The sequence below is a fragment of the Euleptes europaea genome, chromosome 10 (assembly GCF_029931775.1).
Source record: "Euleptes europaea isolate rEulEur1 chromosome 10, rEulEur1.hap1, whole genome shotgun sequence".
NCBI lineage: Eukaryota > Metazoa > Chordata > Lepidosauria > Squamata > Sphaerodactylidae > Euleptes > Euleptes europaea.
The window spans coordinates 14220874-14292484 of record NC_079321.1 but is presented as its reverse complement, the minus strand read 5'-3'; the positions used below and the strand labels follow the sequence as shown (position 1 = coordinate 14292484).

The 71611-nt window shown below is 46.5% G+C and overlaps 1 protein-coding gene across 1 annotated transcript; it reads left to right on the top strand.

Moving 5' to 3' along the window:
• Positions 1-21076: 21076 nt before the first annotated feature.
• On the top strand, positions 21077-66347 carry COL6A2 (collagen type VI alpha 2 chain). Its single transcript, XM_056856057.1, has 27 exons — positions 21077-21182; positions 22221-22819; positions 24216-24236; positions 25297-25362; positions 26205-26258; positions 28008-28052; positions 29318-29344; positions 30111-30137; positions 30227-30271; positions 31638-31691; positions 32765-32827; positions 34850-34912; positions 35912-36001; positions 36839-36901; positions 37928-37990; positions 39487-39549; positions 40289-40351; positions 40847-40897; positions 43020-43055; positions 44345-44407; positions 45298-45360; positions 46832-46867; positions 47701-47746; positions 49024-49176; positions 52137-52583; positions 53486-53524; positions 65451-66347. Exons 1-27 carry the CDS (start codon positions 21080-21082, stop codon positions 66056-66058), a joined length of 3051 nt encoding a protein of 1016 aa, XP_056712035.1. The 5' UTR covers positions 21077-21079; the 3' UTR covers positions 66059-66347.
• Positions 66348-71611: the final 5264 nt, after the last annotated feature.

The window sequence follows — 71611 nt, the reverse complement described above, 5'->3', positions numbered from 1 at the left end:
TTCTTTCACAGGTGTCTGGTAGAAAAGGAAGACGGCCATTTCAGTTCTTTCCTCAGTTCCTTCTCAAACCCTTAGATTGCCAATTGGTATTTTTCTATTATATTTCAACAATTCCCATGGGTAGTACTGATTTCATATCATCTGCCAGCAAGCGGCTGGTATACTTCCATACATTTCTTCTTGCTAATACTGTATACTTCCATATGTATACTTCCGTACATTTCTTAGGTTCCATACATTTCTTCAGGTATCCCAGGAGTGATCTCCAGCTGATAGGGACCTGGAGAAAATGGCCGCTTTGGCAATTGAACTCTACAGCATTGAGGTCCCTCCCCTCCCCAAACCCCGCCCTCTTCAAAAACCTCCCACCAATGGTGAATTAGGGACCTGGCAACCCTAACCATTCAGTAAACAGGATCCCTTGGTCGAGGGTTCCAGTCTTGGAGAATTTAATCCCAATTGGACTGAAGGAGGGGGAGTTGGAACAGGAACTGTCTTGTGTGTCTGTATCGTTGCCCCATGAATACGGACACTCCTCCGATTGAAGTGAAATATGGGAAGGAGGATCCCATGGGCGAGGGGTCCATTCCCTGAGAATGTTATCCCAGTTGGAGAGAGGGGGGAAATAACCAGTAGAAATGTGTTTCCTGTTGAAATCAATGGAAATGGCCACATGATAACAGTTTTAAAGAGTCTAAATATTTTCTTTTGCAAAATGAGCCAAACCTGAGTTCAAGAAACCCAAGTACACAGAGAGATGATAAACAACCGCCCAGTTCTTCGATGACCCCAGCTTCGCTTCAGCATGTATTTATAACAGGAGAACAAATTGACAAACAAATGCCATAGGAAAGAAACACAGCCTCGCAAAATGTGTGCTCAGTATGGTCCTTGCTTATGTTTGCTTCCTTAAAAATGTTACCATGAACTTTCCTCTGCAGCTTTCCCCTTTGTTCCACCCTCCAAAAGGAGTCTAGTAGAACTCTAAAGACTAATGGATTTATTGAAGAATCAGAGTGTGGGGGGGATTACAAAACACTCCATGAGTTACCTGGAGTAAAGCACCACTCATACGTTGGTCAACCTCCATTTGGGGACTGGAGATCTCATGGAATGACAACTCCAGATGACAGGGATCAGTTCCCCTACAGAAAATTGCTTCTTTGTGGCATTATACCCCTTTGAAGTCATTACCCTTCCCATCCACATCTACCCCAGGCTCCACCCTCAAATATCTAGGAATCTCCCAACCCAGCCCGGATAACCTACAAGAACCAATGAACTCTGACCGTGAAAGCCTTCGACAATATTCTCCCAACCCAGAATTGGCAACCCTGTGACCAAACTAAATGAGACGTTTTGCCTTGAATCAGGTCTGGGTTCCTCCCATCCAACTCTTCTATTGTGTCACGGGTCAATAGGAGCTGCTGGGAATTCAGTTCCCAAGTGTTACTGAGGCCTGGTTGGGATCGGGACCATGGTATGGAGGGAAGAGCCACAGATAGAGAAGGACTCTTTTTCACCTTTGGGCACTGTCTCTGTGCTGGCAGAAGCCCATTAGCCATTTCTGCTGCCTCATCCCAATCTCCATAGCTCCCCTGAAGGTGCGGTTAGCTTTGCAGAAGAAAAGTAATGCCAGAATTTCAGTAAATTCAATTATATATATATTTTACCCTAAATGCAATCAAGATTACTTACAGGGGGTTTTGTGTGTGTGTGTGAACATTGTTGGTGCTGTCCAAAAAAAGGCTCAATATTTTGACGTTTGGAGGGGCGCACTGGCCATTTCCCATGTCGTCTTCTTACTCTCAAGTGACTCCACTTACCGGCAGTAATGTCAACACCCAGCAAAATCTGATTGGCTATATGTAGCATTATGTATCATCCAATTCATTGTCTTCCACTCCCTTTCGGCAGATGAAATGTGTCTTCTGATTAATTACCTGAATTTTTAGACAATTTAGCCAAGTCAACAGTGCAATTTTAAACAGATTTTCACCCTTCTACCAATAAAACCTCTCTTATTAATGGACTATTCAGCCATTTGAGATCCATGTCTTCCTTTGGGGCCAACACAGAATACCAGAACCACTTTTGAAACTAGAAGTCAAAGAAATGGATTTGTCAGGATACGACAGAAGTATTTGACTGGCGGGTCCAAAAACGCAATGACAGAAGCTACCCATTCATGGAGGGCAGGAGGCTATTTTTAAACAACAACAAAACACAGGGGTGGCTGGGTAAAAAGAAAATTCAGGCATTGGAGCACAGCAAAAAAATGTGCGAAAGTAAGGCCGGTTTGGCTTTTTTGTTCAATGTTATTTTAAAATAGATTCCCTATCTTCTCTTTTCTTACACATGAATGAGCAAGTGCTCGTAAATATACTAAAATCCCCCGTTTTATTATTATACATGTGGGTTAAGTGCTGTCAAGTTGCTTCCGACTTACGGCAACCCTATAAATTAATGACCTACAAAACATCCTATCATTGACAGTCTTGCTCAGGTCTTGCAAACTGAGGGCCGTGGCTTCCTTTATAGAGTCAATCCATCTCACGTTGGGTCTTCCTCTTTTCCTGCTGCTTTCCCTAGCATTATTGACTTTTCCAGTGACTCTTGTCTTCTCATAATGTGACCAAAGTACGATAGCCTCCGTTTAGTCATTTTAGCTTCTAGGGAGAATTCAGGCTTGATTTGATCTAGAACCCAGTGATTTGTCTTTTTTGGCGGACCACAGTATCCATCAAACTCTCCTCCAACACTACATTACAAATGAATCAACTTTCTTCCTGTCAGCTTTCTTCATTATTCATCTTTCAGAACCATAAATAGTAATGGGGAATACTATGGTATGAATTGTCCTGATATTATGATACATTATTATGATAGAGAGCCAGAGTGATGGAGTGGTTAAGAGCGGTGGACTCTAATTTGGAGAACCGGGTTTGATTCCCCACTCCTCCACATGAGTGGCGGACTCTAATCTGGTGAACCAGGTTTGTTTCCCCACTCCTACACATGAAACCAGCTGGGTGACCTTGGGCTAGTCACAGTTTTCTCAGAACTCTCTCAGAACCTACCCCACAAGGTGTCTGTTGTGGGGAGGGGAAGGGAAGGTGATTGTAAGCCGTTTTGAGACTCTTTAAGGTAGAGAAAACCAGGCTATAAACACCAACTCTTCTTCTTCTTCTTCTTCTTCTTGTCCGATTTTAATTGCCTATTAAATGGGAACAATTTCTGCCTGGAAATTGGAAGGGAAAATCCCTTGGTTGGGCGGATTAAAGTCCCTGAGCATTTCATTACGAGACTAGAGACAGAAAATTTATTTTCCCATTGAAATGAATGGTTTGTACAAGGGCGTTTCCATGGTTTCTGTAGACATTTGGTTTCTTCAGCCTGGTGCCTGATGTGCAGGATGAACGCTTTGGAAGTGTGGTTAACAACACCCCCCCTTTCCTCATTTACCCTGTCTGGCTTCCCAGTTTTCCATTTTGTGGACCACCATGAAGGAACTACTTGTCCTGAGTGAATTCTTGGATTCCTAGAGTGGGTACTTCTTCTCATACATAAATACATGGCAATGGGTGTTTGGGGGTTGGGGAAGATTGGATAATGATATGCTAAGAAGTGAGTTATTAACAAAGCAGCTGTTTCTTGTTAGTGTTCGATATCAGTCGAAGAAGAAGAAGAAGATGAAGAAGAATTGGTTTTAATATGCCAACTTCCTCTACCACTTAAAGGAAGAATCAAACCAGCTTGTGGTTGTGGCTTCCTAGAGGCACCTGGTTGGCCACTGTGTGAACAGACTGCTGGACTTGATGGACCTTGGTCTGATCCAGCAGGGCCTTTCTTATGTTCTTATGTACAATCACCTTCCCTTCCCCTCCCCACAACAGACACCCTGTGAGGTAGGTGAGGCTGAGAGTGCTCTAAGAGAGCTGTGACTAGCCCAAGGTCACCCAGCTGGCTTCATGTGGAGAAGTGAGGAATCCAACCTGGTTCACCAGATTAGCATCCGCTGCTCATGTGGAGGAGTGGGGAATCAAACCCAGTTCTCCAGATTAGAGTCCATCACTCCAAACCACCGCTCTTAACCCCTACACCACACAGGCAGCTGGTGATGTGGGACAGGGGAGAAGACTTGGTACGCTGACTCACATGAAGTTACCTTACAGTGAAGCAAACTACTGGTCCATCGGAGTCAGTACTGCCTACTCAGAGTAACAGCAGCTCCTTCACTGGTAGGTGTATATGTCATGTCAAGCTAGGGTTGCCAGCTCCACATTGGGTAATACCTGGAGATTTTGGGGGTGGAGCCTGAGGAGGGCGGGGTTTGGGGAGGGAGGGACTTCAATGCCATTGAGTCCAATTGCCAAAGCAGCCATTTTCTCCAGGGGAACTGATCTCTTATCGCCTGGAGATCAGTTTTAACAGAAGGAGATCTCCAGCCACCTCCTCAAGGCTGGCAACCCTATGCAGAGCACAATTCCCATTTCAGTATTAGCAAGAAGATCCACATTTGAAGGAGTACATCAAAGCACCTCTGTGTGCTCTTTAGAGTGAGAGATTTTTGTCCCATGCAGATGCAGCCAGGCCAGGCTAAAGTTAGATTTTGTGGCTTTGTGGCCAGTGACAGATTTTTTTCATTTTATCTTACAGGAGTGAATGCAAGATAATTATTTGGGAGGGGGGAATGAGTAGGTGAATTTGCAGATACTGCTAGGCTGAGGACTCAACTTGCCCTCTGCTAATAGCCACCCAAGCTAAACAGGAGTCCAGTAGGGCTTTAAAGACTAGCAAAAGAGAGATTTCAACAGAGGTTTTATGAGATTCTTCTGGCGCAGGAGTGAATGAAAGAGCACAGCTGATTAAATGAACTCTGACTCACAGAAAGAATAAATTGTGTGAGTTTTGAGGGTGTGACTGGACTCCTGCTTTATTTTGATGCAACAGATTAACATGGCTACCCAAGTGTCTAGCAATAGGGAAGATGGGTAATTTCTCGGTGGCTCTCCCTGAATGCTTTGGGTCAAAGTAGACATAGAATCATAGAGTTGGAAGGGGCCCTACAGGCCATCTAGTCTAAACCCCTGCTTAATGTAGGATCCGCCTAGAACATCCCTGACAAGTGCTTGACCAGCCTCTGCTTAAAGACTGCCAGTGAGGGGGAGCTCACCACCTCCCCAGGTAGCTGATTCCACTGCTGAACAACTCTTACTGTAAAAGTGTTTCCTTGATATCCAGCCAAGACCTTTCCGCCCACAATTTAAACCCATTATTGCGAGTCCTGTCCTCTGCTGCCTGCCCTCCTCTAAGTGACAGACCTTCGAATACTTCAAGAGAGCGACCATGTCCTCCCTCAACCTCCTCTTCTCCAGACTAAACATTCCCAACGCCCTCAGCCTTTCCTCATACTGCAACATGGGATACTACTGTGGGAACCTGGCACCAGTGCCCAAGGAACGAGGGATAATCTACTCCCACCCAAACCATCTCCCTCTTTGTAACACATTCGTTTTGTCCCATAGGTCCTAAAGGTTTACAGAGAGTGTAAACTGGATGCAGGTGAGGACAGAGTTGGGAGCCAGGCGCCATTCTGTGAAGCCAGGGTAGGTTCTGCCCCACACCTCAACCTGAATCTCAACCTATAACACGGTCTCTTTGAAATGGTGAGAACCAAGGCAGCCCCCACCCCACCCATTGGTAGAGCCCCACGTCACAATATGACCCGTTTGGGAAGCATATTAATTGGGCTTCCCTGTTACAATGCCTCGTATCCTAACCTGACCATTCCCTTTCTGCTACCGTGTCACAGTCTTCCTTTATTTGGTGTTCGGGTTTCTTTATTACAAGAATCAATAAATTTTTCCAAGTTTTCAAACTGTGGCACAGTTTCAACTGCTGCAGTTCCTGAATTTACATCGACGTGATGTAAACTGTAATTAAGCCCTAAAAGCAAGACGTTTACATTTATTAGCTGCGTTTATATTGGACAGTTAATAAGAAAAATGCCTTGGGATTTATGGAGTAGGGGGAAATAGAGTAGGGCTTAAATCCAGATACTGTTGGTCTCTAGACAACACTGTTGAAGAGTTCCTGAGAAATTCAGTTCAGGCCTATTGTGTTTGCCACAAACCAAAGGTCATGGCCAAAAACTGGAGTATTTCCCCAGGACCTCACAAGTTTGTGGATGGTAAAGCATTCCTTGAACTCGTTCGATGGCCTGTCAGAACCATGATAGATCCTCTAAAATCTACACATTATTATTATTATTATTATTATTATTATTATTATTATTATTATTATTATACCTAATCTGTGTGAAAAATAGAAATGCTCAACGACTAGCAGTTTCCTCAATGCTTGGAAGCATACAGAGAGAATGAGGTTACACTGTTGTAAAAAAATCCAAAATGAAAATTGGGTTTGTTTACACCATATGGGTGCTCAACAAGGGGGGAATTCCCCCCTGGGGGGGAATTTTAGGGTTTCAGGGGGGGATTTGGGACCACTATTCAGCATAGTGTGATGACCTGTAGATTATGTACAATCTGTAAAATTGTAGTTTGTTTTTAATTTAATCTGCGACATTCCATAAAGTTTATGACTATCTTGGGAAGGGGGGGAATTATATTCTGAACAATGGTGAAAGGGGGAATGGAGCAAAAAAAAGGTTGAGAACCACTGGTTTACACAATCAGAAGTAAAAGACCATGTACAAATCTCCATGGGTCTTTCAGCCACACACCCGTACTCATTTACTTATTTAATCATTTCAAAAAAATGTCTAGGCTGCTTTTCTGTCAAAGATGCTGGAGGGAGCTTACAACTGAAAACATTAAAAATATTACTAAAACACAACCACGGAAGCATTTCATTATTTCATCACATGGCCCATTCGGATCTGAGGGGGAAACAATCCCGTCAAAGGCCTTCTGGAACACAGCAGTATTGGGCCGGTCACCCCTTGCACAAATACATGAGGGTGCTTTCTCCTGAGTCATCCCATTGGTCTCTCAAAGTCAGTCTTGCCTCCTCTGACTGGAAGCAACTCTTTCACATTACTTACGACCTGACTTGAAGATGCCAGGGATTGAACCTGGGACCTTCGGCATGCAAAGCCACTGAGACATGGTCTCACCCTGGGGGCCAGAGTTTCATAGTTTAGGGCAAGCAGCAGCTGAGCAGGTGCTAGAATTGGATACTCATCACCAATTTCTCAGAAATTTTTCTGAAATTTCTCAGGAAGATTAGATTTTTTTAGTAGCCCTGTGCTTGGGGAGCAAACTGAAGCTTGAGGAGTGTCAAATGAGCTCTGGTGTTCCTTCAAATGCATCATCATGTCAATTCCCTGTTGTGAGTAATTTCAAATGGGTGGAAGTGTCTTGATGTTCTTGATTCCTTGTGTTTTAGATTCTGCTGCCACCTGCTCAAACCAACACCTGAGCCCATTCTCTCACTTCATAAAGTTATGCAGCCAGCCCGCATGGACGGGGCCTCAATAGCCACACCCATGCACACAGGCTGCCACAAAGAGGAGAAACAAAATGGCGCCCAATGGGTGGCAACTAATTCAAAGATTCAAATTCTTATTCAACCTGTATGCTTTTGACACTTAACAATTCATCATCACAAAAGTTGATGCTGGCATGGCAACAAAGATGCATGCAAATATGGGACCTTTTTCAAGTTTTCTGGCCATTATCCAATAAAGAATGGTACTATTTATGTTTTTTTTTTAACAACAATCGAGAAATGCTTACCCAATCTGGATTTCACATTTCACAAATCAGATTTCACGTTTCCCAAAGAAGCAACATTTGTGGAACTGCCCCAATTTTGCCATTTCAAGTTGCACAGAATCAGATCCCACACAGCATCCTACCAAAGAGATCTTGGAATCAATCTTGGAATATGCCATGATCAGCTGATGAATCGAAGAAGAAGAAGAAGAAGAAGAAGAAGAGCTGGTTTTTATATGCTGACTTTCTCTACATTTTAAGGAAAATCAAACCGGGTTACAATCTCCTTCCCTTCCTCTCCCCACAACAGACATCTTGTTAGGTAGTTGGGGCTGAGAAAGTTTGGCAAGAACTGTGCCCAAGGTCACCCAGCTGGCTTCATGTGTAGGAGTGGAGAAACCAACCCGGTTCACCAGATTAGAGTCCGCCACTCATGTGGAGGATTGGGAAATCAAACCCGGTTCTCTAGATTAGTGTCCACTGCTCCTAACCACTACACCTCACTGCCTCTCTGGTGTTCTGATATGCTGGGATGAAATTCCTCCCCATTTCTACTTTTTTCTGCAGTGGGCATACAGAAGTGCCTCAGCAATATTGTTCTTTTGGGACATTATCACGTGCTCATTGGTCCCCAGAGTATAGCCACTTATCCTGTTCTTTTTTTCTCTTAACAGAAAAATGCCTAGGGCACAAAATATGTATGTACATAAGTGCTGTCAAATTGAAACTGAGCCCGGCAAGGGGTTTTCAAGGCAGAGAAGCAGAGGTGGTTTGCCATTGGCTTCCTCTGCAGTCTTCCTTGATGGTCTCCCATGCAATTACTGACCCTGCTTAGCTTCCCTGATCTGACGCGAACAGGCTCTACCATGTTGCCTTCCTTCCTGGGGCACAAAACAACCTGTGATAAAATTCTTGATCCTGCCACTTTTATTTTTTTAATACCAAGCAATAGAATGCATAGGGTTGCCTGGTCCCTCTTCGCAACCGGCAGGGGTTTTTTGGGAGGAGCCTGAGGAGGGCAGGGTTTGGGGAGGGGAGGGACTTCAATGCCATACAGTCCAATGGGCAAAGCCGCCATTTTCTCCAGGGGAACTGACCTCTATCAGCTGGAGATTAGTTGTAATAGCAGGAGATCTCCAGCTGTTACCTGGAGGTTGGCAACCCTAAGAATGTATAGGTAGGGTTGCCAGCTCCCCGTGGGGAAATAGCTGGAGATTTTGGGTGTAGGGCCTGGGGAGGGTGGGGTTTTCGGAGGGGAGGGTCCCTAGGATGTGCTGCCATAGAGTCCACCCTCCACAGCAGCCATTTTCTCCAGGGGAACTAATCTCTGTAATCTAGAGATCAGTTGTAATTCTGGGAGATCTCCATGTCCCACCTGGAATCTTGCAGCCCTATGTTCTTGGGCTCAAAAATGTCCCATGTGTTTTCTCCCCCAACAAAAACACTGACCAGGGAAGCACTCAAGGTTGCCACCCTCCAGGTGGGGCCTGGAGATCTCCTGGAAGTTCAACCAATCTCCAGATGATGAATTTTTGTCCTGGAGAAAATAGCTGCTTTGGAGGTTGGAGCAATGGCAATCTGGGGGTGGGGTGGGGCTCCCTCTGCAGATTCACTGGGGTGAGCCTGAATAAGGTCCAACAGTTCGGGGAAGGGTCTTGTTGGCCTTTTATGCGGGGACGTTTCCCCGCGGTCACCCCCGCCAACTGCTTCAGGGCTTCCCTTTGATTATGCATGCCTTTCCCACCAGTCAGAGGTTGCCTTGCTCTCCCCGTGTGTTTTGCCCACATTTTCCAGATTCTGGCTAAAACAGCATCTGTAAAATGCAAGCAAAATGCGCGGGGAGAGCGATGCGACCTCTGACTGGCGGAAAAGGCCTGCATAATCAAAGGGAAGCCCCGAAGCAGTCACTGGAAACGTCCCTGCATGAAAGGCCGCTTTCATTAGAAATGTTACAGAATCTACATTTTACCTATTTTAACCATTTGTAAACCCTCCGCTTGAAAAATCTCAGCTTTCAAGCAGCCCAGAAAGGGCTAACGTGTGAAGGGGGAGGGTCTTTAAAGCCAGGACTGGGCTCTAGCCTGCAGGTGCTTAATTCAGAGGGTTGCCAACTTTGGGCAGGGGGATTCCTGGAGATTTGGAGGGAGGAGTTTAGTGCCGTGAACCAGCTCAGGAAGGATGTGACAGGCCCCGAGCCCATCCTCCGAAGTACCATTTGCCTCTAGGAGAACTGATCTCTGCAGTCCGGGGATCAGTGGCAACCCTGCGGCGAATTCTTCCTCCGAACGTAGCCGGTTGGCAGCCCTAGTAGGGATCCCAGATCTTTTCCTGCAGGCTTCCCGGTAGTTTACAAACTGAGCCTTGCAGAAAGCAAGAAAGACAGGACCGCAGCAGGAAATCACAGGCTGGAGCCAAAGCGCAGGACTGAAGCTTCCTGTCTGCAAAGTTGCCCAAGCAATTCTTATCCTTTTCATTCAGTGGAGGGCAAAAAAAAAAAAAAACCTGGGGAGAAATCCTTTTCTGTGTATCTTTTTGTTTTTAACCCAATTTTTTAACCCAACTCAGGCAAACTCTCCTCTCCGCTTCAGTCCTGCAGAAGAGGCCCCTCTGGCCGCCGACACGCGCTGCTCCATACCAGCAGCTTCCCAAGATCGCGGCTGGCTTCCCCACCCCCGATCTAGCGCAGAGGGAATCTGAAGGATGGGGAGGTGGGGTGGATCTCGCACCCCGCCCTGCGGCATCGGTGGATCCACAGCGACCCCTCGTGGCCGCCCGGCGCGCCGACGCCTCGCAGTTTCCCCCTCTCTGGAGGACTGGTTTTTGAAGGAGGAGAATTATAAAGTAGGCAGTTTCTGGCTTGCAAGGGAGCAGAGGCTGGGGAAGTGGAGAGAGACCTCTGCCACACCCGGTGGGCTCCTTCGCCCCGCTCAAAAAACCAAGGAAAGGAAGCATGGCCTCTTCTTTCTGAAGATGCTGAGCCCCTCTTGACATCCAGGGACAAAGACGAGCCTTCTTTCCCCTCGCAAACTTTTGATGATCTTCTGGTTTCCCAGGTATTTTGCTTACTTGGCTACTTACTTGGTTTATTGACAGCCTGTCTTTCTTCCTTGCGGCTACGCGGTATGAGACTAGGGCATTAAAGGGCACGATGGCAGGAGAGAGCTAATGAATGGGAAATTCCAAAAATGGGAAATAATAGGATTGCAAATAATGCATAAAAGTATCCAACTTGGTATGTCAAGCAATGCAGAGGAGGGAAGGAGTCAGAACAGCATGCAGTTAAGAGGAAGGGAAGCTAGCCGCCACTTACTCTGCTCATCCTTGCTTTTAGATTTCATGGTAAGGGTTCTTCGGAGCACAGGCAACCTGAGAAGGAAGCCAGACCGGGAGTTTTCGAGACACTGTCAGTTGTAGATCTCAGGCGTTTGAGGGCTGCGTGCCTGTTGCAAAGATCGGCTGGCCCTGGTGACAGGGTCGCCTTATTCTATCGTCGGCTTACAAAAAAAGAAGTTGTTGCGGGGAGAGTTTGCCTTTTTCTGTTTTTCGCTAGGACCCAAGCAAAACTGTGCTCCGGGAAAAGGGGCTTTGGAGAGCCAGGCCAGCACCAGGTAGCCTGTGATGGGAAGGAAGTGTAATACCCTCTTGCACTGGTTGCTTTGTGGGATTACGTTAGGAGAAAGAATCCCTAAACTAGCCTTGATGTTTTATGGCCTAGAACGAGGAGGAGATCGAGCGCCTCGTGTATTGGATTAGGGCTGGAGGAGTTCTGTGTTCGGGTCCCCCACACTGCCAGGTGTCCTTAGGCTAGTCATGCTCTCTCAATCTGATCTACCTCACAGGGTTGTTGTGAAGATAAAATGGGGGAGGGAAGGACCAAGTATGATCCTTGCGTTCCTAAGAGGAAGGGGGGGGGATAAAAAAATAAATAGATAAAATATTTTTTACCTACTTCCTTACCTATACTTTAGCAATTGGCTTTCATTTCCAAATAATTTATATGCTGGAAGCTTTGTCCCATTAATACTGCAGATAGCTATTGTTTGTGAAAACATGATCAGATGGAGTCTCTGCCAGTTAGCTGAATGTTGATTCCACTTTAGGGAGCTATTTGTGTTATCTTTGAGTAACATATTGTGATTTCCAAAGATGGGCCCGATGTCAGTTTCCAGTCAGCACCACAGCAATTCACCAGTATGCATATTTAATTCTCGAGTTTTGTATCGTGAAGACAGATGGTTGCGATATTTTTCCCAATTGTATATGACACATCTGTCTTGGATGAAATGCAGTCTTTTCACTAGTGGAAACGGATTCTTCCTCGTTCTCAAAGGAGACTTCTGACCTCAGTTTCTAACTAGTTCTGCACTGTTGTGGTGGGCATGGTAGTCTGTGTGACTGTCCAAAATTGGGGGTGGAAGAGGAGGAGGAGGATTTGCCCCAAGGAGTCAGTCTTGTCTCTGGGAATCTCAGCTGTGCAGCGGACACTCTGGCAGACTGCGGGAATCTGGTTTCGAGAAGAAGAGGCTCTGGTGGAGATGTCTCTGCTTGAGAAGAGAGGTTTCTTTCTCTCTCTTTTCTTTCATCAGTGGTGTGGTTATGGGACGTACCAGCAGAACGTGTCTCCGGCAGCCCCAGTAGCAAGAGCACAGTCTTCAGGCACCAGAAGGCTTTGCCCAGGGTGATCTTGAAGCTGTAATAAAAGTTGCTTCCAAGTTTTCCGCGAATTCAGAGTTTGATAGTCTATTGGGAAACATTTGCACAGGCAATTTGGGGGAGGGAGATGCAAGAAATCTTACATCTTAATGCTCGGTGTTGGAGAAGGCATCCAGATAGGCCCTGATTTTGCCCTCCAGGAAGAGCCCCGAGGCCAGTTCTAGGTATGAAAAGCCAAGCCAAGGATCTCCTTTTAAGGTGTCCAGTATTATTTTAAACTGTAGTGAGGGAATGCCTAAGGCCCGCGATCGTATATGATTGCTCCATAGGATGCGTGGGAAGGTTTCATACTCACATTTCTGTTTTATTTGAAATCTGGACAGGCTCAGTGTATGTGAAACTGAAATGGGACAAACGCCAGTGGACACTGTATGTAGAGGCCAGAAATAATGCCATTTTAGGGGAAAGGTGTAATACTATCCCAGGGGTTGAGGCAGAGGAATATGGGCCCTTCGTGTGCAGGCCGAGGATGGAAGATCACAGTTGCCAACAGGCTGTGAGCACAGGCTGGGTACCAAATGTTAAGGATGATGGGAATTCAGGAGCAGGGGACAGGCTGCCCTAGGGTTGCCAGGTCCAGGTTGGGAAATACCTGGAGTTTTGGGGGATGGAGTCTGGGGAAGGCAGTGTTTGGAGAGGGGAGGGACTTCAAAGGGGTATAAGGCCATAGAGTCTCCCTTCCAAAGCGGCCATTTTATCCAGGTGAACTCTGTCACCTGGAGACCAGTTGTAATAGCAGAAGATCTCCAGCTACCAGCTGGAGGTTAGCAACCCTAGGTTGCCCCCATGATCTGAAATTTGCAGCTCAGGGGTAACATGCAGCACCTGAGTTCCTCTTAGGGTTGCCAACCTCCAGATACTAGCTGGAGATCTCCTGCTATTACAACTGATCTCCAGCCTGGAGAAAATGGCCTGGAGAAAATGGCCACTTTGGCAATCGCACTCTATGGCATTGAAGTCCCTCCCTTCTCCAAACCCCACCCTCCTCAGGCTCTGCCCCAAAAATCTCCAGGTATTTCCCAACCCAGAGCTGGCAACCCTAGCTCCTCTTATGGATCTTGATTCCAAGCATTAACCAGAATGGAGTTGCTGGTGGCTTAGTGGTAGAGCACGTGACATTTGTTACATGCCAAAAGTATGATCCCTAAAATGACCTCGGGCTGGGGGGCTCACACAAGAGCTACCAGTGGGGGGTCCGACTCTGCATTTGGAAACTTCTTGTGCACACACCAAGAACAGTGAAGTGTTGCTAAAGTATAATCTTGGTGAGCATAGTGCCGTGAAACACTTGCAGGTAGGGTTGCTAGGTCCCTCTTCGCCACCGGCAGTAGGTTTTGGGGACGGGGTTTGTGGAGGGGAGGGATTTCAGTGCCATAGAGTCCAATTGCCAAAGCGGCCATTTTCTCCAGGGGAACTGATCTCTATCGGCTGGAGATCAGTGGTAATAGCAGGAGATCTCCAGCTAGTTCCTGGAGGTTGGCAACCCTACTTGCAGGGGAGGAACCAGGAACCAGGGGGCACCACCCTGAGATCCTTGGGGAAGGATGGGCCAAAACCACAATCAGCTTTTGAGTTCTCAATGTACATCGCATACATGATCGCAGTAATCCTTACTGCGCAACCTCTAGGTGGGGGCTGGAGATCTCCCAGAATTACAACTGAACTCCAGACTTCATAAATCGTTTATTTAAAATATTTATCCCACTTCTCTTGGAGAAAATGGCTGCGTTGGAAGGTGGATTGCATAGCACTGTACCCTACCAAGGTCCCTCCCCTCCCTAAAGCCTACTCTCCCAGGCTGCAGCCTCAAATCTCTAGGTATTTCCAAACCTGGAGTTGGCAACCCTATGACTTGCCCAAAGCCAAGAGTAATTTTGTGCTAGGTTTGCACAACAGAATTATGCCCTTGCTGCTTGGGAATAAATCCAGACTGAGGATTGTTACTTTAGGAAGGGAATAGAGTTAAAGAACGCCATACTGGACAGGAAAGGCAGGGTATGAGCTTCTAGCTGTCTTTCTAAGCAAGGGCAGAGAGAGATTGCAGAGAGTTATGTTCAGCCCTCATGGTGGACAGAGAGAGAGAAAGAGAGAGAAGTTGGTTTGCACGCTCAGGATTGGGAAATACCTGGAGATTTTGGGGGTGGAGCCTGAGGAGGGTTTGGGGAGGGGGGGACTTCAATGGGGGCATAATGCCATAGAGTCCACCTGCCGAAGCAGCCATTTTCTCCAGGTGAACTGATCTCTGTTGCCTGGAGATCAGTTGTAGTCCCAGGACATCTCCAGCCACCACTTGGAAATGGGCAACCCTAGAGAGATGGAATGAGGAAGCCAGAAGGAAGGAAGGAACTCCTAAGAGTAGCATTCTCGGTAAACAAAGGGACAGTAGCAGAGTGGACCAAGGGAAAGGTACCAGGAGTGTCCTATCTTGCCTAGCTGACTCTACTACCCCCTCTGAACGTCTGATGTCTGTGCTAGCATTCAGCAACCTTGGTCAGTCCATTCCTTCCAACACGTTTGAACCTAGGACCTCCCAGCTCTTCTTCTTCTTCTGTCGTCCCGTTTCCAGGGAGTTCCCACCAGGACGTTGGGTGGAGGAGTGACATGCCTCAGCACACTTTCCTTTTAGAAAGCTTTCTCCTCTATGCTCTTTTAAGTGAAAAGACGTTTCTTCCAGGGGGTGGTTCCCCCCTTTTTCTATTTTTTATTATGCGATATTAATAAAAAGCTAAACATGAGACAAATTACAAATGGAACTGAGATTACTACAAATGATGTAGGAGGACTCATGCCAAAGTCTCCTTTAGAGATAACATAATAAACACATAATAAGAAACATATTACTTGGGGAAAGATTTTAAAAGATTCAATAGTAAGTACAAGAGTAGGCTAGACAATATATGGTAAAATAAATACTTAAATGATGGAAATCACCGCGCTATTTATATTCATCCCTGTATGTAGATGTTGTTTGAGTTGTTTGAGTAAATAATTATAGTGTTGCTTATTAACTGACGTTTCTTCCAGTTGATGGGGAGAGTAGAGAAACGAGCTGGAGGCTTAGTGGCAGGGTATGTGCTGTGGTGCAGATGTGGTGCAACATCTTCTATTGAAAGTGCTGCTGGATCCCTTGTAGGGTTGCCAGCCTCCAGGTTTTAGCTAGAGATCTCCTGCTATTACAACTGATCTCCAGCAGGTAGAGATCAGCTCCCCTGGAGAAAATGGCCGCTTTGGCAATTGGACTCTGTGGCATTGAAGTCCCTCCCCAAACCCCGCCCTCCTCAGGCGCCGCCCCCAAAATCTCCTGCTGGTGGCGAAAAGGGACCTGGCAACCCTAATCCCTTGGCCATAGAAGACCAGTGATGGTCAACTGATGGCATTCAGGCGATATCTTCCCCTTTCCTCCTCTCCAGCATTTTTGGCTGCTTCCTCCTCCTCCTTCTCTTCCCTCCATCTCAGTGCCCTACTTGACCCGCATGGTGCCGTTGCTCACCTGGCAGGTGGGCACCCTTTCCAGTGGAAAAGGAGAACCAACCTATCACTTTCCTGCCAAGTGAGTTGCTTCTCCTTCCACACTACTGGTGACCGAGTCAGTTCATTCAGGAGGCAGGACTGCCCAGATGGGAAGCAAAGCCCTTCCTCTTCTTCTCCTCTGGCACTCTTTCCTGATGGGAGGAGGTACGTTGATTTTGGAGTAGCCACCCTTCCGTGCAAGGGGCCTTGGGGGCAACTTTCACCACCTGATGGGATGTGGGGCGTGGGGCAGTCTAGGTCCTTCAGCATTGGGGCTCTAGGCTCTCCCCAGCCAAGCCGCTAAGGTTGGGTGATGTCACCCAGGGAAGCCTGTACCGTTTTCACAACCTGAAAGGGGGCTATTTGCTCTGTTTGGGTACTTCACATTTACTCATGGGGCACATGAAGGATTCTGAGGGTTGCCAATTTCCAGGTGGTGGCTGGAGATTTCCCACTATTACAACTGATCTCCAGGGTACAAAGATCAATTCACCAGAAGCAAATGGCTGCTTTAGAAGGTGAACTCTGTGGCATTGAAGTCCCTTCCCATCCACCTCAGGCTCCACCCCCAAAATCTCCAGGTATTTCCCAGCCTGGAACTGGCAACCCTAAGGATTCCCCATATAGCACTCTCCTGTAGCCAGATCTGGGTTGGGATGGGATATCCCTGGAGATTTGGAGGTGGGGCTTGCAGAGAATGGAGTTTGGGGAGGGAAGTGTAATCTGGAGATCAGTCGAAATTCTGAGAGGTTTTCAGACCCTTCCTGGAATTACTCCTCCTGCTGCCTACTTTCCAGGCCCCTACTCCCCTGGATACTTTTGAGCTGAGAAAATGGCATGGGAAGAGGCATACTGGCACCTGCTCCCCGCATGCTGTGTTCCGGATATAAATCAGGCCCTGCTTAACTGAGAATTGAGTTCCCAATCGGGAACATGTCACAAGCACATATCTGACTGGTTGTTCTGGTGATGGCTCGGACTCCACCTCTAGGGTTTCCAGGTCCCTCTTCGCCACCTGCGGGAGGTTTTGAGGCAGAGCCTGAGGAAGGCGAGGTTTGGGGAGGGGAGGGACTTCAGTGCCATAGAGTCCAATTACCAAAGTGGCCATTTTCTCCAGGGGAACTGATCTCTATCGACAGGAGATCATTTGTAATAGCAGGAGATCTCCAGCTAGTACCTGGAGGTTGGCAACCCTCTCCACCTGAGGACTATGGAATGTGTAGTTTTGCCTTCCTGAGGCCAGTAAAGGCCTTTTCAGACCCTGGTTTTAAACGTGGGTCCATTGTTTGGTGACTCGAGTTCAGAACATCATAGAGCTTGTGGGATAGGGTTGCCAGGTCCCCCTTCGCCACTGGCGGAGCCTGAGGAGGTCGGGGTTTGGGGAGGGGAGGGACTTCGATGCCATAGAGTCCAATGGCCAAAGTGGCCATTTCCTCCAGGGGAACTGATCTCTGTCGGCTGGAGATCAGTTGTAATAGCAGGAGATCTCCAGCTACTACCTGGAGGTTGGCAACACTATTGTGGGAGTTCTAGCGGGCCTGGGTTTATCCCAGAGTCCTTGATCCCATTTTTTCTTCACAAAACCCTTCGGAGGCAAATTAGGTGAGAGTGTATATAGCCCATTTCCCCCTGGTACAAGAAGCGTGTTTCTAGGTTGCACTGTTTCAGACTGCTCACATGAATGAATGCTCGTCCATATACCAAAATCCCTTCCACACAGAAAACTAGATACTAGGAATAGATAGCCTAAGGCTTTTTTCCCATGGGCATGCTAGTTTTCTGTGTGGAAGGAATTCAGTCAGGTGAGAACCCCTATGGCAGTCTGAAATTCAAGGACAGCCTGACCACTCCTGTGAGAACCAGGCCTAAGACCTGCTAAAAACCAATCTCTGTGTTAAGTAAAGGTGGGGTTGCCAACCTCCAGGAGATTTCCCGGAATTACAGACTACAGAGATCAGTTCTCTTGGAGAAAATGGCTGCTTTGGAGGGTGGACTCTATGGCATTGTACCCCACTGAGGTCCTTGTCCTCCCCAGGCTCCACCCCACAAATCTCCAGGAGTTTCCCAACACGGAGTTGATAATCCTAAATGAAAGTCTCCATATGTTTCTCTAAAATCTAAACCAGTGGTTCCCAACCTTTGTTTGACCAGGGACCACTAGGACTTTTTTGTTCGGTGCAGGGACCCCAAGGTTCAAAATAAAAATTATGAGAATTTGAAAATAAACTTTAATCATAACTGTTAGTTGAACATTAAACTTAGAATAATATTTGAATATATATTTTTATAATAGAGAACTTTTAATTGAAAATATTAATTTATTATGGGTTTATAACTTTGTTTCGTGGACCTTAATTTAGTTCTCGCGGACCCCTGGGGGTCCGTGGACCCCCGGTTGGGAACCAGTGATCTAAACCAAGCATTTGATCCACTGGATCACATTGTGCCTTGGCAAACTTTCAAAGATTTTTGTTTTGTTTTTTTTAAAAAGGGCAACTGGAATGATGGTGGAACTCGAAAAGCACGCTTTCCACGGGGAAATTTAAGAGTCAGGGGGTGCTGAAAGGAAAAAAAATGGTCTTGTGGGCTCAAGAACCATTAAAGTCAGTGCCTTTTAATCTTGCAGAGGACTGCAAATCAAGGGTGGATAACACAAAACAGAAAAATAAGGCATGTTTTGGCAGAGAGGCCTCTAATGCCACACGAGGCAAATGTGTTTGTTGCGTGAGGTCTTTGGGTTCAAAAACTCTCTATAATCGAGAGAAATTGTGGACGTATATGAGGATGGCCAAATTAACAGAATTCCTACATGGAAACGATATGGAAGAATTCAAAAAAACTTGGGCAAAGGCCATCACATATTGGGACAAACTGGCAAAAATGGATTTTACTATTTTAGTGAGTTATAGAAACAAGTTTATTTACTTTTCTATTATTATTATTAATAATAATTTTCAAAACTGTTTAGACACTTCTGCGGAAGTCAGGTGATGGGTCACTTTTTTAAGGTGGGTGGAGGGCCAAAAGGGTATTTTTGCTATGTTGAATTTTAGAACTTTGTATAATGATAATCGATACTCTTTTGTATTTCCTTTTGATGTTTTTTGTTATTATTGCATTTGTTTTGTTTGATATTATAACAATAAAAAAATTTACACTGGGGGAAAAAAAACCTCTCTATAAAGACACAGCCTTCGGTGATCCTGGCAGAAAACACATTTCAGATTCTCCTCGCCAGAACCTTTCTCAGCCCTTAGAAGAAGTTGCTAGCGAGAGCTGTATCTGAAGAAGTGAGCTGTGGCTCACGAAAGCTCATACCCTACCAGAAAATATTTTTGTTAGTCTTTAAGGTGCTACTGGACTCTGGCCCTTTTTGACTTTGGAGACGCAGAGGAAGCCTCTGCCCACACAGACAGACTAAGGCCAGGGAGCTGTCTCCTGACTTTCCTATATTGCTCACGTACGACGTGTGACTCCTTGTGTTTTGTACTTTCTGGATGAAGATGGTTTGGGTTCATTCATAAATAATTAGAAGAAACTGCCCGGTGTTGTTTAGGAAGGTTGCCCGGTGTTGTTTGGACACCTGGTTGGCCCCTGTGGGAACAGACTGCTGGACTTGATGGGCCGTGGGGTCTGATCCAGCATTGGTTTTCTTATGTTCTTAAGATTTGCCAAGCAGACCCTTAATAAGCAACCGTGAAACCGAAGGTCAAGAGCCGCCCTGCGCAGACAACTTCGAACGTATTCAGCCGTGCTTGGGATCAGGCCGGTAGCTACAGGGGGGTTGTGGGGGAATAGCTCCTTGCCCCCCTCTGTGAAGTTCCACCTTTTCCTTGGAGACATTATGGCTCTAGCCTAGGAATGCCAACCTCCAGGTGGGGCCTGGAGATCTCCTGGCATTCCAACTGATCTCCAGACTACAGAGATCAGTTCCCCTGGAGATAGGGTTGCCAGGTCCCTCTTCTCAACCGGCGGGAGATTTTGGGGGCTGAGCCTGAGGAGGGCGGGGTTTGGGGAGGGGAGGGACTTCAATGCCATAGAGTTCAATGGCCAAAGCGGCCATTTTTCTCCAGGTGATCTGATCTCTATCGGCTGGAGATCAGTTGAATTAGCAGGAGATCTCCTGCTACTACCTGGCAGTTGGCAACCCTACATGGAGAAAATGGCTGCTTTGGAGGGTGGACTCTATGGCATTATACCCTGCTGAGGTCCTTCCACTCCCCAAACCCTGCCCTCTCCAGGTTCCACCTCCAAATTTCCAGGAATTTCCCAACCTTACCCCCACTTTTGGAAACATAAAGAGAAATCTACGAGTAGTTTTTTGTCAACATCACCTCACAAAGGAAGGTGTGCTGTAGGTTGGAGGAAGAGTCTAGCAGGGGCAGGCATCTTCTCTTTTAGTAGTTAAAGCACAATATAACAGCCCTCCACCTTTCCCAACAAACCACTTCCTCCCATGTAACTGATGTTGTCGATAAGCTATGGATTTTGTCTTGCATGTGTATGAGAGTTACAAAACCCAATGAACATATTAAACTTGTATTCCTTGTGGTCTCATAGCACTAATCTGTAGGGTTGCCAACCAGATACTAGCTGGAAATCTGCTGCTATTACAACTGATCTCCAGCCGATAGAAATCAGTTTACCTGGGGAAAATGGCCGCTTTGACAATTGGATTCTATGGCATTGAAGTCCTTCCCCTCCCCAAATCCCGCCCTCCTCGGGCTCTGCCCCAAAATCTCCAGGTATTTCTCAACCCGGAGCTGGCAAACTTACTAATTTGGCATACAAATCCTAACCTTTCTAAAAATCTGAAATTTTAAGAAAATAGTGGCAAAACCTGAGATAATGTTCCCAGAGAAAGTACACAAGGGGCTGCTACCAGAGGTGGTGTCCGTGGGTGTCCGTGGGTGCTATGGAGCTCACGAGCATCACATTGGGGAACCCTGACATAGACCTTCACAATCCAAGTTGTGTCCAGAAGACCAAGCTGCTTGTCTGTAGCTTCATCCAAGTGTTCACCATCTTAGTCAACTTGCCTCTCACATACAGTTTGATTTCTGTGTTGCTCTCTTCTCCTGACAGGACCCAACGGGTACAGTAGCATTGCCAAGATGTTCCCCAGTGCCTTTTTAGCCATTCTGCTCTACACAGCTGTGGTTCCCCTCCTTGCTCAAAATGACGTTGATGTGGCTCGTGGCTCATCTTCCTGTGAAGGTAAAAGCGCTTAAGCCCCACCCTACCTTATCCCTCTGACATACTTTTTGCCATGGCTTTACATTGTGGAGCACATGCAAAAATGAGCCTCGTTCCAGCGAATAAGCTTCCTTTCCCTTAGCAAGCCAGTTCTTTCTACCTCTCCAATACTGTCGGGAAGAAACCTGTAGGATCCAAATCTGGGGATATTACATAAATGAATGCCTAAGGATCTGAGGAAGAAATTAACCCAGAGAGGGGGAGATTTCAAGGAAAACATTACTTGAAATTGCAAGAATATATTTTAAGTGTATACCATGGCTACACTTGCATAACTGTCAGCGAGAATTGTAAATAGCTTCTATGGATTCAAGATATTCATCATATAGGATGCATAACTAGTTCTAAATTATATGCAGGGCTTGGACAGTGGCAATATATTAGAAGAAATAGAAACGGTGCATGTTTATTTGTTTATTTAAAATGTTTGTTAGCCGCCTTTCTCCTTTGTAGAACTCAAGGTGGCTTACAATATGAACAAAACAGTATAAAAAGCAATTAACACAATAATTATTAAACTTATAAAAGTCACGGCTTATGTCTTATGCCATTTAACATGTTCGTGGAACATGTTTGACCAGGGTATCTCCTGATTTGGAGTTTAGCCTTGTGGGGTGTGCAACAAAGAAGGAAAATATATAAAAAGAAAGAGCGGAATAATTCATTTGAAAATTCCTGACCCTAATATATTTCAAAATCAGAATGGAATCTGTGACATTAGATAGATACCTCTCATGTGTGGAGATGTAACACCTCTGGCCATGTCTCACCTCAAAGAGCTGTAAGGTGCCTCAGCGAACAAATTCCCCTAATGATAATTTTGAAATCTACCAGAAACTGGGGATTTTCCGTTAAAGCAGTACTTTACTGCTATTTGAGCCTTTATGTTAAAAAAAAAAAAATAGCACCGACCCACCATATCCAGACTCAATGATGACATCCGCCAATGTCATGTCGAGATCTCTTCAGCGCATTCACCTTCTCTGTCTCTCCGTACAGATAAACCCGACTGCCCGATCAGCGTGTACTTTGTGATTGACACCTCGGAGAGCGTTGCCCTGCAGACGATGCCGATCCAGAGCCTGGTGGATAACATCAAATTGTTTATCCCTGAATTCATCACTAGGCTAGAGAATGAACTTTACCAGAACCAGGTGTCAATCACTTGGCAATTCGGGGGACTTCACTTTTCAGACGTGGTGAAGATTTACAGCGAGTTCACCAGCAGCAAGGACGTGTACTTAAACCAGCTGAAGAGCATTCAGTACATCGGCAGAGGCACTTTTACGGATTGTGCTCTCTCCAACATGACGGAACAGATACTTACCAAGGCGCCCCAGGGAGTGAAGTACGCGATTGTAATCACGGATGGTCATGTGACGGGCAGTCCCTGCGGAGGGATGAAGATGCAGGCGGAAAGAGCACGAGATGCAGACATCAAGCTCTTTGCAGTGGCCCCGAGTCAGAACATCTACGAAACCGGGCTCCGAGAGATTGCCAACTCCCCACATGAACTATACCGAAACAATTATGCCACCACGAAGAAAGATGCCATTGAGGTCGATGTGGACACCATTGATAGGATCATCCAAGTTATGGTAAGGACTGAAAACTTTCTTTTCAGGAGCAATGTTCTTATGTTCTTATTAGTGATGGCCACAGGCATAGACAGCTTTAAAAGGGGGTTAGACAGATTTATGGGGAATTGGTCTATCAGTGGTTACTAGCTATGGTGAATATCAAAAACCTCTACTTTCATTGGCAGTAAACGTGAATACCAGTGCCAGGAGGCAACTGCAGGGGAGGGCCTTGGTCAGCATGGTGTAGTGGTTAAGAGCGGTGGTTTGGAGTGGTGGGATCTGATCTAGAGAACCGGATTGGATTCCCCACTCCTCCACATGAGCAGTGGACGCTAATCTGGTGAACTGGGTTGGTTTCCCCACTCCTTCACATGAAGCCTGCTGAGTGACCTTGGGCTAGTCACAGTTCGCTAGAGCTCTCTTAGCCCCACCTACCTCACAGGTTGTCTGTTGTGGGGAGGGGAAGGGAAGGTGATTGTAAGCTGGTTCTTCCTGGAACTGTTTGGCCACTGTGTGAGACAGGATGCTTGACTAGATGCTAAACTGGTTTGATCCAGCAGGGCTCTTCTTATGTTCTAATGAATGCTGTTTCTCAAGAGTCAGTCTTACTTAAATAGTTGGAACTATTTGGACAAGGCTTGTGAGACACAAGTTGCATTCCATGGTGTGATTTTGGGGGTGGGAGTGGACATGGATGTGTCTGCAAAGGTCGACTTCACAAAAAAAGTAATGGGAAAAGATCAGCTTCACAGAAAAATACTTCCCTAATCAGCAAAATTCAAATTGTTGACAAAATGTGGATTTTCCTGGCGAGAACTGCAGTTACAGCAGGCAGGGTGCCTGGGGGCACTGTGCTGTGTTTCGTGGCTAGCAGTATCAAGCATGAGAAGCCCAGGGGCAGAACCCAGAAACTGGGAAATATCCTTGACCCTTAAGTTTACTCAGCCCTTCAATTGTTTGCTAGAGAGTATCAACATTTCTGTATACCCATCAGCGGTATGTGCTTACAGCCTTTTAGAAATTGGAGAGCAGAAGTGCTAAAGAGGCCAAGTTCAGTGCCAGAACCCATGTTTGCACAGAAGGCACATGTACAGTGTTCTGAGACCAGCATCAGCAATGCTGATTCTATGACCCTAGGCAGTTCATGAGAGGGAGGGCATCTTGGCCATCTTCTGGGCATGGAATAGGGGTCACTGGGGTGTGGCGGGGAGGTAGTTGTGAATTTCCTGCATTATGCAGGGGGTTGAACTAGATGGCCCTGGTGGTTCCTTCCAACTTTATGATTCTATTCTGTGAGTCTATGATTCTATGATCGATACTTGGGGTGGGGTGGGGGGAGCTGCGTCTGTTTTGTTTCTTCTGTAATGACCTGAACTTACCTTACCCATTTTTCTTTTTATCCTTTCCCCAACAGAAACATGAAGCCTATGGAGAGGTAAGTACTCTAACCTCCTCATGTTTCCAACCAACATTGCTCCATGTACTGGTGAAAAATGACAAGTCCCCAAAATACATCCAGAGCACCAAAGAGCCATTTGGACAGCTATGAGCTTCAAATGGACAAACTTCCTGAACATAGATACTTAAACGCAATAGGACCTGCTAACTGCTTAGCAGGTTAACCCTCATGAGATCAGGTTTACAAACCTGTCTAAATCCATACACTCTGGCTTATCTGCTTTATGGATCAGTTCATTATAGACATTAACTCATGATACTCTGTCATTTGATCTTCACTGAATAATTGTTAGCACCGCCTGCAAAGATTGCTACAGTTCTGTGGTTAACTAATGGTTTTTATGAGAAGAGTTCTCAATTTTCAGTTTTCACCTCCACCCATGATTAGATCTATGATTTTCGACTGCTGAATACAATAGCAGCCACTCAAATACGCAGTGGCACTTAAGACTTAAAGGTACTTAAGTCTTCAGAATGGGGGGGCACGATTTCTGCTGATTCCCCTCCTGCTAAAGACCACCACTTACCCCCTATAATCTCCTTGAGGGTCCACTGCCCTCCCCCGAAAAAACAAATTTCAGGGAAATCCATGGCCTGCAGTGGGAAAGGAAAGTGTGAAAGTCGCTCTGTACCATGTCTGCAGATTGTTGGATACTCGTCATTCCGCGTGTTGTCATGTTATCATATGAATTGCCCTTTAGGAGTTAGAAAGGATGAACAACGAAAGGCCAAGTTTGATAGGTACCTAGCTCAAAAGACAGATACCTGCAGAAGAGATGCCTGCTTGACATTCCTAGCAAGAGACCCAAGCGTGCATGACAACAATTTTGGCCTTCCTTCTTGGAACTGTACACCATAACTGGAGTAGAAACCTCAGAGTCACTGAACAGACCTCTGTGGTAAACGAATCGTGAAGGTCTACCACTCAAATGTCACCTTTCCCCCCTAGTTCCAGGGTCTCTTTTCCTGAAATGATAAAATCTATCAAGTCTTTAACTACAAAAACTTCACTGAATTTTCATTCTAATTGATTTCAGTGCTACAAAATGCGCTGCCTAGAAATTGAAGGCCCAGCCGGTCCCAAGGGCTTCCGAGGACAAAAGGTAAGTGGAACGATATCTTAAATGAAATCGGTGGGTGACAGAGAAAAACAAGGAGCTTGAAGACAGCTTGTAATGTAGTGGGTGTGATCGTTTCACTGTTGCTGTGCAATATCTTCAGAATGGTTTGGATCCCACCAACTTTTTTGCCCAGTCACACCCAACTCCCACCCTTGCTACACAACTACCCCATTCCATATGGCTTTTGTCCATGTAGGTCCCATGATCCCCAGCGTAGACCTTTTGGTGATCAAAGGGGATCAGCTCCTCCTGTTTGTCATCAGTAGAAAAGCCAGTTGGATCCAACACATTATCTTCTTAAAGTAGTGGGAACTACAAACCCACATTTGTGGAGATCCATGCTCACTCATCTCTGACCTGGATGGGCCAGGCTAGCCCGATCTTGTCAGATCTCAGCAGCTAAGTAGGGTTCCTGGTTAGTACTTGGATGGGAGACCCTTAAGGCAGTCCAGAGTTACTACAAAGAGGCAGGCAATGGCAAACCGGCTCGTTTTGTCTCTTGCCTTGAAAACCCCATGAGGGGTCAACATAAGTGGGCTGCGACTTGGCGGCACTTTCCACCACCACTATATTCACTCACCACATTGGTTTGACTCTAGTTACTGGGGGGTTGGGGGCTTCTGCCTGCTTGATTGTAGGTGGTGGTGTGCCCCTACCAGAAACTGATGCAAATTCCTGTAAAATCCGACCATATGGCTAAATTCTGAGATACTAGCTCCGCATTGCTATTTGCCTAAGGCAAACATTTGGGCTACTGCTAAATTTATTTGCCATTTTTCTTGCAGTGGAAATGTTGCACTCACTGATATTGGCTTTTCTTCTAGGGTGCAAAAGGTAACATGGGAGGCCCCGGAGTACCTGGCATTAAAGGACGACAGGTGAGTAAGTGGGAAATGTGACAATCCAAATAATTCCTTCATTGATCATATTCTGTACAAACCACTGAAGCCATTTGGGATATTGTACATTCAGATATTCAGGATCAGATCTGATTATAGGGATGACAACCTCCAGATGGGGCCTGAAGATCTCCCGGAATTACAACTGATCTTCAGACGATCAATTCTCCTGGAGAAAATGGCCGCTTTGAAGGGGAGACTCCATGGCATTATACCCTGCTCTGCCCTCTCCCTTCCTCAAACCCCACCCTCTTCGGGCTTCACCCCCAAATCTCAACAAATTTACCAACTCAGAGTCGGCAACTCAATCATACACAGATCTACATATCAGTTTGGGGTTGATATTTAAGTCTCACAATCAGCCTGTAATCCTCAGAACTGGTATTTGAATCTGGTGATAAAATTGTTAGTCCAAAAAACAAACCAAAAAAACTCCAGAATTTATCAATGGCAGGAAATGGTGTGGTGTATTAAATTTGTACATTCTTGGTGTATATGAGCAAGAAATGCAGAATCCACAGACAGGGTTTAACAGAGGCTCTGGTGCATTTTGTCTCAGACTCTATTATAAACCTTGTTATGCCTCTTGTCAATGAACAAGGAAAATTCCTTGAGGAAGGGGGATGTATTTGAGAGCTTTAAAGAGCTTCAGATTTCTTGCCATTCACTCACTGCTGAGCGGGCCTGGCCCTGACTCTCCCAGCGCGGTGTAGTGGGTAAGAGCGGTGGTTTGGAGCAGTGGGCTCTAATCTGGAGAACCGGATTTGATTCCCCACTCCTCCACATGAGCGGCAGAGGCTAATCTGGTGACCCGGGTTAGTTTCCCCACTCCTACCCATAAGGCCAGCTGGGTGACCTTGGGCTACTCACAGCTATCTCAGCCTCACCTACCTCACAAAGTGTCTGTTGTGGGGAGGGGGAAAGGAAGGTGATTGTAAACCGGTTTGATTCTTCCTTAAGTGGTGGAGAACGTCAACATATAAAAGCCAACTCTTCTTCTTCCCCGTGCAGACTGGAAGGGCTTCATCCTGGCACAAAGCTCCCATTATCTGCCTGTGCCTGCTCCCCCCACCCATGTTTTTTATCACACAATAATCTGTAATATAGACATGGAACAATTTAATTTAGCACAGAACCTTTTTGAAACCTGGGGATTTTTTAGAAAAGTAACATGTGATTGTAGAATGCTGTGATGATATTAGATCTAGAGGCCATTAGCACTGTAGACACCGACAAGTACACACTTTCCAGTGTCAAAGCTCCTTTCTACTTTAATGGCCAATTCTACTTTAATGGCCAATTTGGCCCTGAACAGTGTCAAAGCTTCCTTTGTCAAAAGCTTATACCTCGAAAATCTTGTGGGTTTTTGAGGTGCTACTAGACTTGAATTTAGCTCTTCCACTGCTGACCGGCACAACTACCCTCCTAATACAAAATCTGTTATACTGATTTATACTGGCTAAACAGGATGATGCATTTAACAAACGGGCCAAAATAAATGCACTGTGAGAAGCCATGCCTGTTTCAAGCCTCTTCAGCATCTCTCCAGAACTGCCTTGTGCCTCCAGAGTCTTCACAGCTTAGTTTCATCACTTATAGGATAAAAGCCACAACAATTTAACGGGCAAAGTATGGCAGTGATGAATGATGGTCTTTATAATGCTCTTTAAACACTCTACAGATGCTCTTTAAGACTACTAATAATAACATGGTATTTTTTTAATACAGGGTGACCCAGGAATTGAAGGACCAATTGGGCATCCCGGTCCCAAGGTACAGTATTGTGTGTTTCAGGCTTCACCATTTGTTCTTGTCATCTCTTTCCTAACTAAGCAAGGGAACATGGAAGGAGAGGTGGTTAAATTCATCTTAGCAGTTCACCCATTGCCAAATTAGCCCTTGTTCAGTGGCATTGTGAAGAGGCATGTGTTCAGTCCCAAAGGGCTAGTGAGGAAGAAGAGAATTGGTCCTTTAACAGGAAGTGTGGTAGGAAAATGTCCTGCTGTGATAACCTGAATGGCTGCGGTGTTGATGAATCACATCCACGATTTTGGCCAACACCCAAGTGGGGGGCCAAACCAATATCCACTGCAGTCCAGACTATCTCAGGTTTTGTACTAGATTGAGAATGTGGGAACGGTCTAAGGAAAATGGTCCACGGTACACAGAAAGGTAAGAGTGACATCGGGAAGGGCCGGAAAGCTACATTAACAAATCCGACACCAAGCTGAGTAGGTCTGTCAGAAGTGTTGGGTGACCGAAGGATCATCTTTCCTTGTATCAACATGGCACCTCTGGTGGTCTTAGCTGTTCCTCTCTGGCGTCGCCTCCTGCCACTGTCCTGTGGGTATGTCCGGATGGCCCTTCCCCTTTTCACCTTGAAGGGATTCTGCAAAAGCAAGTTGTTCAGGAAGGTTTTTGGGGACACCTGAACTGTACTTATCCTGTTGCAATTGTGTTTTACAAGTGTTATTTTTAAATGTTGTTTAAACCTACTTTGGGTCCCTTTTGGGGAGAAAGACAAGGTAGAAGAATTTTAAATAAAGAAATCAGAATTCAAAATGTTCTGAAATCAAGAAGATCAGTGTAAGTGAAACCAATCCAGAGAAGGAAACCAGACCCACAGATGGAAGATATTTACCAAATAGAATAATGGTACTTGGGAGTTGCTTTGGCTATTGAACTCTATTGCATTGAAGTCCCTCCCCAAACCCCACCTTCCTCAGGCTCCAGCCCAAAAACCTCCCGCCGGTACTGAAGAGGGACCTGGCAACCCTAAGAGGTGGGGAAGCAGCCTTGGATGAGGTTTGCAAACTGGATGCCCAAGGGAAAATGCATCTAAGTCTTGGGAGGGCTACGTTCCCTTAAAAAGCATGAGACCAGACCTGCTTTAGAGCAAACATGTTTTTTTAAAAAAGTCTCTGATTGAAATCCATCCACCCTAGTCCTAATACCCTATCTGTTGTAAACATAAAGACAGGTATCATTAAAACATTTCAGTAAGCACTAACAGACTTTTTCCCCCTTCCCTCCTGTAGGGCGTTCACGGGCTAAAAGGAGAAAAGGTAAAACATTTTGTTTTGTTTTTTTCAGAAAATTCTGGGAAAGTATATCGTGCTTTTGAAAAAGAGATTGTGCTTAAAAAAAATTCAGTTCAAGATTAGTGTCCTTGAAGATGTCACCAATGTAAATGTCAGGGATTTTTTTTGTACAGAAAGGAAATCAAATAGTAGCCTTGTGTATATTTGAAAGTGAGGTTTTGCTTGTGCCTTTTTGGCAATTTTAATGAATGTTTCAGAAGTCATAGATTGGTCAGGAAATAGAAACAGTTCTTATGGGAAGTGTTGTCCTACTAAGAATTATGCCACTGTCAATAGTCCAGAAGAATTCTGTGGAAGCCAATACTTGAAGGCCCTGACCTGGATAGCCCAGATCTCAGAAGCTAAACAGGATTGGCCCTGGTCAATACTGGGATGGGAGACCACCAAGGAATACCAGGGTCACTAGGCAGAAGCAGGCAAACCACCTCTGAACGTCTCTGGCCTTGAAAACCCTGTGGGGTCACATAAATCGGCTGCAATTTGACAGGGGGAAAAACTTGGAAAAATGGTTAGTTTGAGTTATTCTCAAATAATAGGTGCATAAGGTAAGAGTGTGTGCACGGAAATCGGTTTGCAAGTGTGTGTTAAAGGATAATGTTTTGCAATGTTCTAAATCATGGCTTACCTGTAGAAAGGAGATGATACTGTTTGACAGTCTGCCATTCCAATTGGACTGGCCTTAAGCCAGTAACTCAGCCAGACTCATGGCTCTTCCTCTTTTCTTTTGCAGGGTGAATTTGGAGGAGATGGCCGAAAGGTAAGGCCCGGCCTTCCAATCTTACCTGCTACCCCAGCTCTAAATTCGTGGTGGAAGCTGCTTCTGATGCTCTGCTTCTTTTATTTCAGGGGGCCGGTGGCTTAGCTGGAAGGAACGGCACGGATGGACAGAAGGTAGTTAATGAAAAATCAAGATAACTTTATCCTTTATTTCTTATCCTTTCAAGCACTAGTCCACTGCCCTGTTGCTCAGGGCTATGTATGGCAAGGGCCCTGATCTAGAATGCCCTGGCAAGCCCCATCTTGTCAGATCTCAGAATCTAAGCAGGGTTAGCCACGGCCAGTATCCAGATGGGAGACCACCAAGGAAGTCCAGGGTATCTACGCAGAGGCAAGTAATGGCAAACCACCTCTGAATGTCTCTTGCCCCGAAAACCCTACAGGGTTGCCATAAGTTGGCTGCGACTTGACGGCACTTTCTACCACCATTACATATGGCAATGTTGCAAAAATGGATGCCCGTTGTGGCTTTAGCCATCCTCTGAATTCTCTTCAGAAAGTTTTGAGGTTGAGATGCTCTAGGGTTGCCAACTTCCAGGTCGTAGCTGGAGATCTCCTGCTATTACACCTGATCTCCAGCTATTACGACTGATCTCCAGAGATCAGTGAGCATCTCCTCTGTGCCCTGTTTGTTGGCCCTCCAAAGTAACTGGTTGGCCACTATGTGGAAAAAGAGGTGCTGGATTAGATGAACCTCTGGTCTCATGCAGCAGGGCTCTTCTCATGTTCTAATGTTCTTGCTTTATAATTTTATTGTTCAATTGTGCACCCATCAATGTGGGTGCAAATTTTGTACGGAAGTACAAATGTGTATTTTGTTTCCGCTTTTCAATTTTGTGCGTGATGAAGGAGACCGTTTTCATCTAACCCGTTTTCTTTGCCACAACTCCAATTTTGGGGTGTGTTTGTTTCATGCCATTTAGTCGCAGTTTTTACATCGTATTTGTCCAGTTGATAAATAGACATCAGTTTGACTTGTCAATATTTCTATCAAGTTTCCTTTAATGATATGGCCCAGAAAAATAGCAGTTTTGTCTCAAGTGTGGAGAAACCGTAAAAGGAAACTTAAGTTTTCAACTCAAACCAGAGTTGCCCTGAAATTCAGTAACATCCCTAAACATCTTCTCAGAACAGCTTGGTATAAAACAGTATAAATAATTGACTAATTAGGGCTAGATCTTTTGCGAATAGATGGAAGGGAGGGGCTGTGGCTCAGTGGAAGAGCCTGTGCTCAGCTCGCAGAAGGCCCCAGATTCAATTCCAGTCATCTCTAGTTAAAAAAGGACCAGACAGTGTGTGACATGAAAGACCCCTGCCTGAGACCCTGGAGAGGCACTGTCAATCAGAGTAGACAATACTGACCTTGATGAACCTATTGTCTGGTTCTTGTGTGTGTGTGTGTGTGTGTGTGTGTGTGTGTTCAAACATCTACAATCTTTTCTCTAATCATATTTCTCTTTCCTCTGTTGGATCATTCTAGGGCAAGCTTGGGCGTATTGGAGCTCCTGGCTGTAAGGGCGACCCAGGGGACAGGGTAAGAACAAGCACTGTGACATGTTTTCCAGCTGTGGTATTTGACCGCAGGGTTCTCCTGAACATCTGGGATGAAGTCCAATTGTAGGAGTTACACTTGCAATACAGAGCATGCAGAGGGAACACTTGGGGTCCTCTGTGAATTCAGTGTGTAGTGCCCTTCTTGAGTTTCTTGGCTCATTGCAAGAGAAAAAGAAGTTCTTGCAGATGTGAGCATCTCTCTTTCTTTCCCCCTGTTCTTAGACCGAGGTCTTGAACAATAAAACCATAAAACTTAAATAAGACCCATCTCTAAAAACACCTCCCTTCGTCTCTTCTCTGCAGCCTCCAAAGAAACGAACAACAAAATAAGTACACTGCGGGTCAGAGTCCTCTAAGAGGAACTGAACCTTTTGCTCCAAAGTTGCCCGAGAAGATGTGGACCATTTGTTAAAACATGGTATAATCCATTTTAGCCTAAGTTGGTACACTTAAGGACAGTGCAAAAGGATATGTACCAAGAAGTCCACTGACTGAAGAGGGCAGGGACACAGCCGGTTTGAAAAAGGGATCTTTAGCATATGGCCCAGCAAAACCATTGAAAAGGGGCAATTAAATCGTGAAAGCATCAAGATTCTACATAACTTTGGACTAACCAGAGAATCCATATAAGAAGGAAGATTACCCTTAGATAACAGGCCCAGGGCAAGTGGAGAACATGTCCTCCGAGCATCAAAATGTGTGTAACTCTTATCTCTATCACAGATCAATTTGGCCACATGTTTTTTACATTGATCTTCAGAAGAAAAGGTCTTCCACCTTCAAATATACAAGTGATAGCTTATGTTCAAAATGCTGGAGCCAGGGAGCCATATAGGAGTCCTTGAGGGTTAAGCATACCAAGCTATCCTCCGGGGCCTCCAGCAGATGTGAGCCTCCAAAAGGGAGGGAAGGGGTCATTTTATTGAACTGTGGGATGTCCACGATATATTACTTGATATCCCAGGGCCCATTCCTGCTGCTTCTGTTTTGTTTTCTGAGAATGATAGCTTGTGCTTAGAGTTGTGATTGGGCTTCTGTTGAATTCCTTCCTAGGGTCCCGATGGCTATTCTGGAGATGCGGGGGATCAAGGAATGCCAGGAGACCCAGGAGTAAAGGTATGGGCCGTTCCTTAAAGCAGGGGTCCCCAGCCATTTGGAGCCTGTGGGCACATTGGGAATTTTGAGAGGGTGTGGTGAGCGCCACCCACAAAAGAAGGCATCCACAGAAGGCTGACCCAAGTGGGATACCTCCCTCCTCATGCCTCCTGGGAAGAAGGAAAGCCTGATGGGGAAGTGGATCCATATGGGCTAAGAGCCCAAGTGCTTACCATTTCTGCTGATTCAGCATGGTGTAGTGGTTAAGAGCAGTGGTTTGGAGAGGTGGACTCTAATCTGGAGAACCGGGTTTGATTCCCCACTCTTCTACATGAGCGGCGGAGGCTAATCTGGAGAACCAGGTTTGTTTCCCCACTCCTACTCATGAAGCCAGCTGGATGACCTTGGGCTAGTCACAGTTCTCTTAGAGCTCTCTCAGCCCCGTCTACCTCACAGGGTGTCTGTTGTGGGGAGGGGAAGGTGATTGTAAGCCGGTTTGATTCTTCCTTAAGTGGTAGAGAAAGTAGGCGTATAAAAACCAACTCTTCTTCTTCATCCTCCAGTGGAAAACCCTTTCATTTTAATGAAGGCAGCCAATTACAAGCCCTGCCTTAGAATGGCCCCGCCCACTTTCTGTAAAGCTCGGTGGGTGCCAGGGAAAGTACTGGCGGGTGCCTTGGTGCCCACGGGTACCACATTGGGGAATCCCGCCTGAAAGAGATGGTTGACAGAGCCACAGAAGCCACCCCACAGGCTGCAGTGAATGTCTGCGCAACTGTTTGTAAGAAAGAGCCAATGCGTATCCACTTTATATATAAACCTCAGTCCTCTGGATCTGGATAAATGTGGGGTTTAACTTGTGTGACGTCACTGATGTCACTCGGTCACTTCCAAGTACGACCATTGAGTTTTACCATACAGTTTCCGGCAGTTCCGAGAGCTACCGTTTGTCACTGCCAGGTTGTACAACCAGCTAAGGAATTATTCAGTACGCAGCCACCAATGCACTAAATTCTTTACTTTTAAGAGAAAACCTGCAAGTGTTCAAATATGTACTACTTTACAAGATAAACCATCATATGTACTTTTTATACAATATGTTAGAAAGCTGTTCCATTCTTTATACAGGGAAATATATATAAACAGATATATCACTGTTCTTATAATCTCCGTGGAACAATGTCCCATATTAAATTCTAACTGTATGTAAACCAAACTTGTCAAGACGTCACAATGTCCCGTTGTGGGTGCGTGGATCCTGTGCACACACACAAAATGCACGTGCTTCCAAGTGAGCTGGTTTGATTAATCCAATCAGGACATCGCTTCTTCCAAGCCTGTGTTATGCAGCTCGTGCCTTCAATGTGTCCTTCACTGTCACTTCACTGTCCTTCAGTGTTACACCTCTGAAGATGCCTGCCACAGCTTCTGGCGAAACCTCAGGAAAGAAAATACCAAGACCACGGTCACACAGCCCGGATAACCTACAAGAACTGATGAACTCTGACCGTGAAAGCCTTCACAATATTATAAACACACGTGCCTTCCCCCCTCCCTGCTATGCCTGGTTTGTCCTTCCCAAGGTTTGCTATCCTTGAGCCAACCTTGTAGGTTATGCTTAGAAGCAAACAAAAGAGATTTGGATGCCAGTGTAAGCGCTGCGTGACATGCATTTCAGTTCACCTGTGCTATAGCAGTTCAGCACTGCACATCATTTTAAAGTATTATAAATATTGGGAGGAGCTTTTAAAAATTGCCAACTATTTGCTCCATGATTTTTTAGATGATCCCTGGTGTGTTTGATGAATTATATGTAGAATTCCTCCATAATCTATATGGAAAATACCATGTGAAGCTTCAACTCTTAGGCATCGATAAATGAATGTCAGATGTCCAGTCTGAGAACAGCCACTGAATATTTAACACCAACACCCAAAGAAGTGATTCAGGGAAGTGGTTTTTATCTGACCGCTGATCCCTATGTGCTGGCATGCAAAGCCTATATATATGATGTGTAACCTTTACCCTCTGCATCTCTTTCAGGGTTATCCTGGCCGACCTGGCCGGAGTGGACAACCAGGGGCTCCTGGAGAAAGAGGAGGCAGGGTAGGCATCTGTTTGGGGTTTTTAACTTGTTGCATCCTTTGGAATCCACAGGGCATCCTCAGTAGCTTCCTCTCCATTACAAGCTCATGTGAACAGGGGCTTGGGCAACTGACAGGCAGAGCACTTACGGCAGCACTGGGGAGCCGCACAGCAGCGCCATGCATGGGCACCAGCGCAGCCACTGCAGCAGCATTTCTACGGTGCAAGGGCTTGCGCTGGCCCCAAAGGGGGCATTCCCGGGGACAAGACTGACATTAGGCAGTTTCCTGACTTCAGTCAGCATCCTTTCGCACTGAGAACACCCCCTTTTGCCTGCACGAACTTGCACCTGCAAAACTGGGGGTGTCACACTGTGAAACTCAAAGGAGCAGTTTCACGGGGCTGGGGGGATTTTCCTGATCATTTTGCTCGTCGCAACCCGAATTGAGGCTCTGGGCACCTGGTTTTTAGGAGGGAAGTGTACTGAGTGCTCCATTCCAGGAACTCTAGGCTTCTTATCTGTAGGAGTGATCAGCATACCTTTAAAATCCGTGTCTCCTTGAAGAAGCAAGAAGGGACTTGGAAGAGGGTTGGGAACTAGCATTGCCTATCTCCAGGTATCAGCTGGCGATCTCCCAGGATTACAACTTGTCTCCAGGTTAGAGAGATCAGTTCCCCTGGAGAAAATGGCTGCTTTGGAAGGTGGACTCTATGGCATTAGACCCCACTGAGGTCTCTCCCCTTCCCAGGCTCCACCCCCAAATCTCCAGGTATTTTCCAACCCAGAACTGACAACCCCTAAAATGAGGGGCAAGTAGGGCCTTATTTGTTGTGGTGAAAATGACTTATTGGCTGATTCAGGGATAAGGAGGGGACCATGAATCACGCCAAGGCCTTTGGGGTTCTTGGCAATGGCCGGTGCACAGTACTGGTGATGCTGCAGCGTGGTCTTTGTTGCCCATGCGGTGGCTTCTCTCCAGGGGGATTCTGATTTCTCTTTCCGTTTCTTTTTCCCCAAAGGGACCGAAAGGCACCAATGGAGCCCCTGGAAGCCCCGGTGTCAAAGGAGGCAAAGGAGGCTCAGGCCCTGCCGGCCCCAAAGGAGAACCCGTAAGTGGCAGTTCCCGCTTGATCGCTTTGTTCAAAGAGAGAGATCCCAATGCAGGGCATGCGCTGGAGTTGTTGAGCGGGTCAGGTCTTTGCATAGATTTAGGTTCTAATAGACTCGGTGGAATGTCATTTTGTGTCATGGCTCCTATTTGCAGTCCTGCATGTTGTTTTCTTTCCTTTCTTTTCTTCACTCTTTTGTATCCCAGGGAAGGGGCACGAGAAAAGAAGAGGGGATCGGCAGCCGTCACCTCACCTGACACAACCTGCACAAATCCCAAGAGCTCATGCTGGGGAGGGGGACAATTTCTCCCAATTCTACCCTCTGGCTGTGGCTCCCATAGACACCCCAGCACCACCACCGCAGACATAGCGTTGGAAGGGACCACCAGGGTCATCTAGTCCAACCCCCTGCACAATGCAGGAAATTCACAACTACTTACCCTCTACACCCCCAGTGAACCCTACTCCATGACCAAAAGATGGCCAAGATGCCCTCCCTCTTATGATCTACCTAAGGTTATAGAATCAGCATTGCTGACAGATGGCCATCTAGCCTCTGCTTAAAAACCTCCAGGGAAGGAGAGCTTACCACCTCCTGAGGAAGCCTGTTTTACTGAGGAACCGCTCTGTTAGAAAATTCTTCCTGATGTCTAGCTGGAAACTCTTTTGATTTAATTTCAACCCGTTGGTTGTGGTCCGACCTTCTGGGGCAACAGAAAACAACTCGGCACCCTCCTCTATGTGACAGCTCTTAAAGTACTTGAAGATGGTTATCATACCACCTCACCTCACCCAATATCTAGGTTGTGCTTTGACTGTTTCCTTTCTTTGCCCAAGGGCCGTCGAGGCGATCCGGGCCCAAAGGGGAGTCCAGCCGGCCCCGGAACGAAAGGAGAAAGGGTATGTTTGGCGTCATTCCAAAGCGATACTAGGAGTTCCCACCAAAATTGGCAGGGCTGGAAAAGAGACAAATACATCCCTATGTGTTCGGATTCCCGGTCTAGAGAGTACCAAATGAAGTGAATGCATATCGGCAGAGGTGGGCTTTTGTTAAAGGCAGGGACAATAAAACGTGCAACTCCAGGGCAACCAGGCAATTAAATGACTCATTAACCCTTTGTTTGGTTGCTGGGCTGAGTGTGTTCTATGGCTATAGAGTTTCTAGCGATTCCTACAGCTACCCATTGTCACTTCTGGGTTGTTCTATGCCACTTCCCAGAGAAGCTGCCACTGCAGCTTATAGAGTTAAAATACCATAAATGTGTAATAAGAACACAACTGTAAAACCTTTTAATAACTAATTAAAACATCTGTCAGTTATCCTCGTCTTACAGTCAGATGTACAGTTCTGCACCCAGTATGGTGGTGGCAGTGCTCCCATGCTTGAATGGAAGAGTAGGAGATTGTGCTTCATGTAGAAGTAGAACCACCTTTTAAAAAGGGAACAGAATGGGGGAGATTAGGGCACGAGGAGTTGCTGCTCATAATCTTGTCGCAAGCACAACCCTGTAGGACAAGGCAATGGCTGCTGGATACGGTTTGTGTGTCTGTAGGTGTGGCATGCCATGATTTGGATGGCCTAGGGTAGCCTGAGCTCATCAGATCTCAGATGCTAAGCAGGGTTGGCCCTGGTTAGTATTTGGATGGGAGACCACCAAGGAAGTCCAGGGTCGTGACGCGGAGGCTGGCAATGGCAAACCACCTCTGAATGCCTCTTGCCTTGGGTCGTTCTAAGTCAGCTATGACTCGATGACACTCACCATATGTGGCATCAAACTCTGGGGAATTTGGCCTTCTCATTCACATCCCATCACCAAAGAAGGCTCAGAGGAGTTTCTAATATTTCCCATTCTTCAGGCCCACACTTGGAGGCCCCGCCTCCATTCTTCAATAAGTGCATCTAAATTACTTTTTCTTTACTCACAGGGTGATCCTGGTCCCGAGGGCCTACGAGGGCTAGCAGGAGAAGTTGGAAGCAAAGGAGGAAGGGTGAGGAATCATGACAAGATTTCAGCAAAGCTTTCAGACAGCTTACTCTGTTTTCTTCTCCAAGCAGGCATATTTCCCTAGGTGGCAGCTTGGAGGAGATTTCTGCACTGGCATCAGTAGAAATAGTTCCACCTTTCTCATCAGTTGAAGTTGGGTTAGATGTAGCAATTAATCTATCAGCAATTCAAAGCTAGAAACCTTGGGGGATATTGAACCCCATCAGTGGGGGTTAGGGTTGCCAGCTGCAACTGGAAAATTCTGAGGGGTGGAGACAGTCACGTTGGCATTGCGCCAACAAATATTGTCACTTCTGGTATGAAACCTGAAGTGATGTCATTGTGTTGGGATGGTGCTCTAGGATTCCCCCAAAACTCTGTGGTTAAACCATAGAGGTCTGAGTGAATCCTAGAGTGTTGCTCCGATGCAACGATGTCACTTCTGGCTTCACACTGAAAATGACACGCGGTTCCAGCGAGCACTCCCAGTTTCCCCCCCTGCCAGCCTGTGCAGTGGCAATGGGGAGCAGGAGACCTCGCCCCAGTGGCGGACCAACATTTTTTGGACCTTGAAACTTGAACTGTTACGGAGGGCCCTTCGCAACCAGCAACAATAGGGCAACGCCCAACAAGGGCCTTGCTGCCCTTGCAAAGACCTCGAGGCCCAAATGGTAGAGAACAGAGTGGTGGGGTAGAGTCCTTGAAAATGAGCCACACAGTGAGCCCCTTCCCACCAGCAATGAGGTCTGGGTAACGGCTGTTATCTTCTTCAGTGGGGTTGTTCTACAGCAGCTGCATTGGTTCATTCTCTAATAGAGAGGCAGAAGGTCATCAGAGGGGGCTCATTAGGATAAAGAGGTGAAAATTATTAGAGCATATTCTAAGGTCAATATTAAGTACTTCAACCCATTGGCTTATGATTCTATCGCTAAAATAGCCTTATTTTAATAACAAACACTTTTAAAAACTCCATCAATTCTGTTGAAAAATTCACTGATTACAATAGAAAGTTGCTTCAGGGCTGCTGCAGGAATAGGGCTCCTGAAGCTCAAGCTTCCTTAGTTTCCCAGTAGATCCGCCACTGCCTGGCCCTCCTTGTTGGGGATGTCATCTCTGTTGGTCTCTAGCACCCAGTCAGAGGCCTACAAACATGACTCCTTGTTGTCTGGAACCAGCTTCAGTGAGGTACTCCACATGTAGCTGAGTTGGGATCTCAAAGGAGGGAAAGTTTCACACCCATGACCTGTGAAATCACAGCTGGCAAAGGTGGCTGCGCTGGCAATGTAAGAGCACAGCCACCAACACAGACATCCTAACCATTCAGACCAGAAAACATTTGTATTGTTATTTCTTGCTATTTTCCCAACATGGCCCTGGATTAACTGGCTCAGTAGGGTACGTTGACCACTTATAGCATAGCCTGCGGTTGCTAGCAGTTTCTAGATACATCTTTGAGGAAGAGATAATATCTGACTCTGCCTTCATTTCTTTGTTTCACAGGGGGAACGAGGACTGCCTGGCCCGCGAGGACCACAAGGGGGTGTGGGGGAACCGGGAACGCTTGTAAGTTGCGTCCGAACACAGAGAGCCAGCATGGTGTAGTGGTTAAGAGCAGTGGTTTGGAGCAGTGGACTCTGATCTGGAGAACCGGGTTTGATTCCCTGCTCCTCCACATGAGGGGCGGATGCTAATCTGGTGAACTGGATTTGTTTTCCCCACTCCTACACATGAAGCCAGCTGGGTGACCTTGGGCTAGTCACACTGCCTCAGCCCCACCTACCTCACAGGGTGTCTGTTGTGGGGAAGGGAAGGGGATTGTAAGCCGGTTTGGTTCTGCCTTAAGTGGTAGAGAAAGTCGGCTTATAAAAACCAACTCTTCTTCATCATCCTGACATATCAACCTTCTTTCCTAAAAGCCATATTTGAGCAATGTATATTTTATCATCCCCGCTTTCCTGATGGCCACCAAATTATTCAGTGTTGAACAATATTTGAATTCAAGTTCTTTACCTCCCTCTTTCCACCCCCACCCCAATATTTTGGGAGTCAGCTCACCAGAAGAAGTCCTTACTGTAGTCACCCAGATATATGTGATGATAAAGAAGACTCTTCGCACTGTCGTTTAGGACCGTAAATTGGCAGCAAAGGTTACCTAGAAACAGAAGAGGTCTCCTGTAAGAACTACCTTCTTGTTGATGAGGCTGTAGGAGAATAATGAGAGCACTGATTGTACAACACTGCCACACTGGCATTCCTAAAGTTCTAGGAGACCAATGGCTCACTTTCTTCTACTCGTTTTCAGGGTTCTCGAGGGGATCCCGGTGATGCAGGTCCAAGGGGTGACTCAGGCCTTCCAGGACCAAAGGTAACGTGGACCTAAATGTTAGCACAAGCCTGCTTTAATGGAGAGGACTCTCCCCCCCACACACCCCCTGCAAAGACCTAGGCTACATGGAGGAGAGCTGAGTCAATGGCTGCTAGCCATGGAGAGCAAAGGAAACTTTATTTAGGGGCAGAAAATCTCTGAATCCCAGTGTTTGGAGGCAACATTGGAGAGACCACATTGGGGAGACCAGACTTGATCCCGATGCCCTGTTTGTTGGCCCTCCATGATAACTGATTGGCCACCATGTGAAACAGGTTGCTGGACTAGATGGACCACTGGTCTGACCCAGCAGGGCCCTTCTTGTGTTCTTATATCTTTTTTAAGTTCTTACTGTTCTGCAGCTGCTCCATACACATTTATTCATAACAGCTTATACTTGGCGATTTTGATCAATATAGAGCAACACATGGGGAGCATATGGCATGCTATGTTTTTCTTTGAAAATCCCATTCTTTCTCCTTTTTTTAACTCCAGGGAGACCGAGGAAGACCTGGCTTTAACTATCCTGGCCCCAGAGGGCTCCCGGTAGGTTTCGTTTACATATTGCATTTAGGCTCATATGGAAAGCTTCCATAAGCAAACAAAGTACGTTTGCCACAGCGTTGCCAGGTACCCCCTGACAACCAGCAGTGAGGGGCACTTACCAGGAGCAAAGAGGCCTAGACTGGTGATGCCAGCAACATGGCGATGTCACTTCCAGCACACACCAGAAGTGATGTCATCATATCGATGCAGGGACACTCTGATATTTGGGCAAAAACTCTATGGTAGAAGTCATTTTACCATAGAGTCTTTACCCAAAATACCAGAGCATGTTGGCGTCTTGATGATGTTCCTTCCAGTGTGCATCATTTCATACATCAAGACCCCCCTGCTACTTGGTAGAGACTGAAAAATGCTATTCAGCTATTGAGTAGTTTGAATCACATTCCAGAAAAATCCTGTTTGGGAATAAACATTGTAATCACCAGACCATATGCATTTCGGCCTATGAAGCCTATGAATTGCTACGTAGTGTATAAGCCGAAATGTTGGAGATTACTGTAGATTACTGTAGATGGGTCCTTTGAAAGAGTTTCATTTGACATCCTTACATGTATTGCTTATTATCCTATTCGTTATTTTTTTCAGCATAAGGGGAGACGGGAATAAACATCACCATGTCAATTGACAAACATGCAAATAAGCTGAATTCTTTTCTTCCCCCAGCATGACGTTTCCTGACTCTCTTTTGCATGAGTATTTTTATTCTGGTTGTTGGTGTTACCCATGATGCATGTTCAGACAGTAAAACTAGTGAACAACTACGGTTGCCAACCTCCAGGTAATTACTATAAGCAGGAGGTGTACTGATATATGGTAGTGAAATCCCTAAGGAAATTAATCTCAGTACACAGCCACTAACCATTTCAAATATATGCAACTTTTTAGTTATATTACAGTATGAACGTCAATATGCGTAACACTCTCTTCAATTATAAGTTCTGAACAACAGAAAGCCTAAATGTGTTGGTAATATAAGGCTTCACAATTCAATGTAACAATTCAATACAACATATGTTTCAGAACATTAGAACCCCCAGGGAATGATTCATACGACCGGCAGTAAAAGTCCGTGAGGATGTACTGAGAGCCGCCGAAAGCCAGACTGCAATTATTTCTAAAATATCAACAACATCATACACATAATCTAAACATATACTACTTAGTCTCAAACCCACCCTTGTGCAAACAGAATAATAAATGGAAATCTTATCTTACCTGACAGCAATTTTGCAGTTCATAAGAATGACCCAGAAATAATTGCACAGTCTGAGGAAGCAAGTTGAACTTCAACGCGAAACAAGGAAAAACAACCGGGAACTTGTTACTATCTTCATGTGCTTGCACTTAATCACAACTAATAACGCATAGCTGCGGTGGCTAGCGTTTGCAGCATCGGCTTATTCAGCAGTGACGGGAATCGGATTACTGGATTGGTCAGCGCACGGTCAGCTGACCGCGACATCGAGCGCTTTCAACTAGTACAGTCTGGCTTTCGGCGGCTCTCAGTACATCCTCACGGACTTTTACTGCCGGTCGTATGAATCATTCCCTGGGGGTTCTAATGTTCTGAAACATACTTTGTATTGAATTGTTACATTGGATTGTGAAGCCTTATATTACCAACGCATTTAGGCTTTCTGTTGTTCAGCACTTATAATTGAAGAGAGTGTTACGCATATTGATGCTCATACTGTAATAAAACTAAAAAGTTGCATATATTTGAAACGGTTAGTGGCTGTGTACTGAGATTAATTTCCTTAGGGATTTCACAACCTCCAGGTAATAGCTGGAGATCTCCTGTTATTACAACTGATCTCCGGTTTTTTTCCCCATTAATATAGCAGTCTGTATTTGCCAAATTCTATCGGCCAATGGCATCAGTGAAGACACTGCTGTTCCATTTCGGAAGGTTGCTAATCCCAAATCCAAAGCCCAAGCATTCTCCGCTAGGGGTGTCGGTGGAAATTCCGTATGCTCAACGTCTCTGAGACATGGTTGGCAACAATTGGCATTGATTTTAAGAAGAAGCACTTCCCTGTTACCTCTGAGTAGGCTCACAGCCAAGAACGGCAAGCACTAACAAGCATTTCTTTGTTCCCAGGGTGATAAAGGCGAGAAGGGAGTACAAGGACTGGAGGTATAGTATGATCATATCTGTATCTTCAGCTTGCAAATATGGTAATAAATGATGTTCTGGTCTCTTCAATGAGTAGCTGATTAGCTTCTCTGTACAGCCCTCATGAGGAAGGAAGGCGGCGTAGCATAACCCGATCTCATCAGGTTGCGGAAACTAAGCTGGGAGACCTCCAAGGAAGACTTTGCAGAGGAAGGCACTGGCAAACCACCTCTGCTTCTTAATTGCATTGAAAGCCCCTTGCTGGGGTCGCCATGAGTCAGCGGCGACTTGGTGGCACTACACCACACTTGGGGAGCCAGTGTAGTGTAGTGGTTATGAGTGGCGGTTTGGAGCGGTGGACTTTAATCTGGAGAACCGGGTTTGATTCCCCACTCCTCCACATGAGCAGTGGATGCTAATCTGGTGAACTGGGTTGGTTTCCCCACTCCTACACCTGAAGGCAGCTGGGTGACCTTGGGCTAGTCACAGTTCTTCTAGAGCTTTCTCAGCCCCACCTACTTCACAGGGTGTCTGTTGTGGGGAGGGGAAGGGAAGGGAAGGTGATTGTAAGCTGGTTTGATTCTTACTTAAGTGGTAGAGAAAGTTGGCATATCAAAACCAACTCTTCTTTACACAGACATAGCCCTCATGGGGGTGCATGTGATGCCTGCAGGACCACTTCTTAGACTGTACCCACTTTAGTACTCTTACTGCCACTACTGTGGTGTTCAGTAAACCAGCCCTGGCATGGCTTGTACCATCACCACACTCGGGAAGCTAGCGTGGCGTAGTGGTTAAGAGCGGTGGTTTGGAGCGGTGGAGTCTGATCTGGAGAACCAGGTTTGATTCCCCACTCCTCCACATGAGTGGCGGAGGCTAATCTGGTGAACTGGATTTGTTTCCCCACTCCTCCCCATGAAGCCAGCTGGGTGACCTTGGGCAAGTCACAGCTCTGATAGAGCTCTCTCAGCCTCACCTTCCTCACAGGGTGTCTGTTGTGGGGAGGGGAAGGGAAGGTGACTGTAAGCCAGTTTGAGTCTCCCTTAAGTGGTAAAGAAAGTCAGCATATAAAAACCAACTCTTCTTCTTCTTTTCCCCCCTGTCAAGAAAAGATTCCTTCTCCATCCAATCCACTTTGTGTACTCCCAGTTTGGCTTTACATCATTAAAGGAGAAGTGCCAAGAACAGCCCCATGGAAACGTCTCCCAAAGAGTACAGGGCAAGAGGGTGGTGGCTAGACACAGAAGGGCACAGGGAGAAGAAGAGAAAACCTAGAGATGTCTTAACCCTTTGTACCATTTTTGAAACAGGGTGGAAGAGGGGACTTTGGACTGAAAGGCCCTCCAGGACCAAAAGGCGACAAAGGTGAACCTGTAAGTACACCGTTTGTCCGATTCCATTTCATGAGGCTGAGTGCCATCTAGATTTGCTGGACATTGTTGTTTGCCCAAATGGCATTTATGACTATTTCCCAGTCTGTTTTTACATGAGGAGGGGGCATAGATGGTGTAAGTGACACTTCGCCATCTCAGTTTTGGAATATATCCTGAAGGGGAAAACCGTATGAAGCTCTTCCACTTGTCAGGAATTTGGCTCAAGATTCTGGGAAACAAGGGAATGGTCCCCCTATTTCCCACAGACATTTTCCCTCCCACGTGGATTTTGAATTACCTTAGGACAGTTCCTTTAGGAAACACCAGTGTTTAGCCCAGGCTAGCCCAATATCATCATTAGGCTTGCCAACCTCCAGGTGGTAGCTGGAGATCTCCTGCTGTTACAACTCATCTCCAGGTGATAAAGAACAGTTTCCCTGGAGAAAATGGCCACTTTGGCCATTGGACTCTATGGCATTGAAGTCCCTCCCCAAACCCCACCCTCCTCAGGCTCCACCACAAAATCTCCAGGTAATTCCCAACCCAGAGCTGGCAACCCTAATCATCAGGTCTAGAAGCTGAGTCAGCCATGGTTAGTACTTGGATGGGAGACCACCAAAGAAGTCCAGGGTTGCTGTGCAGAGGCAGCCAATGACAAACCACCTCTGAATGTCTCTGGCCTTGAAATCCCTATGGGGTTGCCGTAGTTTGGCTGCAACATGGTGTCACTTTCCACCACTAGACTTAAAATTGGCTGGGTGGAGGATCTGGCATGTAGGAATCCAACTATTCTCCAAGGAAGTCAACCACCTTCTGTCATAATTGGAATGCATTTCTGATTTGCAGACACAAACATGGATACACACTGATAACCATTTCTCTCTTTCCAGGCTGATGCTGGCCCAGAAGGTGAACCTGGACCCAGAGGACCACCTGGTGATTCTGGCCCCGAGGTACTCCACCTGTGTGTCATGGTGGAGGTCATCACAACCAGTCCCTCGCCCCCCACTTCTTAGATGTTCTGGTGGTTATTCCCAGGGCCTTCACCAGCTATGTGTACAAAAATTGACACTTGTGAACAGGTGATCCAAGGTTTCGAATGAGAATGGCAGAACAACCCCAAATGAATAAGCTGCCCCTTGTTAACAGAGCGTTCAGTTGCCAAAGAAGAGAAAACATATTTTCTAGCCCGGGGAGGGAAGGCTAGAAATCAGAATAGAAAATAAATATATGACTTGAATGGAAAATCTTATTTAAAAAAAATAAAATCATAGCTGTGATAACTATTCTGAATCTGGAAGGATAAGCAAGCCCTTTCCCCAATGATAATTATATGTCTTTACTTCATTATTGAAATGGGAATGAAAGAAAGACATTATTTTTTTACCCAAAGGGCAAGCTTGTCCTTCTTTGAATGCCACCTGAAGAAGCAGGTCTGATGATATAAAGCAAGTTGAGCTCAGTCAGTAAACCAAACCGGTTCAACAGGGTGTAAGGTAAAAGGTAAAGGTCCCCTGACCCATGGAATGACATCACATCCCGACGTTTACTAGGCAGACTTTGTTTACGTGGTGGTCTGCCAGTGCCTTCCCCAGTCATCTTCCCTTTACCCCTAGCAAGCTGGGTACTCATTTTACCAACCTCGGAAGGATAGAAGGCTGAGTCAACCTTGAGCCGGCTACCTGAAACCGACTTCCGTCAGGATCGAACTCAGGTTGTGAGCTTGGACTGCAGTACTGCAGCTTACCACACTCAACAGGGTGTGTGTGGGTGTGTTTTAAGTGCCGTCAAGTCGTTTCCGACTCATGGCGACCCTATGAATCAGTGTCCTCCAAAGGGTATAGGGCAGTTTATTTCCATTGATTGGATGGAACATGCTCACCACAGCCCAACATCTTATGGCAATTGTTAAGTCTATGAGTGGGAATTCTCTCTGCACGATTATTATCAAAAGCAGCTGCTCTGTACACGCGAACTATTATGTACCAATACCTCCAAGAAGTTAGATCGTGACAGGTAGCCGTGTTAGTCCATTTGTAGCAGTAGAAAAGAGCAAGAGTCCAGTAGTACCTTAAAGACCAACAAAATTTCTGAAGAAGTGAGCTCATACCCTACCAGAAAGTATGTTAGGCTTTAAGGTGCTATTGGACTCTTGCTCTTTTCTGCGGCTGCAAGAGGTTAGCAGCTTGATAGCACAGCCGAACCTGATCTCATCAGATCTTGGAAGTTAAGCAGGGTCAGCCCTGGTTAGTACTTGGATGGGAGTCCACCAAGGAAGACTATGGCTTGAAAAGTGCATGGTCCTGGGGTTGCCATTAGTCGGTTGAGCCTTATCAGCTCACTTTAGCTTGACCTGAAAGAACTTAGCATAACCTCTGCCCCTGTTGCAAAAGCATCCACGTTATCTTCTTCCTTTCCTCACAGGGAGGCCCTGGTCCTGCTGGAGATCCTGGCCTAACGGTACGTTTCCCAACGAGCTGTTCTTACTGGCTGTTCCTCCCGGTGAATTTGCTGCCCACTTCATATCAGCATCGGCTGGGGAATATCACAGGACATACCAAATGGTGCTTCTCTCAAGAGAGAGCCAGTGTGGTGTAGTGGTTAAGAGCGGTGGTTTGGAGCGGTGGAGTCTAATCTGGAGAACCAGGTTTGATTCCCCACTTCTCCACATGAGCGGCGGACTCTAATCTGGTGAACCGGGTTGGTTTCCCCACTCCTACACATGAAGCCAGCTGGGTGGCTTTGGGCTAGTCACAGTTCTCTTAGAGCTCTCTCAGCCCTCACTTACCTCACAGTGTGTCTGTTGTGGAGAGGGGAAGGGATGGTGATTATAAACCGGTTTGATTCTTCCTTACATGGTAGAGAAAGTTGGCTTATAAAAGCCAACTCTTCTTCTACTTCTTCTACTTCTTCTTCTTCTACTACTACTACTACTACTATTACTACTACTACGTGGGTGAAATTTCAGGCAAAATCTGTAGCAAGCATCCCTTTATAACCAAAAGCAGAATTTTGAGACTTCCTCTTGTGCATGTAATATCGTTTCGGTGCATGGGATTTCATTTATGGTAGAAATAATGAAGGTAGAGAAACCAAATCACAAGGGGTCTTGCGGCACCTTAAAGGCTGACACATTAGTCTTTAAGTCTTTAATCTTTAAGGTGCCATAGTCCTCGCAGCTATGCCATCAGGAATGTAAGTCCTGCTGGAAAGTGTCCAGATGCCACGCCCAGCAAACCAGGTGATTCTTGGCCCGGACAACAACCCTTTCCTTTCTGTCTTTTTGTTGATAGGATTGCGATGTGATGACCTACATCCGAGAGACCTGCGGCTGTTGCGGTGAGTTTCTTTTTGTGCTTCCGAGACCTCGCGCACTTTGAGATCTTTCTTCAGCTGAAGCCATGCAATCGGTCGGTTGTCGGCATGCAGCCAATTTCTGTAAACCATTCTGTGGTGCAGAGATGTGCAGCTGCATGTTAACTAATTAAGAAACGGTATCCATGAAGATGGTGCTGATAGGTTTCTTTGCACAGCAATGGTTGCTCGCTCTGCAGTCCAAAGCAGAGTTATACCCTTCTAAGCCTTCTGTTGATGTCAGTGAACTTAGAAGGGCACAACTCTTCTTAGGAGTTCACTGGCAGTGTCTTAGGGTCTGATTAGACAAGATATTAAATGTGAGTTGGGTTGGGGGGGCAGTTCTACTCTCAAGCACCGCACAGCGGCAGGAGGGGCTTCATCCTTCCCTCCCTTCTACCCTGTGTGATTTTGTTAGCAGAAAAGGGCTGGGAGGGGGTTGATCTGGTTCCACGTGTCTCCTGGTCTAATCAAACCTTTACGGTGCAATTCTAAAGACACTTTCCTGGGAGTAAGCCCCCCCAGATATACCTGAGTAAGATTCTGAGTAGACCTGCTTAGAATTGTAGCGGCCTAGAGAGGGCTTTTTGGATTGTAGATAAGCAGGCTTGTGTGTGTGTTAAGTGCCGTCAAGTCGCTTCCGACTCGTGGCGACCCTATGAATGAAAGTCCTCCAAAATGCCCTATCTTTGACAGCCTTGCTCAGATCTTGCAAATTGAAGGCTGTGGCTTCCTTTATTGAGTCCATCCATCTCTTGTTGGGTCTTCCTCTTTTCCTGCTGCCCTCAACTTTTCCTAGCATGACTGTCTTTTCCAGTGACTCTTGTCATCTCATGACGTGACCAAAATACGATAGCCTCAGTTTAGTCATTTTAGCTTCTAGGGTCAGTTCAGGCTTGATTTGATCTATAACCCACTGATTTGTTTTTTTGGCAGTTCAGGGAATCCGTAACACTCTCCTCCAACACCACATTTCAAAGGAATCTATTTTCTTCCTATCAGCTTTCTTCACTGTCCAGCTTTCACACCCATACGTAGTCATGGGGAATACGATGGCATTAAGCAGGCTTAGCACCGCTATATCCCTGCCCATGACAGGGAATGTCTGTTCTGCTAGCTTTCGGCAGGTGGAAGTAACTGAAGCAAGGTATATCTGCCGGCTGGTAAAGAAGGGTGTAGGGATCTCTTCTGTCTCTTTGTCCTCCTGCTTCCTTGGTCTAGGTATGTGAGGTCTCTGACTGCTGGGTCTCTGCTTTACATAGACTGTGAGAAGGTCTGTGGCCCCTTGGACATAGTCTTCATCATAGACAGCTCGGAGAGCATTGGCTACACCAATTTCTCCCTGGAGAAGAACTTTGTCATCAACGTCGTGAGCAGACTTGGTTCCATCGCCAAAGATCCCAAATCGGAGACAGGTGAGTGGTGTAACTCGGAGTTGGATTCCGCAGCTAAACATCGGCTTCCAGCAATGAGGAGCTGATACATGTTTCTGTTCCCCAGCGGATTCCTCTCAGATGCATGATTCTGGGAGGTTTACCGTTGTCTTTTTTATTTTCCTGGTGAAGGAAAACCTCTAGGTTACCAGATGTGCAATGAGACAGCAAGGTAGACTTCCTCTGAATGTGGAGGATCCACTTAAGTATTTTGATTTAATAGTTTTTGATAGCCTCTTCTCCTTGTCTGTGAATGCGTTGAGACAGCAGGGGAAAAGAGTCTGCTGCAGTACAAGACAGCTCTGTGTGTTGAGTCAGTGGGGGAAAAGTCATGGTAAATGATAACGGGGACTGGATGGAACTGCTATGCTCCTGTGCTCCTGACTATGTGAAATTACCAGATAAGCACCAAATGGTGACATGTCATGTCTTAGCCTGGAATTAGGATAAAAGTTAATTCCCCAGTACAATCGGGGCTCAGTCTTTTATGCTTGTTAAGGCAGCTGGGCCGCAGCTGTAATAAAACCGTTTTCTTGACTAACGGTCTCAGGTCTCTCTCCTCCACGAACCTCCATTTTGCCGCAACAGCATGCTATTTGCCTTTGCCCTGGACTATGCGCTCTGATGTGGGTTTTAGGATGCTTCTCTCAAACTCTCAGAATATTTATGGCTTACCTTGAGACAACCCTGGAAGCCAGATGAAAGGCTGAGATTGTTCTGCTTTGGAAGAGAGAGATTATTCTGTGTGTAATGTGCTCACATGTCATTTCTTTTCCTATGATTATCATCATCACTATCATTATCAATCATCACCATCATCATTTGTAGCCATAGATCCACAAACATCCTTGCCTACTAGCTAGTCTCTGCTTGGGCTCTCCCCCATTCCCTCCCCTTCCCCAAGATCTTTGGTGTACACACAAGGTTTGAGGAAGAAGGATGAATTTCTCTCATTTAGCTTGGTTTAGGGGGAAGGGGAGCCCTGTGGCGCAGAGTGGTAAGCTGCAGTACTGCAGTCCAAGCTCTGCTCATGACCTGACTTCTATCCCAACTGAAGTTGGTTTCAGGTAGCCGGCTCAAGGTTGACTCGGCCTTCCATCCTTCCGAGGTTGGTAAAATGAGTACTCAGCTTGCTGGGGGTAAAGGGAAGATGACTGGGGAAGGCACTGGCAAACCATCCCGTAAACAAAGTCTGCCTAGGAAACATCAGGATGTGACATCACCCCATGGGTCAGGAATGACCCAGTGCTTGCACAGGGGACCTTTATCTTTTTAGGGGGAAGGGGAGAAATAGTGGGAGACGCTCTTGATGTTTTCTGTCTCCTCCAAACCTCACTGCATGTAACAAAAGAACCCTGAGTCTCCCCTGAGCCCTCTGAGCCTGTGAAAAGCTCATGGGGGAGTGGTGTGGTCCTCTGTAACTTGCACTGAAGTTTGGAAAAATTAATATCCAGAGTGTCTTCCCTTGTTTCGTGCCCATTCCAAGTGTCAGCATGAAGGACAGAGAGAATTCCCTGCCTTTGCCTGAAGGGAAGGGCCAGTGTGCTGCTGGGCAGCCTTCTCATCTCACCCCTGGCACCTTGCCAACTTTCACTCATTGCCACCCGACCGTGGCTTTGTGCATAGCAGTTGCCACCCTTGTGAGTCTGTGGGGGAAAGCGCCTTTGAGATGCTGCGGTAGCGTGGCTTTGTGATAAAGCTAAAAACTTTTGGGATATGATTTATAACGAGTTAAGATTAATTTTACAACAAAATATCCCTAAAACTTCAGAGATGATGTTGCTAAGCATTATACCAGACTAGATTATAACACAATGAAGTTTTTTACTTTATGCCACCACAGCTGCAAGAATGGCCTATGCAGCTAAATGGACAATGACTGAGATACTGGACAAAACTGATTGGAGACATAAAATGTTCGAACTAGCAGAAATGGCGAAACTGACTGCGTTAGTAAATCAAAAAGACAATGATGAATTTGTTAAGGAGTGGGAGACTGTATATTGTAAAAATGAACTTAATATGCAAAATGTTAAAGACTATGACTTAGACTAATTCAAATTGTTACAAATGGTTATATTATAGAAATATATAAATGAGGAAGTTAAGTAATTTTTTTAAATAATTCTAGAACGCTCTATAAAGAATTAGAAAATAATTGCAAAGAGGACTATGAAGATAAGTTAGAGATAGATGAAGGAAGAGGGGAAGTCACAGTAGAGGAAGATGTTAGTAGTATATATTGTAGGTTAAACTAAGATTTGGAAGAGACTAAAGGATAATGTTAATTGATTGTATGGAATATATGAAAAAATAATAAAAACTTTTTAAAAAGAGAGAGAGAGAGATGCTGCAGTAGCAAGAGAACCACCCAAAGTCCTTGTGCCATGCACCTTTTCGAAGGGCATTACTAGACCCCAGCATGAAAAGGATTATGACTTAGCCTTGCCAATCGCCTGGTATTGGTGGGCAAATGCCTGCCAATCGACTGGGCTGTCTGCTGACCCTCAGCTGATTGACGGATGGAAGAGGGTCAGCTGAAGGGAGGGAGCAATTGTCACTTCTGGGTTTACCGGACGTGGAAGCTCTAGCACTCTCCCCCCAAAACATTATGGTTTCCATAGAATTTTTAGAGGAGAATCCTAGAGCATGCCCATCACTTCTGGGTTTAACCAGAAGTGATGCAGACACTCTATCACACACCCCAAAAACTCTATGGAAACTATAGAGTTTTCAGAGGCAGTTGCTAGAGTGTCTGTATCACTTCTGGGTCGCATTGCCCCAGCCCCAGAAAGCTCCTGCTGGTTGCCAGGGGGGACCCGGCAACCCTATTGTGAGTGCAGATTTTGGCAGGCTCCAAGCAGGGCAGTGTGACACCGAGTGCCCTGAGAGGAACCCAAGAAGCTGTTTTTCCAGGACGGTGTGGTTTATTTCCTCGACAGGGGCCCGGGTCGGGGTGGTGCAGTACAGCCATGAGGGCACCTTCGAAGCCATCCAGCTCAACGACGAGAACATCAACTCCCTCTCCAGTTTCAAAGAGGCGGTGAAGAGGCTACAGTGGATCGCGGGGGGCACCTGGACGCACTCCGCACTTCAGTTCGCCTACAACACACTCATCAAAGAAACCCGGCGGGAGAAAGCCCGGGTCTTCGCTGTGGTGGTGACCGACGGGCGGCATGACCCCCGGGACATCGACTCCCAGGCTCTCTGCGGTGGGGACGTCGATGTCACGGCGATCGGGATCGGGGACATGTTCCACAAGGAGCAGGAGGACGAGACCTTGAAGTCCATCGCCTGCGGCGATGACGGCAAAGTCCAGAAGATGAGGCTGTTTACGGAGCTAGTGGCCGAAGAGTTCATTGACAACATGGAGTTTGAACTCTGCCCAGGTCTGTCATGGCTGAAAAGAATAAATCTTCTTTATTAAAACATTTCTATCCCGCCTTTCCTCTTGGTCCAAGGTGGCTTACCATAATAGTTAAAACATCCTCAGCTGAAAGCAAAGGTAAAATAGCAATCCTCAAATCCCGTCCCCTCTCTCCCTTAAAAGATGCCTGCCGTTCAAACTCCTTCAAAAGCCCTGCCTTTTTATCAGCTGTTATTCTGGGATCCATAGTTAGGGCTGTAGCACCTTCAAATTCAAGAGTAACCTGTAAAAATAGATCTGTAGCCACAGATCTTGTACTCTTTTTGGAACATCATGGCAAGACAAACAGATTTAGTGTGGAAGGGGGTCCTTCTGGCGGTGGTCTTGAGGTCTCTGTCAGTCATCTGCTTCTGGCTTTGCCATCAGCAGGAGGAAAAAGAAAATACATGTTCCACATAGCTCCTGCATGCAGCTAGGGGTGAACAATCCCTTTTCCCACATCTGCTCCAGTCATGTTAACAGTACCCCACCACACACACATACACCAGCGGTGGCTGCATTAAAATAACCAATCCAGGAAACTCATTTCCCCTGCCTCGGGTCTAGTTTGCAATAGATCTGCATCAAGACCTTGGGATAGAAATGGAGGAGGGCTACATTTTCAGGGGATGGGGATCTGTGCGATTCTCCAAGCCCATTACAATGACCAGGTCTATTTTACATCATTTTAGATATAGAACAGAAATGTTTCTTTCATGACTTCTGAGATTAAACGTATGGTATGAGATTGTGCGGACACGGGAGGAGGAGAGGGAGGTGTTACAGGCTCCGAAAATGATGTAGGGTTCTGATCTGTTCTGTTAGCAGCTTTTAGAGGGAGTCTTGCTCCTCACAACTTGTCTAATGTTTTCATTCTCATTTCAGATCCTCAGATTGTCTGTCCAGAGCTGCCCTGCCAAACAGGTAAAAAACGGGAACGGCCAGTCCTATGTTCACAAAACTCGTTGCTGCGTAATGTGAAAAGTGTCCCAAGGAAAACAAACTAGCCCTTTTCAATTGGTACAGTTTTGATGATCCAGCTGCCCAGTATGGGAGATCTTGCTGTGTGCAATAGTTTCCAATAGGCACTGTCGCCATTTTGTGGGAACAGGACGACGCATATGTTTTCCCAACTTCAGGTATGCGCAATAGGAAACCAAGAAAGGTGGGGGTTCATACATACCCCATTCAGATAATGTGGGTGTCATCCTGTTCATACAAAATGGCAGCCAGGTGTATTGGGAGGATTGTGGGTACTCCCCTTCTGGAAGGCTGGAGTGGCAGCACTGTAATGACTTGGAAATGGCTCGTGTGAGGTTCTAGCCCAAGGGAGGAGGGTTTTTTGACCAGAATTGTCAGTTCTATCATTATTCCCTGCCAAGCAGTTAATCTGTCTTTGCGAGTTATCTTCATAGGGAAGTACATTTTTGCAGTATTGCCTGTTCTTCTTGAAGTGGCTCGGTCAGTCCAAACTTGACTTCATAAAGATATCTTCATATGCAGTTCTCCCTTAGAGAAGCTTTTCCCCCAAAACCTTGCACTCCCTACCACTCAGGGCCAAACTAGACGTGACCGCCATAAGGACGCCACCGCCATTTTAAGATCATTTGAAAATGCTGTCCTGACCAGGTCCGAAGTGCGAAGGACTGAGGCACTCTTGTTCCCCTTCCTCCCCCCAGCCCCCCCCCCCCGGTACCTTATCAAGTGCCAAAATGGCCACATTCCCTTCCAATCCAGCAGCTGTTTCAGCACTTGAGAAGGTGGGAGTGGGGACAAGACCACCGCACTGTGGGCACGATCAGCCACCAGGAGAGGGACTCATGACAATTCAAAATGGCTTTAAAATGGTAGTGGCCACTAGGATGCTATCACATCTATTTTGGCCCAACTGGCCCCATTTCTGGGGGTAACATCCAGTCCTCTTGGGCCAGAGTCTGAAAACAGGTAAGCATTTAATAGAAGCTGCTGAGGAAAATACCACATTTGGATGAGCATAGGGAAGATCCCATTTAGCATGGTTTGCTCTGTGGGTTTGGGGCAAATAGGTTGATAGTTTAAGAACGTAGACTTTTACAGCTTGTGGTTGTACATTGCTGGAGAACTGAACAATCTCAATCCCTTCTGCCTTCCCCATGTTGCTGGCTCCAGATGCTTAGATAGACTACTGAACTTTTTTTTAGCATACCTCATGGTCTGTCCCAGCTAGGGCTGTGCAGGTAACTTCAGATTACAGAACGCTGTTTGTCTTTGGGCCGTGCTGGCCAAATAACACAGCCACAACTCTGGATCAAGGGGAGATGCTCAGCATTGTGAAATTAAAACGACTGATAGGAACTGCTCTGCACTGCTGCCTTATGAATGAGCAGGAGGGGAAACCCTACCTTTTATAACTGACAGGAGAAAAAAAAGAGATAAAATGGATGAGATCATAACCCTGCTAAGTTAAGGAGGGGGTGCAAGTTAAGTTAGTTAATGGATTTTAACTCACCAGGATGGCAGTTAGTATTTTTCTCAAAAGTGTGGTTGCTGTTTAGGTTTTGAATTTGACCCTTTCTTCAGTCATAAAGGCAATCAGGTTTTCAGTCCCTGCCCTTGTGCATATGTTGCTGATTAAAAAAAAAAACTTAGGCCTTCCCTAAAGGTGAATACAGAAGATGCTGCACCTTCCTGGACAATAAAAAGTCCTTGTACAGCCATATGTCCTTATTCTTATATTTGCGTAAGCTCCAGTGTGGCACCAGGGATCCCAGCATCCCGAGCGATGGCTTTCCTATGATAGGAAAAGGAGAATCATCATTTGCTGCTTTTAGGGGGGGAATCGAGGCACATGTGCGCTGGAGGAGAAGAGCATATAGGAGCACTATGCCTTCTCTCCGTCCAAGAATGAAAGAAAACATTTTTGTTTTGTTTCCCTTTTGCTAACTGAAGTGGCAGAATGTTGAGGGTTTGCTGGCTGAAATAGCAGGATGTTGAGGGTTTGCTAGCTGAAGTGGCCCAGTGTGGCAGTGCTGGACCTGAAGAAGTACTTTGGCCAAACACTGGAGGGTGTTAAACATCTTGCTGCATCTGCATGGCTTGTAACGGTGTAGTGGAAGGCCAGTCTTCTGTCAGTGCTGTGTTTGCTGTCACTAGCTAACCGCGATGAGTCCAAAGTTGGAATGGGCAAGAAGGAAAGCTGAACTGATCAGGGTGGGGGGAGCCTGAAATGCAGTGGAGGGGCCGTGCAATTTTTTTCCATCAGACCATCAGCTTCAGAGCAGTTTTGTTTTGACTTTGTACGTTTGTTCAGCAGGTGGTCGATCTGGCCAGACCTGGGATGCCAGGTCTATTACACTTTATTTTCAATGGGCAGTAGAGTATGGACTCCAGAGTCCAGAAGCTCTACCACCCATTGAAAATACTCTTTGAAAGGACCAGTGCACCATGGAGCAGCGGGCATGCACTGAAAATACTGGAAGGTAGAACGGTAGAAAGGCCTCCCAAACTTATTCTGGATATGTCTGATATTTATTGGGAGCGAAAATACCAGAATCGGAAATATCAGGAGTGCCTTCACGTTATGGGATATTGCCAGTCCAATCCCAGAAATACTGGGCATTTTTATTCGGTAGGCAATATACAATTGCATACCCTTAGTGCCAGGACTGACCATAACCCACCAGGTTCTGCCCTGGATATACCTGCCTTGGCTTCATTGAAGTCCCATCATTTTTAAACCAACTAGCAAAATTGTAGTGCGTAGAAATCCGAGGTCCATGGCGTTGTAGAAAGCCCTGAAAATATTCTTTTGGCACTCACTTGCAGGTGGGAGGAACCCTGGGATCGAAAACCCAGTTACTTCCCGCCCAATGGAAGAGGGAGTCGAGATAACTTTCCCCACCAGCAAACCTTTGATCGGCCACTACCTGAACTTCACGAAGGTGGTCCAGGACCCCAGCACGTACCCCAAGCTGGTGGCCATCTTGGCCTATACGGCCGAAAAAGCCAAGTTTGCCACTGGACATGAGCGGCAGGAGTGGATGGACTTGTTCATTGACACTTTCAAAATGGTGCACAGAGAGATTGTGGGGGATCCAGAGACTGTGATAGGCCTCTGTTAAGGTTGCTTCAGTGCAGCATAAAGCTAGTCAGAAGAGCTACTTGACTTTTAGGAACCTTCCTGGAACTCCCATTAGCGCTAGGGCATCACAGTGACGGAAGCTTCTAGAATAGGAACATTGTGAAGAGTTTGTCTTGGGGTTTGGATTCAGCTTTGCCCTCAGATCAACGCACTGGATCTTACCATAAGATAAAATTTAGCTGCTACATTTTTAGAAAATTAAGTTATAGGGGCAGGAAGACAGGCTGGGTGTAGATTAGCAATTTAGTTCTCTTGTGAGGATTCAGGCTATGCTAAAGACCTTATGCATTCTCTGAATGACCCAACACAAAATGGGAACGGGGTGTGGAATGGTATAGTACAGCCTGATCTTGTTAGAGCTCGGAAGCTCAGCAGCGTCGGGACTTGGATGGGAGACCGCTAAAGAAGGCTCTTCAGAGGAAGGCAATGGCAAACCACCTTTACTTAATCACTTGCCTTGAAAACCCATGGGGTTGCCATCGGTTGGCTGTTACTTGACAGCACTTTACACGCACACACATGCAAGATGGAAAGAAGTGTAAGGGTCAGCTGGAGCTTACATTGGTCTTTCCTGTGCAGCCTCATGGATGGAGGTTGGAATAAGGAGACTTGTATGGGGAACTCATAATAGTATCACATGGTGACTGTGATCATGAGGCAGTATCAGCCATGCACACAAAACCATGCCTGCTTCCCACTTCTTTGGATTTCCAAGCAGTTGTAGGAACAACCAAAGTCTGCTTCTCCATACCTTCACAGTTGCCAAATGGAAAGCTCCCCAAGGGCCATTGAATGGCCAAGGGTTGTCTCTTTCTATCCAGTATCAATTACATTGGCAGTATGGATGCCATCAGCTGGCCTTTCAGAGCTGCAGGCATGGCAGTGAGATTGTAACAGCTACATGTTCCTTTACCCGGTGGTGGAAAGTGCTGTCAAGTCGCAACTGACTTACGGCAGCCCTGTGGGGTTTTCAAGGCAAGAGACGAGCAGAGGTGTTTTGCCATTACCTGCCTCTGCATAACAGCCCTGGACTTCCCTGGTAGTCTCCCACCCAAATGCTAACTAGGGCTGACGCTGCTTAGCTTCTGAGATCTGACGAGATCAGGTTAGCCTGGGCCATCCAGGTCATGGTGTTCCTTTACCTACAGCCTGTAAATTGCTGGGTCTGCCTGTTTTAGCTGCAAGGGCTTTCCTAGCTAATTCAGTGGAGACTTAGGCCATTTATGCACGGGAGGGTTTGCCTTGGATTTGCCACTCTTTAGATGCACATTTTACCCATCCAAATTCTCAAAACTCAACAATAAGCCCCCTGCAGAGTTCTGAGGATTTGGATGGGGGAAATGTGCATTTAGAGAGCAGCACATCCAAGTCAAAACTTCCCGTGCATAAATGGCCTTAGTCCCATCTACGACGTTAAGGGAGATGACATAAGTTGCTGTGGAAGAGGTTTTCAACACACATCTGTTGCCCTCCAGGGCATTTGTTTTTAGGGCAGAGAACATGTGTTCAGTGTAAGCTCCAGCACACCTAGAACACATCTTGTTCTTCATGCTAATACTCTGTGGTCTTTAGAGCTGCTAAAATTTAAAATTTCAACTGAAGTCTCCCAGATCTAAGCTCAGTTCCGAATCCACTGAAACAGGGAATTTGGGGGAACAACAGGGAACTTTCCTAGCAAGCTCGAATCAGTGCATTTTGTCCTTTGGCTGTTCTGTTTGTACAGATAGTGTTCTTGTTCTGCACATTCTTATTGTCCTAGCTAGCTAACAGCATCCATAGTCCCAGTGGGAAATTATCAATGGAAGCTGAAAACCCAGCGGTTGTTGCTGTAACGCGTCATGTAAAAGAAAGATTTAGATTTGTGGGTGAGAAACTTCTCCATGGAGAATTTATACCCTGGGGATTAGAGATGGCCTCCTTTGGGTAGGCGGATTGCAGACAGGAAATTAGAGCCAAGGCTGCCCAAGAAAGCCAGTAAGAATTAGAATAATAGAATCATAGAGTTGGAAGGGACCACCAGGGTCATCTAGTCCAACCCCCTACACAGTGCAGGAAATTCACAACAACCTCCCCACACACACACACACACAGTGACTCCATGCCCAGAAGATGGCCAAGATGGCCAGGTTAACTCTAATATTAGCATTTTGCAGCAGGGCTGCCTAACGTTGTACCAACTGTATATTTTTGCACCTTAGAGCAGAAGTAGCCCCTCAATGGGGCTTTTAATCTTCCCCTTCCAAAAGAATAATTTATAATACGTTGGGAAGGAACTGGAAACGGGAGACATGTCAGCCAAAGCCTTTCAGCATTTTAGCTTTAGCAGTAATCCAATATGTGTGTTTCATCTTGTGTCTTATGGTTTCTGAACAAGTGAGAAAGACCCAGGGTGAAGTCAAACAAGTGGTCTGATCTCTGACTAGCATTGATTTTTGCATGCGTTGAAGTGGAAGGAGGGTGTTCTGGAAGGATCCACTCAGCACTGGGTGTCTCAGCCATCACTCATGGGAGATAGTCCAGTTGTTATGATTATAGCAGATTGATAGACCACCTAATTTCACTTGACCACCCCTCTACTTGGGGATTCCAAAATCCAATATTGGCTCCGAGAATCCATTCTCATCATTGATAATGCATCTGAACTGTTCCCTCTCTTTGTGTGTATTTCTCTCACTACTTCTGCTAGATGTGGAAGGACTGGAAAAAACAAAATCCATACATATTCCCCTCACCCCCACCCCACACACAAATACAGTATGACTTTCCCCCAGCAAATTCACAATGCATAGCCATAGCAACTGTGCCAGTCTTCTGACTGCGGTCTGACATGACATCCCAATGACTGAACGGCAAGTGCCTTTAGGTCGGAACGCGTGCTGAACCATCCGTGAGGCTGGAGATCCGCCTGGTCATTTCCCACTTTTAATAGAAGGCTTCCTCTGGTAGTTGCTGGTGCTACGACTTTGCAAAGCATGAGCTGATGCGCAAGGCGCACACTGCTTGGAGCAATTCAGTTGTAGATCATCCTTATTATGTAGCATGTGGTGGGCATGTACAAAACAGTGCTGACGGTGTACCCATACCTTGTTTTGTATAAAGTATATGAGAAGAAACCATATTCCAATTAAACTGTAAAGAGAGCAATTTTCTGGTCTCGACTGGTGTTTTCCCTCACTCTTCCAGAAATGTGTCAACTGCAATGGGAGCTGAATGTACTGGGCAACTTCCCCCATCATTGGCTTAGTATATTGGGTAGAGGATATTGGGAATATGCAGGGTTAGCATTTTAAAGATCCCAGGCCCTTTAACAGGTTTCCTGGGCAACAAGAGAGAGAGGGGAAGGGAGACATCTCTCCTGCCCCAAGGAAGGCAGCTCCCAGCTGATGTGAGTCTTGCCTGGCCTGGGAAAGACGGCTCCCAGTCTAGGCAATAGGGTTGCCAAGGGACTGTTAATGGCAGGTATAGAGTTTTTGGAGGCATGTGCTAGAGCATCCCCGTCACTTCCGGGGTAAACCAAGAAGTGATGGGGACACTCTAGCACATGCCTCCCAAGACTCTATGGTTTCCATAGAGGGTTTTTTGTTTTTTTTAAGGATGTGCTAGAGCGTCCCCGTCACTTTCAGGGTAAAACCAGAAGGGATGTTTGTGTGCGCACACTGAAGCTCCCACCAGTGGCAAGGGGGGACTTTGCAATCCTGTTGGAGGAAAAGCCAGGTGCATGGCCCAGCAGAGCTGCAAGTCTGGCTGGCTCCTTTGCCCTCTCTCCCTCCTTCCTTCCTTTGTGGGGTCTGGCTCATTTCCAGGATCATTTTCCCTTCCCAGTCTGCATGCACCCCTGCAAGTAGGATGGCTTGGGGGCACTTTGTTTAGGGGCTCATAGAATTGGACTCCTGGTTCCAACTGGCTTGAACCCTGGGGGGTCTTTAGTAGACAGACAGAAGTAACGTCCCTGCAGTTTTGGTGTCATTTGGCTGAAAACAAGTAAATCTGGAATCCCAGAAAAACCCAAACTCAAACCTCAAAACAGTTTTGGGAGACCCAAGTATCATCAAATACTGGTATTTATGTCCTTCCCAAAATTCAAACCTGAAAATACCTTTTTTTTCAGATGCGCATCCCTAGGTGTGAGTCTCCCCTTGGGATTTTGTCTCTTTTTCATCCACGCCCTGAACACTAGAAGGGAAAGTGTGCAAATGCACACCTATACACAACCTAGAACTTGGGGATATCTACTCCAGTGACCATACTTTCCTTTTGTAGCTTCCAGCCTCATCCAAAATTTTGAAGCAAGAACTTGGTGCTGAGGGGGAAAGGAGAAATCAGGAAAACTACAGAAGTAAACCTTTCCCATGCAGTTGGCGGCGGGCACAGGGGGTCCCACTCAAGGCACTGAAGAATCAACAAGGGTTAGGAACTTCCAGTACTTTTAGGTCCTGCTCACACATACACCCCTCCAGTGTTGAACACCATCAGAGCATTCCCAGTTGGTGCCAGTCTCCACTGGGGTCAGGCCACAAGTCACCTCTGGGTCTGTGGATTGTGCAGTCTGTATCTGGCAGAAGGCAAGTTCTAGAAAGAGCAAGCAAAGATGAGATCAGAAGAACCTAGGGTTGCCAGCTCCGGGTTGGGAAATACCTGGAGATGTTGGGGCCGGAGCCTGAGGAGGGTGGGGTTTGGGGAGGGGAGGAACTTCAGTGCCATAGAGTCCAATTGTCAAAGCGGCCATTTTCTCCAGATGAACTGATCTCTATCAGCTGGAGATCAGTTGTAATAGCAGGAGATCTCCAGCTAGTACCTGGAGGTTGGCAGCCCTAGAAGAACCAGAAGCAGGTGTTGAAATCCAGGGAGATATGAAGGCAGCCATGAGGAGGAAGGCCATAGGTTGGTGCCAGGTCTGGTGGCCTCCTCTCCAGTAACACTAGGGTTGCCAACCTCTAGGTACTAGCTGGAGACCTCCTGCTATTACAACTAATCTCCGGCCGATAGAGATCAGTTCACCTGGAGAAAATGGCTACTTTGGCAATTGGACTCAATGGCATTGAAGTCCCTCCCCTCCCCAAACCCCGTACTCCTCATGCTCCACCCCAAAAACCTCCCACCGGTGGCGAAGAGGGACCTGGCAACCCTGAGTAACACTATTGGCTGAGATAAGCAGGAGCCCAAAGGCCAGAGTCTTTTCAGGCCTGGTGGACCTGGAGACGGCTGCCTGAGCACAGCGTCAGACAGCAGAGCTGGTCTCGTATCTTGATGTGACACCCTTGAGGAAGAGTCCTCAAGCCCTGTAGGAGGCCAAGTGCAGGAGCCTGTCTCCAAGACCTCCCAAGCATCTCACCATTCGCTGCCTGCATGCTGATAGCCCACATACCGTTCGGAGAGCATGGAAGCATTTGGAGCGTGGCTGGGTTCAGCCACTCCTTGGCTGCGCACGTGACTAAGCTCTGAAGCGGTGGGTGGATTCGCGTGTGACTCCCCCGTCCGTTCCCAGAATCCATGCCAGAACTGTTGCTCCTCTCTAAATGTCAGGATACTTATTTTTATAGTCTAAGGGGAAAATGAAGTTCGACTTCTGTATGCAGGGCGATGGTGCTTTGCCAGTTGTTCATAGGCAAGCTTCCCTGCTGCAGACGAAAAGTCTTGGCTGGGAGGAGAGCAGCTTCTTTCCTCTGAGTTTCAGCAGCAGCCTGGCCCTTTGTGTCGAAGGGTGGCTTTTAACAAACGTTGAATTCGCCCACCAGGCTCTAGCGGCACCATTTCCTGGGTTTTGTAGTATCCCTCACTTTAAAACATTAATGACGTTTAAATGCCAGAATACCAGCCTGCCCACTTGCTACGAGAAGGGCTTTCCATTCTTTTTTTTAACTTTGGGCGGGGATATTTATTGCTGTTCAGCTGGCGGAAGGAAAAGGCCAGTGCTAAACCAGCCTCTTCCGCTCTCCAAATATGGTTTCACAAAGAAGCAATAGGGTGGAAGGGAGGGTTTCCCCCCACTTCTCTTGAAAGCAAAGCCCCCCAACATGGCCAAAGACTTGCCTGTGGCTCAGATGGATCATTATCTGGAAAGTCCTGGAACTTGTTGAATAATTCGTAGCCAGAAAGCTAATTGTCTTGTCTTTTGTTATTTCTGATTCCTGCATATTCTGGTTTGCCCCACAGCCTGTAGCTCTGGAAAGGAGGAAAGCTAAGGGGGGAGGAAATGCACGCAGCTCTACCTTACCTTGTCTAGTGGAACACATCACCAAAAAACTGGAAGCTATTCACCTCCCCCCCCCCAAAAAAAAGAATATATTTATGGGCTGGAATCTATTCACTCATGCTAAAAAGATCTAGCTATGGGCATCTTTGAAAAGAATTCATAACAGGAAAGTAGAAGTTAAAGGGTGGAGTCTAGAATCTAGCCAACTTATTCATCGTAAGTGCCATCCAAGTTATGCTTCTATTACTTGATTTATAAGGTTGCCAGGTCCCCTATGGCCACTGGAGGGGGAGGGGGGTTGCCAGATCCAGTTTGAAAAACTCCTGGAGATTTGGGGATGGAGCCCGGGGAGGACAGGGGCCTCAGTGGGGTACAACGCCATAGAGTCCACCCTCCAAATCATCCATTTTCTCCAGGGGAACTGATCTCTTTAGTCTGGAGATGAGCTGTAATTCTGGGGGATCCCCAGGTCCCACCTGGAGGCTGGCATCCCTACATGTATATGTCAAAGCTCCATTTGTAACATGAAGGTGTCTGTGGGCAGAAGAAAATGTTTGTGCACAGGTCGTACTTGGCTGAAAAGTGGCAGCTTCTAACCCACTGGGATCCTCTTCTACTGCATGCTCACCACCAAACAGATAGCCATCCTTGAAACCATAAAATGCCCCATTTCACCTTCTTGTTCCCCAACTACTGTCATCCCTACTATTGAACATAAACATCACATGAACACATGAAGCTGCCTTATACTGAATCAGACCCTTGGTCCATCAGTCAGTATTGTCTACTTTGACCGGCAGCGGCTCTCCAGGGTCTCAGGCAGGGGTCTTTCTCATCATCTCCTTGCCTAGTCCCTTTAACTGGAGATGCCAGGAATTGAACCTGGGACCTTCTACAGGCCAAGCCGAGGCTGTACCACTGAGCTACATCTCTTGATTGGGCCCAATAATTTTGAGAGTTGGAGATGAAGGCAAGTATGTAGGATAGGTTGCAACATTTTTCGTGTAGAAGGATGTTCACTAATACTGGACACCTTTGAATCCCTTCTAGATCTGCTATGTGTAGACTTGTGCGAAGACACTTTGGAAGATGTTTTTTCCCCTATTTAATACCATAAGGCACTGTTATGCCTTATTCCTTTTCAGCAGATAACATAACAAATGATTAACAATATCTCTGCCAGTCAATATTTACTTTCGGCAAATATTCAAGGACAAAGGGTTGTTGCCAGAAGAGCTTCAGAAAAGCAAAATCAATTGTGTGCATCCAAGTCACCAAAAGATTCATGTCAATAACTTTTTTTTTGCTTTCTTTTGAGTGGGGGTTCTTTTTTTAAAAGCTATGATCAATTTCATTAAATCTATCCTGTAAGTTATTTTAATAATCCAAGTCATTTGCATTTCCATTACTTTCAGTGTGAATTTAGTTTTTCCTGTCCAATTGAAATGAAATTTAAACAGCTTTGAACCTTCCCACGAAGGATTTTCCCAGCTTCATCTCAGTCAGAAAAGAGACAAATGTCCCTTTTTGTAGGCAAAGTGGTCAGAAGGGGGCATTTGGCAACAGCGTGGTATAGCAGTTAGGAGCTTCAGAGTCTAATCTGGGTTTGATTCCCCACTCCTTCAAATGAGTGGCGGACTCTAACCTGGAGAACTGGGTTTGATTCCTCACTCCAACACATGAAGACAGCTGGGTGACCTTGGGCCAGTCACAGTTCTCTCAGAACTCTCTCAGCCCCACCTACCTCACAAGGTGCCTGTTGTGTGGGGAGGGGAAGGGAAGGTGATTGTACGCCGCTTTGAGACTCTTTAAAGGTAGAGAAAAGGGGGTATAAAAACCTACTCTTCTTGAAAGCAGGTATCGTGGCAGAATGGACACAGATAAATCAGTAATAAAAATGATCATGCGGGCATCCAGTTATGTAGAGACGTGAGCCCTCTCTGTTGCTGACTGCAGTGTCGTTGAAAGAAGATAGCATGTGTGGCTAGTGCCTGGCGGAGGCAGCAACTGTGGTATTTGCCTTCCCCCCCCCCAGTCTTATGCACTGCCCACAGCAATATGGATGTAAATAAAATGTTTATCTCTCTCAATCCACCTCAACATTGCCTGTATGTCAAGGTGTACAAACGAAACCTTTGTCCCTGTGCCTGGCAGGCAGGGCACCAGTGATAACAAAATAGGAAGCAAAGAACATCAAGCACTTATGTTGATTCAAAGCCCTTACCAAGCCTGTGTGTGTTAAGTGCCGTCAAGTCGCTTCCGACTCATGGCGACCCTATGAATGAAAGTCCTCCAAAATGTCCTATCTTTGACCAAGCCTACAAGACTACTATTGGACTGGAGCAAGCACTTTGGAAAGGCAAGCCTACTGGCCCAGTCTTCTCTGGTGGGGAATTCTGTTTAACGCTGCTGGTTGGAAAATGTGTCTGTCAGTTACGTATCAGCTAAGTCAGTCTCTGCCTCTGACTGTCTTAAAGCTCTAAGCCGGGCAGTTTTATCCTAGATTGCTTACTGTCTGTTTCTGTTTCTTCTCACAGAGCTTTCTGTCGCTCAGTGCACGCAACGGCCAGTTGACGTTGTCTTCCTCCTAGACGGCTCTGAAAGAATTGGCGAGCTGAATTTCCAGAGGGCCCACGACTTTATAGAAAACGTGGCCCGTCGCCTCACGCTGGCCAGAAGTGACAGTGAGAACATGAACGCCCGCCTCGCCCTCCTGCAATACGGGCGCGAGAACGAGCATGTGATAGTCTTCCCGTTAACATACAATCTCACTGACATCTCCGATTCCATAGCACAAATCAAGTACTTGGACTCTTCTTCCAACCTCGGGTCGGCCATCATCTATGCCGTCAACAACCTTGTAATCAACCCCAGAGACAGAGCAAGGGGAGCCCGGCGCAATGCGGAGCTTTCCTTTGTCTTCATCACCGACGGCATCACGGGCAACAAGAATCTGGATGAGGCCATTGACTCTATGAAGAAGCAGAACGTCGTCCCCACCGTGGTGGCCTTAGGCAGCGATGTGGACATGGACGTCCTGCTGAAGATTGGTCTAGGGGACCGGGCGGCCATTTTCCGGGAGAAGGACTATGCCAGCCTCTCCCAGCCTGGTTTCTTTGACAGATTCATTAGGTGGATCTGTTAGCTTCAGGGAAATGCAGCCTCCCATCAAGCACCACAGATATTAATGTCCTTAAATTGTTGTATGGCATAAACTGTCCAAGGGCAGCTGGCACCAAAAACCCTGCCAGGGATTTATTTTTATAGCCCAAACCTGTAGGCATATTTTAAATTTAATCATGATGAAAGTCATGTGTATGGTGCTAATTAAAACCAAGACCAGAGAAAGGATCCAGAACCACCCAGTGTACTTTTGCCATGTGTTAAAGCTTAGTTTGTTTAAACAGTTTTTGTACTGTAATCCTCTAAGTACTAAACAAAAGAAACTGCAAAAGATTTGTATTCAACACCAAGTTTGCTTCCACTCTAGGAGCATGCTCAGTAGCTGCAAGTGGAATCAAATTGGTTCCATATAGCACAATACCACATTCTGTTCTTCACAGAAATCTAGCCATGCCCATCTCCACAGGAAAGATCCTACTATATGTTTACTCAGGAGTAAGTTCTATTCAGCAGTTGCCCAGCATCTCCCTGCAACAATCTCTTTACATTTTATTTCATCTCTCTTGGTTGTTGTACAGTTGTTTCCACTTCTCAGCTTCATTCGTTATTTCCTGTTCATTGGAATTAGCTGTGGTATTACTAATCTAGAAAGTCCCTTGAAGTATTGCTTTGTTCTTTGTAGCCAAAGCGATTGTTCATTTTTATTTTTTTAAAAACTACTTTTTCACGAACATCATTTCCTAGGAGGGCAATTATGGGCATTTAAAAAGGAATGAACGGTTGTTTTGGCTCCAAAGAGAAGTAGTGGTTAAAAACCCCTTCCCCTAAAAAAAAAAAACTGATTAAAGATCAATTCAGGAATGCTGTAGCTACCTCAAGTGAACAGGAAGCTGAGAAGTATACAAGGATATATAAAAAGAGAGGGAAGAAGCAAAATGTAAAGTGACAGTAACCTTGGGATGCCATAATAGCACATCGCCAGACAATGGTACACGTGGTGTTACATACCCTTGTGTTTTAAGGTTGTTGTTTTTTTTACCCAAATCAGGCCTGAAATAAAGACACCAAAACTGGGTTACCTTACCTCCCATCTGTTTCTGAAGTGCTACTCCTTTACTGGCAGGCAGGGATAATTTAATTATGGCTCTAATCCTGGTGCTAATGGTTCCCGCCTTCCTGAAGAATCCAAGGTGCACCTAGCACATGGAAGTTTTGTGACCATGAGTGCTAGACTCTAGCCCATGCCGCTCGTGAACATCCTTCCTTTCCCACAATTGTTCAACGGTTGCAGCAACAGATGGCTTTTGGCGTGTGGTGGAGTGTGCATTAAATGCACTTCACGAGTAGGGCTGCAGCTGTTTCATCCTAGCAAGAGACAGAAGGGAACTTGTCCCTATGCTAAGGAGGCAGGCCATGTGGTTGGCCTTGTATGCCAATGCTATTTTGCTTTCAGCGCAGATGGCGGAACCAAGATCAGGTGGGATTGCCTTCCGGCTTTCCCTGTGGTTTCATCCCCACAGCGCTATCCCATTCCCCTCTCTGCAACTGTCTCCCTAGAAAAGCTGGAAGTTCCTTAGTTACATTGCCCCAGGCTCCAATGTTCCCCAATCACAATGGGCAGTGCGTTTCGTCTGGATTTGAGCTATGCCACAGGCAGGTTTTCTGCTCTGAGTTTTTTTGCTAGCCTACCGCGCGGTGCCTTTTTAACGTATGCAATCTACCTGTGGAAAAATAGGTCTCCCTCTTTTATCTGCCCCCAGCTGTTCCCTCCCATTAACTGCCAATAACTCATCCTCTGAAACACGGTGTGGAGCATCAGGTCAGGCAAGAAGCAAGACCGGGTCCGTTGATGCGCATGGAAACTGCAAACTGTCGTGTATTCTTGGGATTGCTCTTTTTTGGAACAACATCCTGACTTGAGTCAAAATTGCACTCTTGTTTAATAAACTCTTTTTCACACTACCTTAAAAAATGGTGCAATGTATCATTTTGCATTAGAACGTTTTTTTTAAAAAAAGGGAAGTTGTACGTTATGTTAAAATATTGAACCAGCAGAGTTTACCGTTTCAGCATAAATAGCTGTATGAGAGCCAGTATAGCATAGTAGTTAGATTGTTGGACTGAGATCTGGGAGACCCTGGTTCAAATCCAAACTCTGCCTTGGAAGGTCACAGTGTAACCTTGGGGCAGTCCCATGTTCTCAGCCTGATCTACCGCACAGGGTTGTTGTGAGGATAAAGTAGTGGAGAGAACGAGGGAACCCACTTTTGGGTTCCCATTGGGGTGAAAGACGGGGTATAAATGAAGATGAAATTAAAAAGCAGTTCCTTAATTCGGCAAGGCACCAGTAGAATCAGTGAAGCACTTAATTAATTTAATGCAAACTTTCATCAGACGTGTGACCTGTTTGTGCAAATCAGTTTATTGCTTTGACGCTCCAGAGTTTCTAAATACACATATCCAAGATCCTCTTTGGCCAAACTAAACTTCTAAATTAGCGTAAATAAGAAGATGAATGCTTACATGCAAATAGGCAGCAAACTGCCATATCTATTATTTCTTACTAGGGCTTTGGCACAATGGAAACGAATGTGACATTCAAGGTGCACGTGAACAAATGGACAATGTAAGGAAAGATGGGGGAATTTCAAGGGAGTCCTAAGCGGTAGCCTCTCGGGTCGGTTGGCTGAGCTGCTGCCAGCAGGAAAAGCCGCCTTCAGTCTGAGTCGGAGCTGCTACTGGAACTGCTAGAATGCTGGAAGAGAAACAAAAGGGTTCAGGCTGCTGTCCGTTCTGCTCTCATCGGATCATTTCTGTTACGCCCCTCCTCTTCTGCATTTTCAACCCTTCTTCAGTTTCATTTTTACTCTTTCGGGTCTCACCCATCACGAACAGATGACGCAGGATGCAGAGCGACGGCCTTAATGGTCCAACTGAATGAAACCTTTTTCTATTAGTGCCCAATCTCAGGGGTGTCATACTCCGGGTTGCCAGGCCCTTCTTCGCCACCGGGGGGAGGTTTTTGAGGCGGAGCCTGAGGAGGGCGGGGCTTGGAGAGGGGAAGGACTTCAATGCCATAGAGTCCAATTGTCAAAGCGGCCATTTTCTCCAGGTGAACTAGGGTTGCCAACCTCCAGGTACTGAGTCGTGGGAGATCTCCTGCTATTACAACTGATCTCCAGCCAATAGAGATCAGTTCGCCTGGAGAAAATAGCCGCCATGGCAATTGGACTCTATGGCATTGAAGTCCCTCCCCTCCCCAAACCATGCCTTCCTCAGGCTCCTCCCCAAATACCTCCCGCCGGTGGCGAAGAGGGACCTGGCAACCCTAAGGCAAACTGAGCTCTATCGGCTACAGATCAGTGGTTATAGGAGATCTCCAGCTAGTACCTGGAAATTGGCAACTCTAGTCATACGCACTTGTTACAAGGGCTGGATATGACATGAATGTCACTTAATCAGGCCGGGCCATGCCTTGCCAGCCCAGGTCAGGACTGGGGGGGTGGGATGGCTGCCTCGGCTGGCTTGCGGGCCAGATAAAAGTTCTCAATGGGCCAGATCCAGCCTGCCGGGCAGTATGTTTAACACCCCTTATCTAGCGGCCTCCCATACGCATCTCCAATCGGCAGCCAAATCCCTCCTTACCTTTTTACCATGATGGTGCCCATGATGGCCGCCGTGCTCATGATGCTTATGATGCTTATGCTTCTTGTGATGCCCATGGTCGTGTCCTGGGGGGTGGCAACCAGGTGGTGGCGCTGCTGGATAGCATCCGGGCCCTCCGGGAAGCATTCCAGGGGGGCCAGGGGGTGGGTGATGCCCATGGTGATGCGGTCCATGTGGATGGGCCCCATAGGATGGAGGAGGCTGGGGAGGGTACCCTGGAGCTGGGTACGGCTGCATGCCTGGCCCGGGATATGGCCCGGGTTGTGGTCCAGGATAAGGCTGCTGGGGTGGTATCCCACCTGGTACTCCTAACAGAGAACAAAACAACACCATAGAATCAAGGCAAGTCATCCATGCAACTCTTCAAATAATCTTATCCACTAATTGCAAAAGGTAATGATTATTTGAGGGGGGGGGAAGGTGATTATCTATCTAGCAAGGCCTGCTCTAGCCCAGCCTTCACCTGGGAAGAAGATTCCTCCATCTCCCAATGGTTCCCACAGTGCCCATGGCATTGGGCGCTCCAGATCTAGGTGAATCCCACCTGCCCACCTGAATCTCCAGCAGCAGGCTCCTGTTCATATTCCCTTGGAACCAGCAGACCAAGACCCCCCTGAGGGGACTTGACCACCTCCTTGACCTCCAGAGACTTCCCCCCAGGACCCCCGTAAAAGAGAAGATGGAGGGCCAGAGCTGAAGTCTGAACCATGCTTGACAGCACGGGGCCTCCCATGCTCTAACCTCTCTAGGAGGAAGATGCAGCTCTTTGGATCTGCCCAGGCTAGCCTGATCTCGTCAGATCTCAGAAGCTAAGCAGGGTCAGCCCTGGTTAGTATTTGGATGGGGGACGTCCCCCTTGCTACTCTTCTATGAAGATTTGTTGCAGTTCATTGTTGGATACTTGTACCTGTATGGGACTGTTTATACCAAATTCCCTCGCCATTCTTCTATGAAGATTACTCATAGTGGAACTTTTGAGACTTGTACCCTTTAGGACTGTTAACATAGGATTGTATATAGATTTGTGTGTTGTATGTCATTCACTGCACTTAATACACTTAATACACCTTGTTTTTGTAAACCTCCAGGTACTAGCTAGAGATCTCCTGCTATTACAACTGATCTCCAGCCGATAGAGATCAGTTCCACTGGAGAAAATAGCCCCTTTGGCAATTGGACTCTATGGCATTGAAGTCCCTCCCCTCCCCAAACCCCGGCCTCCTCAGGCTCCACCCCCAAAATCTCCTGCCGATTGTGAAGAGGGACCAGGCAACCCTAGCAGCAGCTGCCACCACAGCACAAGGATCTTCACTGTGTGACTGAAGGTTAGCCACAGCAGCCATTTTATGGCTGGCTCTGCCTCCAAAGGTCACCACAGGCTCCAAAAGGTTGAGAACCTCTGCTTAGATCTTGGTAGGACCAGGGAACTAGCCCCAGCTACAGGAAAGGGTGGGACTCTCAGTTCCCTATATAATCCCGCAGGTGTGTCTCTACCTTTGCTGGCTCAACATCTATCAATTAACTCGAGTTTGAGTCGGGAGAGTAGCCTATTATTAAGCGCCAGCTTGGTAGTCAGCACCACCATGGTTCCTGTGGCTTACGAGTCACTGGAGATCTCCTGCCTGCTGGGAACTTCTGAGCTCTGCTGCCTGATTCATGAGAATATGTTGTGCAGAACAAACAGAAACAATCCAGCCAGGAAGCATGAAGTGTGGGCCACAGGCTTATGCCGCTGTCAGGGTCAGACTTTGGGGGCAGAAGTCCAAGCCCCTCAGCTTACAGGCTCACATGAACACATGAAGCCGCCTTACACTGAATCAGACCCATGGTCCATCAAGGTCAGTATTGTCTACTGGCAGTGGCTCACCAAGGTCTCAACTAGAGGTCTTTCACACAACGTACTCCCTGA

What these genes read in the sequence shown, in the direction of transcription:
- COL6A2 (XM_056856057.1), top strand. Translation starts at nt 21,080, where the DNA reads ATGTTCCCCAGTGCCTTTTTAGCCATTCTGCTCTACACAGCTGTGGTT. An exon ending in TGGCTCATCTTCCTGTGAAG is followed by an intron (nt 21,183 to 22,220) that starts GTAAAAGCGCTT and finishes CTCTCCGTACAG; the next exon opens with ATAAACCCGACTGCCCGATC. An exon ending in TTGGAAGCAAAGGAGGAAGG is followed by an intron (nt 37,991 to 39,486) that starts GTGAGGAATCAT and finishes TTTGTTTCACAG; the next exon opens with GGGGAACGAGGACTGCCTGG.